This window comes from Ovis aries, chromosome 12 (genome assembly GCF_016772045.2).
Source record: "Ovis aries strain OAR_USU_Benz2616 breed Rambouillet chromosome 12, ARS-UI_Ramb_v3.0, whole genome shotgun sequence".
Taxonomy (NCBI): Eukaryota; Metazoa; Chordata; class Mammalia; order Artiodactyla; family Bovidae; genus Ovis; species Ovis aries.
In genome coordinates, this window is record NC_056065.1 from 53,458,316 (window position 1) to 53,530,404 (window position 72,089).

The window sequence follows — 72,089 nt, forward strand, 5'->3', positions numbered from 1 at the left end:
GCACAAGCTCCCCCTCTCTACACCTGGCTGACCAGGGATACCTCTTACCTGCTCTCCTGGCTCCTCTCCCTCCTGTGTTCCATCTCCCAACCTCCTGTCCCCAAGTCACCCTTTGTCAAGCAGAGAGAAACACACAAGAACCTCCCAAGACTCTTTCTATAAAGAGGCAGGCAGCCAACACTTTAGGCTTTTTGAGACACGTACATGCTGCCTCTGTTTTACAAGTTTCTTCTTTTTAAAAACTTTTTAATTTTATTGATTTATTTTTGTTTTTGGCTGTGCTGGGTCTTCGCTGCTGCACATAGGCTTTCTCTAGTGGCAGCGAGTTGGGGCTGCTCTTTGTTGCGGTGTGCTGGCTTCTCATTGCAATGGATTCTCTTGTTGCAGAGCATGGGCTCTCGGCAAGCAGGCTTCGGTTGTAGTGGCCCCTGGGCTTAGTTGCTCTGCTGCATGTGAACTCTTCCCAGACCAGTGATCAATTGAACCCAGGTCCCCTGCATTGGCAGGTGGATTCTTAACCACTGGACCACCAAGGAAGTCCCAACTTTCTTCTTTTTGCTTCTTTGCTTTACAACTCTTTAGAAATGTAATCTCAGTTTGTTGATCCCTGGCTTAGAGAACAAAGTACAGTTGGAGCTTGGCATTCAAGGCCTCCTGAGATCTTCTCCAAGCCCTTTTTTGAGCCTTATCCCATATTATTGTCCTTCCCTTTACCACACTTCAGACAAACTGGAGTGCTCACACTTATCCACCCAAGCACTCCCACTTCCAAAGTGTTCCCTTACATCCTTCCTTGTACTCGGAAAGCCATTTACCAATCTCTTCCACCTGTCAGAATCCTATCTCTCAAATGCTGTCTCCTCCATGAAGCTTTCTGGATCCTTCTCCACAGGATGTGTTTCCTGTGACTCTGAATGTCATCCCCCATAGTTGTGCAGTGCACGGCCTGTGCAACCAAATGTGATTGTCCTACCCCCAGATGCAAATTACTTCTCCCTTCTCTGAACTTGAAAAAATATATTGATAGAGAGCATTGTCTCTATCTAGGTTCATTGTTTTCCAACCAGTGGAGTTCAAATCTCTAGCTCTTCTTTCCTTCACTACAGTAATATGTTGAGTTTAGTGAAAGTGCTAGTCACTCAGTTGTGTCCAACTCTTTGTGACCTCATAGACTGTAGCCCACCCGGCTATTCTGTCCATGGAATTCTCCAGGCAAGAATACTGGAGTGGACTGCCATTCCCTTCTTCAGGAGATCTTCCTGACCTAGGGATCAAACCCGGGTCTCCTGTATTGCTGGCAGATTCTTTACCATCTGAGCCACCAGGGAAACCTGATGAATTTATCTCCTAAAATAAAAGTACTTGGGATGTATCTACATCTCTTTTGTCCATTTTCTGTGTAGCTGAATGGAGTTTCTGATAATGGCTGCAGTGACATCTCTCACCCTATATGGCCTTCTGCAATGTGACTTTGTCATGCCTCCATCAATGAGTGGGGCCTGTTCTGAATGTGAGGGATCTTAGGAGAACTGTGAGGAATAGACTGTAGGGAGGTCCTACTGGGCTAGTTCCCAGAGAGAAACTTAACTGGTCTCGCAGGCTCTGCTCCTTGCCACTTTGAAGCTAGCATCATATAGAATTTCACCGCCCCTGAGACCACCAAGTGGTGGGAAACCCAGTCATGAGGGGAATGTCACATGGAAAGAGAGAAGAGGTCAGGAGAACCAAGGATCCAGACAGGGAAAACAAGGAGCCACCTAGACATTCCAGCACCATGGAGATATCAGGCCACACACAGCTAAGCTGGTCAAAACGCCCCAGATGAGACCTGGGGAAGCAGAGACAGTGTTTCCTGACCACTCACCTGAATTCCTGAACCATGAGCACCAAGAAAATGGTGGTTGATTTTACAACTGAGTTTCAGTGTGCTACACAACCACAGCCAGAACATCCCCCATCCTAACCTGTGCCAACATCATCTCTTGGCCTTCCAGAACAGACTAACTGTGCTCCCCCTGAATCCATTCTTCCACCCAGGCGCCAGAGCCATTTTAATAATTGGATCACGTTGCTTTCTGCTTAGAAACCTCAAAGCCTTTCAAAGCATTCCCATTAGTCTTACAGCAAATCTGAGCCCTGTCCCATGGCCTCTGAAGGCTGGTGTGTCTGCTGTCTCTCCAGCTCACCTCCCTCTTGCCAGGAGCTGCCCCCACCACTTTCAACCAGGTCCTGGAATATGCCGGCTCTTTCCTGCCCCAGGGTTTCTATACAAGCTCTTCCCCCAGCCTGGACTGCTGTCCCCAGGTGTTGAGAGGGCTGGTTTCTCATCAGTCAGCTTGAGGAGCACTTAGAGAGGTGGACCCAAGTAGAGTCTCCTCTCCCCTCCCATCATGCCCTCTTCCTTACGAGTTCTTCATCTCCTCCCTGCTTGGATTCTTTCTTGCTTCTTGCAACCACTTTAATTTTGATTTGTTTGATAGTCTCTCACTTAGGGCTTCCCTGGTGGCCCAGTCAGTAAAGAGTCTGCCTGCAACACAGGAGACTGACTACAATCAGAGGAGACCTGGGTTCGATCCCTGGGCCCGGAAGATTGTCTGGAGAAGGAAATGGCAACCCACTCCAATATTATTGCTTGGTAAATCCCATGGACAGAGGAGCCTGGTGGGCTACAGTCCATGATGTCACAAGAGTCCGACAAAACCACCACCACCACCTTATCTCACTTGCTAGAAAATATGCTCATGAGTACAGGAACAGCATTTGTCTTGGCAACTCCAGTTCCGGGTACAGTCTTGGGCAAAGAGGAAATGCTCAGTTTGCGGAATGAATGAAGTGAATGAAAGGTGATCCTCAGGCCTGGCTCAGGCCTAAAGCATCTTTGGAATCTCACAGAGCTTAGCTGGTACCTGACTCTCAGCAGATATTTGCTGAACAAAGGTGGTGATGCCCTCATACACAGGCTGGGAGTTTGGGCTTATTAGATGCAAACTATTATAGGATGGATAAACAACAAAATCCTACTATATAGCACATGGAATTATATTCAATATCCTATAATAAAACATAATGGAAAATAACAAAAAAAGGAATTTCTGAATTGAAAGTTCCTGAATCACAATCATGTGTTTGCCCTGTGATCAAGGTTGATAGGAGAGAGCCAGAGGTGTGGAGACCACCATTTCCCATATCCTCAGTATCCTAGAAGATGCTGTCTCTCCACACCCTTGACCCACACTTCCTCCCTCTCTCCCTCTTTCCTTCTTTTCCCCTCTGTCACCTCCACCCTCATCCTCAAAGCCTGCAACTCAGACTGGATGGGCTAGTTCAAGAGAAGGAGGGGGGCCTGGAGTGCCCATCTGGCCATAGATCCGAGCCACAGTCTCCGCCTAGTGTTTCCAGAACAAAATCAGCATTTGGACCTGCACCTGCCTAGCTCCTGCATCTTCTCACTCAATTCTGATATGCAGGCAGGGAGAAGAGGCATGCTCTCAAGTTATTTCCCTTCAAGTCTCAACACAAGCATATCAACAGTATGTATTGAGCATCTACGTGGGCCAGACACAGAATCACTGCTGGGTCAACACTGATAAATAAGATGCGTGAGGTCTTATAATGCCCCTGGAGCTGGCCACCCCAGAAGAAATAACAATGCACATCATTTCAAATTGTGATGTTTGTTCTGTGGAGGAAACCAACAGAGTGAATGATGGGGAACATCAGAGGTGATCGGGGAGGGATTCTCGGAGGAGGTGATATGGAAGCTGAGACCTGGAGGATAAGAACGAGCAGGTCTAGTAAAAAGGGAAGAGGGTGGGAGAAGGGTAGGAGAGGATTCCAGGCAGAGAGGAGATGTCCTCTGCCTATCTCCTTCCACTAACCCCACCTGCCAGAGTCAAGGTTACACAGCCCACTGAAGCTCCTGTACCACCCTCCAGCCCAGCCTGTGACAGTGGGAGATTTTACCCAGAGGGAGAAAGGCCACGTCTGTCTTGTTTGGAGGTGAGTTAATGTCCCCTGCAATGTGCTGCAGAAGAAGGTGACAGCTCTTTGATTTATCTCTTGCTGACATTCCTCCCAATCGGTGAAGAGGCAGCACCAAAATAGACCTGAAGTGCATTCAGAGAAGCTCACCTGCATATGTATGTTACTCAGGAAGCAGAAACTGCCCGGACAAAAGAGAAACTATGTGACAGCAAGATGAATTGTTGAGAAACTGAAAGGGTTTGGCCAAATCCGTGTACAGACGGTGGATACAGGACAAGCTGCCAGCTTGATTACTTATTTATCACACTGACCAGATTCTCCTCAAGACAGCCTCAGTGAAATACAGCATGGAAAATCAATTTCAGCTTTTCTGCAAAGCAAAAATGAAACAACGCCCCCCCCCCCACACCATTAATTGCTATAATATTTTATAAAGTTCCTTGATTATTCCAGAATATAAACTTGAATCTCCAATGGTACTTGAATTAGACAAAATGAAGCCTTTTATTTTTTTTCAAGACTGTTTTTATGGAGCACAAGAGTAACCTAAACTGACTTCAATTTTTATCTTTCCCTCTGACCTTGGAAATGGCATTTGTTTCCTTAAAGCTAACTTTTCCCTCTGACTTCCTTGCATGACCCTGGCAGATAAAACCCTTTTATTCCTCCTTTTCCCCTTCTTTGTTTGTTCACTGTCTTGGATTTGCTTCTTTGTCCTAAATAGGGGCAATCACAAGAAATGCTCAAAGATTCAAATCGGACTAGTTAAATATGTAGGTTGTACTCTGTGCTAACTTAAGAATTAAAAACAATGAATGTTTGCCTCCCTTGAGAAAAGAACAAAGGGAAAAATGTAGTAAATCTTAAAATTGACCTCTCTTTTTGTTATCACTTGTTTTTCCTCAGGAGAAAGGGATCTTACAAGGTTGAGGATTTTTCAGAGAAGTGTCATTAAAACCAACTCGGATTCTGCACTAACTTTTTCCCTCTTGGGAGCAAAGAAAGATTTGAATGTTCAAGGAGGTTGAGCCCTCCATGTGTAACCACATCAAAGTGGGTCATAGATCTGCTCCAACAGATTTCACTGTCAGATTGGAAGCTGGCACCAAGCCCAGCCCATGATGGAAAGTTAATAGACTAGTTCTCATCCCGGAGCACTTGGATTGCATGGAGATGTTAGGGACGTGAAACCAGGCCACAGTGTTAAGTGGAAGAAAAAAATGTCATGTTTTGACAGCGAGTTAACTTTCAGACACCCTCTCCCACTGCCCGCTCATGAATATGTATATATTTCAAGAGCAGTTGAGTGAGAAGCAATTACCTCCAGTATATTCCTCGGTTTTCTTCAAGTGTCTTCTTGAAATGTCTTCTCTCTTTTGCACTTCACAGCTTTTTCCAATGGGCTGAGTGCCTGGGTCCTAAATTCCTGGAGCAACGTTGACAATTGGCATAGCTGTATTTTGTCCTGTGAAGCTGATGGCTACATCTCAGTCACTCAGCAGTGCCCTCAGCTAGAAGCAGGTTAGGCTAGGTGTAGTGGACTGTTAAAAGTCCCATCTAGACCCCTGTGCTGGGCATGTGTGCACGCATGGTAAGTCTCTTCAGTCATGTCCTACTCTTTGTGATCCTATGGACTACAGCCCACCAGGCTTCTCTGTCCATGGGATTCTCCAGGCAAGAATACTGGAGTGGGTTGCCATGCCCTCCTCTAGGGAATTTTCCTGATCTAGGGACTGAACTGTGCCTCTTATGTCTCATGCATTGCAGGCAGATTCTTCACCACTACGGCCACCTAGGAAGTCTGCCACACCCATTCCCCACTGCTGTGAGGATTGATGACCAATGGCTCTCAGTTCTTGCTTCACCTAGAGAACCATTTCCCCCACCTTCCCCAACAGAGTTCAGTTCTGTTGCTCAGTCGTGTTCGACTCTTCAGGACTCCATGGACTGTAGCACACCAGGCTTCCCTGTCCATCACCAACTCCTGGAGTTTACTCAAACTCATGTCCATTGAGCCGGTGATGCCATCCAACAATCTCATCCTCTGTCATCCCCTTCTCCTCCTGCCTTCAATCTTTCCCAGCATCAGGGTCTTTTCCAATGAGTCAGGTGGCCAAAGTATTGGAGTTTCAGCTTCAGCATCAGTCCTTTCAATGAACATTCAGGACTGATCTCCTTTAGGATGGACTGGTTGGATCTCCTTGGAGTGCAAGGGACTCTCAAAAGTCTTCTCCAATACCACAGTTCAAAAGCATCAATTCTTCAGTGCTCAGCTTTCTTTATAGTCCAACTCTCACATCCATACTTGACTATTGGAAAAACCATAGCTTTGACTAGATGGACCTTTTTTGGCAAAGTGATATCTCTGCTTTTTAATATGCTGTCTAGGTTGATCATAACTTTTCTTCCAAGGAGCAAGCATCTTTCAATTTCATGGCTGTGGTCACCATCTACAGTGATTTTAGAGCCCAAGAAAATAAAGTCTCTCACTGTTGCCATTGTTTCCCCATCTATTTGCCATGATGTGATCAGACTGGATGCCATGAATGTTGAGTTTTAAGCCAACTTTTTCACTCTCCTCTTTCACTTTCATCGAGAGGCTCTTTAGTTCTTTGCTTTCTGCCCTAAGGGAGGTGTCATTTGCATATTGAGGTTATTGATATTTCTCCCAGCAATCTTGATGCCAGCTTGTGTTTCATCCAGTCTGGCATTTTGCATGAGGTACATATGCAGTGTACCTCATGCAAAATGCCAGACTGGAAGAAAGCAAAAAGGCTGTCAAAGGAGGCTTTACAAATAGCTGTGAAAAGAAGAGAAGTGAAAAGCAAAGGAGAAAAGGAAAGATATACCAATCTGAATGCAGAGTTCCAAAGAATAGCAAGGAGAGATAAGAAAGCCTTCCTCAGCAATCAATGCAAAGAAATAGAGGAAAACAATAGAATGGGAAAGACCAGAGATCTCTTTAAGAAAATTAGAGATACCAAGGGAACATTTCATGCAAAGAATTGTTATGCAAAGAAATGTCCATACCAGAAATGGTATGGACCTAACAGAAGCAGAAGATATTAAGAAGAGGTGGCAAGAATACACAGAAGAACTATACAAAAAGATCTTCACGACCCAGATAATCACGAAGGTGTGATCACTCACACTCACCTAGAGCCAGACATCCTGGAATGTGAAGTCAGGTGGGCGTTAGGAAGCATCACTATGAACAAAGCTAGTGGAGGTGATGGAATTCCAATTGAGCTATTTTAAATCCTAAAAGATGATACTGTGAAAGTGTGGCACTCAATATACCAGCACGTTTGGAAAACTCAGCAGTGGCCACAGGACTGAAAAAAGTCAGTTTCATTCCAATCCCAAAGAAAAGTAATGCTAAAGAATGCTCAAACTACCACACAATTGCACTCATCTCACATGCTAGTAAAGTAATGCTTAAAATTCTCCAAGCCAGGCTTCAACAATATGTGAACTGTGAACTTCAAGATGTTCAAACTGGTTTTAGAAAAGGCAGAGGAACCAGAGATCAAATTGCCAATGAAAAAGCAAGAGATTTCCAGAAAAACATCTATTTCTGCTATATTGATTATGCCAAAGCCTTTGACTGCATGGATCACAATAAACTGTGGAAAATTCTGAAAGAGATGGCAATACCGGGCTACCTGACCTGCCTCTTGAGAAACCTATATGCAGGTCAGGAAGCAAGAGTTAGAACTGGACGTGGAATAACAGACTGGTTCCAAATAGGAAAGGGGGTACGTTTAGGCTGCATATTGTCACCCTGCTTATTTAACGTCTATGCAGAGTACATCATGAGAAACGCTGGGCTGGATGAAGCACAGCTGGAATCAAGATTGCTGGAAGAAATATCAATAACCTCAGATATGCAGATGACACCACCCTTATGGCAGAAAGTGAAGAAGAACTAAAGATCGTCTTGATGAAAGTGAAAGAAGAGTGTGAAAAAGTTGGCTTAATACTCAACATTCAGAAAACTAAGATCATGGCATCTGGTCCCATCACTTCATGGGAAATAGATGGGGAAACAGTGGAAAAAGCGGCTGACTTTATTTTTCTGGGCTCCAAAATCACTGCAGATGGTGATTGCAGCCATGAAATTAAGAGACGCTTACTCCTTGGAAGGAAACTAACCTAGATAACATATTAAAAAGTAGAGACATTACTTTGCCAACAAAGGTCCATCTAGTCAAGCCTATGGTTTTTCCATTAGTCATGTATAGATGGGAGAGTTGGACTGTAAAGAAAGCTGAGCTCCGAAGAATTGATGCTTTTGAACTGTGGTGTTGGAGAAGACTCTTGAGAGTCCCTTGGACTGCAAGGAGATCCAACCAGTCCATTCTGAAGGAGATCAGCCCTGGGTGTTCATTGGAGGGACTGATGTTGAAGCTGAAACTCCAATACTTTGGCCACGTGATGTGGAGAGCTAACTCATTGGAAAAAACCCTGATGCTGGGAAAGATTGAAGGCAGGAGGAGAAGGAGATGGCAGAAAATGAGATGGTTGGATGGCATTAGTGACACAATGGACATGGGTTTGGGTGGACTCCGGGAGTTCGTGATGGACAGGGATGCCTGGTGTGCAGCAGTCCATGGGGTCGCAAAGAGTCAGACACAACTGAGCAACTGAACTGAACTGACATTGCATGTAAGTTAAATAAGCAGGGTGACAACATACCGCCTTAATGTATTCCTTTCCCTATTTGGAGCCAGTCTGTTGTTCCATGTCCAGTTCTAACTGTTGCTTCTCGACCTGCATACAGATTTCTCAGGAAGCAGGTAAGGCTGTCTGGTATTCTCATCTCTTTAAGAATTTTCCACAGTTTGTTGTGATCCACACAGTCAAAGGCTTTGCAGTAGTCGATAAAGCAGAAATAGATGTTTTTCTGGAACTCTCTTACTTTTTCGATGATCCAACAGATGTTGGCAAGTTGGTCTCTGGTTCCTCTGCCTTTTCTAAATCCAGTTTGAACTTATGGAAGTTTTGGTTCACATACTGTTGAAGCCTGGCTTGGAAAATTTTGAGCATTACTTTGCTAGTGTGTGAGATGAGTGCAACTGTGCCATAGTTTGACATTTTTTTGGCATTGCCTTTCTTTGGGATTGAAATGAAAACAGAATTTTTCCAGTCTTGTGGCCACTGCTGAGTTTTCCAAATTTGCTGGCATATTAAATGCAGTGCTTTCATAGCATCATCTTTTAGGATTTGAAATAGCTTAACTGGAATTCCATCACCTCCACTAGCTTTGTTCATACTGATGCTTCCTATGGCCCACTTGACTTTGAATTCCACGATTTCTGGCTCTAGGTGAGTGATCACACCATCATGATTATCTGGGTCATTAAGATCATTTTTGTATAGTTCTTCTGTGTATTCTTGCCACCTCTTCTTAATATCTTCTGCTTCTGTTAGGTCCATACAATTTCTGTCCTTTATTGTGCCCATCTTTGCATGAAGTGTTCTCTTAGTATCTCTGATTTTCTTGAAGAGATCTCTAGTCTTTCCCATTCTGTTTTTTTTCCTCTATTTCTTTGCAATGTTCACCGAGGAAGGCTTTCTTATCTCTCCTAGCTATTCTTTGGAACTCTGCATTCAAATGGTTCTATTTTTCATTTTCTCCCTGGCCTTTCACTTCTCTTCTTTTCACAGCTATTTGTAAGGTCTCCTGAGACAGTCATTTTGCTTTTTTGCATTTCTTTTTCTTGGGGATGGTCTTGATCCCTGGCTCTTGTACAATGTCAAGAACCTCCATCCATAGTTCATCAAGCACTCTATCAGATCTAATCCCTTGAATTTATTTGTCACTTCCACTGTATAATCATAAGGGATTTAATTTAGGTCATACCTGAATGGTCTAGTGGTTTTCCGTACTTTCTTAAATTTAAGTTTGAATTTTGCAATAAGTAGTTCATGATCTGAGCCATAGTCAGCTCCCAGTCTTGTTTCTGCTAACTGTATAGAGCGTCTCCATTTTTGAGTGCAAAGAATATAATCAATCTGATTTTGGTATTGACCATCTGGTGATGCCCATGTGTAGAGTCTTCTCTTGTGTTGTTGGAAGAGGGTGTTTGCTATGACCAGTGCATTCTCTTGGCAAAACTCAATTGCCTTTGACCTGCTTCATTCTGTACTCCAAGGCAAAAATTGCCTGTTACTCCAGTATCTCTTGACTTCCTTCTTTTGCATTCCAGTCACCTATATCACCTATTATGAAAAGAGCATCTTTTTTATGTGTTAGTTCGAGAAGATCTTGTAGGTCTTCATAGAATCATTCAACTTCTGCTTCTTCAGCTTTACTGGTAGGGGCATAGACTAGGATTATGATGATATTGAATCATTTGACTTGGAAACGAACAGAGATCATTCTGTCATTTTTCAGATTGCATCCAAGTGCTACATTTCAGACTCTTTTGTTGACTATGATGGCTACTCTATTTCTTCTAAGGGTCTCGCCCACAGTTGTGAACATAATGGTCATCTAAGTTTAATTCATCCATTCCAGTCCATTTTAGTTCACTGATTCCTAAAATGTGGACATTCACTCTTGCCATCTCCTGTTTGACCACTTCCAATTTGCCTTGATTCATGGACCTAACACTCCAGGTTCCTATGCAATATTGCTCTTTACAGCATCAGACTTTACTTCCATCACCAGTGACATCCACAACTGGGTGTTGTTTTTGCCTTGGCTCCATCTCTTCATTCTTTCTGGAGTTATTTCTCCACTGATCTCCAGTAGCATATTGGGCACCTACCGACCTGGGGAGTTCATCTTTCAGTGTCCTATCTTTTTGCCTTTTCATGCTGTTCTGAGGTTCTCAAGGCAAGAATACTGAAGACCATTCAGGTATGACTTAAATCAAATCCCTTAAGATTGTACATTGGAAGTGACAAGTAGATTCAAGGGATTCGATCTGATAGACAGAGTGCCTGAGGAACTGCAGAAGTAGAGCCCCTTTGGCAGCTCTGGCTCAGGCGTCCCGCAGCCATGACTCACTGACAAGGGAGAACAAAAGGCAACTCCCTGGATCCACAGCGTGATACACTCCCAGCTCCAGTGCAATACCCTGGAGGAGGGGGAGGATCAGGTGGAATCAGGCTCCAGCTGGGACCATGTCCTTGCTGGGCTTCTTCCCCTGCCTTATCCATGTCCTTCATGCTCTTTTCCTTTCCCAGTTAACCTGTGTGCCTGCATCCTTGTATTAATCTCTGCTTCTAGGTACTGGTACCTAATACATTTAGATGTACAGGTGCCCAAAAGTCACCAAAAAGGCACACTGACCAACTGGGGGTAAACTCATCTTCATTATTTTTGCAGAAAAGCTTTTGCATTTGAAAGCCTACCAATGCACATCTAGGGCATTTTCTCATCACATTGGGGTGTGGTGTTGTAAATTGCAGCTGCAACTCTGTTCACCTGGGGAATAAGTAACTTTCTCATAAAGCTCTTATACTTGTAATGGCTACCCAGTAATATGAGACTGAGTGGGTCAGGATTGGACATGGCTGGCAGATAGTGGCAAGGGTGAAAAGGAGGTAAGGAGGTAAAAGAGGGCATTTCTGACAGTGCTTGCATGATTGTGGGGAGTAGATTCAGTAGTAATCTGAGACCCTTAGAATGTATGCAGAACCTGACATCTCCACAGAAGTCTCCATAATGCCATTGCTTCTATTAGTATGATATATATTTTACACCTAAAGTAAAAATTCTGGCCTATAACAACATTGAAAGTGGAAGTGGAACTGAAAGTCACTCAGTCGTGTTCAACTCTTTGCGACCCCATGGACTATACAGTTCATAGAATTCTCCAGGTCAGAATACTGGAATGGGTAGCCTTTCCCTTCTCCAGGGGGTCTTCCCAACCCAGGGATCGAACCCAGGTCTTCCTTATTGCAGGCAGATTCTTTACCAGCTGAGTCACAAGGGAAGCCCAAGAATCCTGGAGTGGGTAGTCTATGCCTTCTCCAGCGGATCTTCCCCACTCAGGAATCCAACTGGGGTCTTCTGCATTGCAGGTGGATTCTCTACCAACTGAGCTATCAGGGAATTAGGAAAATCATTTAACATTACTTGAGTTATTTGAAAAGTGAAAGTGTTAGTTGTTTAGTTGTGTCCAACACTTTGCAACCCCATGGACTTTAGCCTGCCAGGCTCCTCTGTCCATGGGATTCTCCAGGCAAGAATACTGGAGTGGATAGCCATTTCTTTCTACAGAGGATCTTCCTGACCTAGGGATTGAACCCAGGCCTTCTGCATTGCAGGCAGATTCTTCACTGTTTGTGCCAGCAGGGAAGCTCAGAGTGTTAAATTTTATAGGCTCAGAAAAAGTTTTTTTTCTTTAGTAGAGAACATCTTCCAAAAACCTACAGAAAATACAATTAATGGTGAATCAACAGAAGCATTATAAGCAGTGTGGTGCTGGAGAAGACTCTTAAGAGTCCCTTGGACTATGAGATCAAACCAGTCAATCCTGAAATAAATGAACCTGAATATTCATTTGAAGGACTGTTGCTGAAGCTGGTCACCTGATGTGAAGAGCTAACTCTTTGGAGAAGACCCTAATGTTGGGAAGGATTGAAGGCAAAAAGAGAAGAGGGTGAAAGAGTTTGAGATGGTTAGATAGCATCACCGACTCAATGGACATGAATTTGAGCAAACTCTGGGAGTCAGTGGAGAACCGAGGAACCTGGTGTGCTGTAGTCCATGGAGCCGCAAAGAGTTGGACATGACTTAGCAACTAAAAAACAACAGCAACAAATAACATGCCTTTGTTAATTATTCAATATTGCACTAAGGGTCTTGGCCAATTTTTCAAGAAAAGGAAATAAGAGGTATAAATGTTTGAAATAAATTGTGTGTTAATAAATGACATGGTTGCCTACATAGAAAATCCAAGAGTATCTACTGGTAAACTTTACTGAACTCATCTGTTAGTTCAGCAAGATGTGTGTGTGTGTGCCTGCTCAGTCACTCAATTGTGTCCACCTCTTTGCAACTTCATGGACTGTAGCTTTCCAGGCTTCTCTGTCCATGGAATTTTCCTGGAAAGAATACTGGAGTGGATTGCCATTTCCTAGGGGATCTTTCCAACCCAAGAATCAAACTTCTGTCTTCCTCTCCTGCATTGGCAGCTGGATTCTTTACCACTGCACCACCTGGTGGACAGGCACAAAATTAACGTGTACAAGTCAGGACCTCTTAGACTAGTCAATTCTTGCACAAAAACTAACCACACATTTAGGAATGTACAAGTAACACAGTGGTAGAGAATCTGCCTGCCAGTGCAGAAGATGCAGGAGATGCGGGTTTGATCCCTGGGCTGGGAAGATCCCGTGGAGAAGGAAATGGCAATCCACTCTAGTATTCTTGCTGGGATAATCCCCATGGACAGAAGAGCCTGGCAGGCTACAGTCCATGGGGTCACAAGAGTCAGACATGACTGAGTGACTGAGTGCATAGATAAAATATAACCCAAACTGCTTTGAATGCTTAGCTAAGCCCATAAGGGGAAAAGGAAGCATTCATTTAAATTCTAGACAAAACAGAGCTTGAAACTAGAGTGGTGAGAAAGTGAACTAGCAAAATGACTGATGGGGAAAAAGAGATGTTAGTGCAGGGAGTCATTACGGGCCCAGGAACCTAGGGGCCTGGGTTTTAAGACTCACATGGGGGACAAGTACAAAACTAGCCTGGAAAAGATAGGCAACTGGAACTAATATCATGACATAAAACTGTGTCATCAAGATCTTACCTTAAGTGAAAGGAGGAATTCTAGAAGTCTACCTGCCACTGCAGGGAGGTTCTGGGTGGGTAGGGAAAAAATTATCTCTCCTTATAAATTCAATTATCCAGCCCATTCCTTAGGTAGATTTGCAGCCTATTTTATTATTTAAAAAACGTTTTCCTTTTTACTTTGTATTGGAGTATAGCTAATTGGGGGCTTCGTAGGTGGTGCTAGTGGTGGTCAAGAACCCACCTGCCAATGCAGGAGATGTAAGAGATGAGGGTTTGATCCCCATGTCAGGAAGATCCCCTGTAGGAGTGCATGGCAACCCACTCCAGTATTCTTGCCTGGAGAATCCCATGGACAGAGGAGCCTGGCGGGCTACAGTCCATGGGGTTGCAAAGAGTCAGATACGACTGAAGTGACTTTGCACGCATGCACGTAGCCAATTGACAATGTTGTGATAGTTTCAGGTAAACATCAAAGAGACTCAGCCATACATATACATTCATCCATTCTTTCCTAAACTCCCCTCCCTCCCTGGTGTACCCTATTTTATATGCACTATGTGGTCCAGGAAACTCTAAGATGAGAAATGAAGTTACAATTTGTCCCATGTCACTGACATCACTGGGACACTTGAAAATCACGGTAGCAAAATGACCTTAGGATGGAATGGATGCTTTTGGAGAATAACCCAGTAGCAGAAGCTACAAAGAATTCCCACATATAAAGCCTGGTGAAGATGAACCCAAACCCAAATTATAGTACTCATTCTAAAATATTCCTCCAAGAGTCAGGATCAGCAAACATAATAACCAGGAGGATTAGAACCCTGGAAATAATACAGATAGAACAATCTGGAAGAGGCTTTAAAATAAGATATTAGAAATGAATGAAAACCTAAAGGAATTGAAATCTTAAAAGATACTAGTTTTAAAAACCTATTTAAAAATAGAATCAAATAGAACTCTTTGAAACTCTTTATCCAAGAGATAAAAATTTAAAATTTCTCAGGATTTGTAGAATACTCCATCTCTTAGATTCAGGAAACCCAATAAACCTGAGCTGAATAAAGGAAAATGAATCCATCTTGATAAACTATATGAAACTCAGAACGTCAAAGGCAAAAAGGTTACCTTAAGAGTGCCAGAGAGAAAAAACCAATTACCTACAAGGGAATGACCATTTGCTTTACAGCTGGCTTCTCAGCTCCATTAATGGAAATCAAATGCCCTTCAAATAGGAACAGTATCTCCATATCATTAAGAATGTAATTGTCTTCTAAATTCAGCAAAATTCATTCAAGAGTGAGGTGGAATAAAAGCCTTTTAAGATGACAACTGAGTTTCCCACTTTTAGCTGTTGAAAAAGAAAATCACATCTATAAAAATGGTCTGAGATTCAAAAAGAAATGGTAAGTAAAGAAATTGAAAAACAGGCTGTTAATCTAAACAAACACCAACTGTACAAACAGAAATAATGACAAGTTTGGAGTACAAAAGCAAGGGGTAAATAAAATCCTAAACTCCTAACCAACAATGTAATGTAAGAAGAGGAGTAATTGGCATTAATTTTTTCTATTGTTTGAAAGGAAGATAGAGACACTATTTTTATTTTTTTTTTCAATTTTTAAAATAATTTTTATTGGAGTATAGTTGCTTTACAGTGTTGTATTAGTTTCTACTGTACAGCAAAATGAAACAGCTATATGTGTGTGTGTGTGTGTGTGTGTGTGTGTGAATCACTCAGTCGTATCTGACTGTTTGTGACCCCATGCCCTGTAGACTGCCAGGTTCGACCCCATGGCCTGTAGACTGCCAGGTTCCTCTGTCTGTGGAATTTTCCAGGCAAGAATACTGGAGTGAGTTGCCATTTCCTTCTCCAGGGGATCTTCCCAACCCAGGGATGGAATCTGGGTCTCCTGAATTGCAAGCATATACTTTACCATCTGAGCTACTAGGGAAGCCCAGCTATATGTATACATATATCCAACCATGAAGAAGGCTGAGTGCCAAAGAAATGATGCTTTAGATCTGTGATGCTGTAGAAGACTCTTGAGAGTCCCTTGGACTGCAAGGAGATCCAAGCAGTCTATCCTAAAGGAAATCAACTCTGAATATTCATTGGAAGGACTGAGGCTGAAGATGAGGCTGAAGCTGAAGCAACAATATTTTGGCCACCTGATGCGAAGACTATGACTCGTTAAAAAAGACCCTGATGCTGAGAAAGCATGAAAGCAGAAGGAGAAGGGGTGGCAGAGGCTGAGATGGTTAAATAGCATCACCGACTCAATGGACATGAATTTGAGCAAACTCCGGGGGATAGTGGAGGACAGAGGAAGCTGGTGTGCTGCAGTCTGGGGGATCGCAAAGAGCTGGACATGACTGAGCAACAACTGAATTGAACTGAATTAATAAGAATACATCATGAGAAATGCCGGGCTGGAAGAGGCACAGGCTGGAATCAAGATTGCCAGGAGAAATATTAATAACCTCAGATATGCAGATGACACCACCCTCATGGCAGAAAGTGAAGAGGAACTAAAAAGCCTCTTGATGAAAGTGAAAAAGAAGAGTGAAAAAGTTGGCTTAAAGCTCAACATTCAGAAAACTAAAATCATGGCATCTGGTCCTATCACTTCATGGGAAATAGATGGGGAAACAGTGGAAACAGTGTCAGACTTCATTTTTTGGGACTCCAAAATCACTGCAGATGGTGACTGCAGCCATGAAATTAAATGACGCTTACTCCTTGGAAGGAAAGTTATGGCCAACCTAGATAGCATATTAAAAGCAGAGACATTACTTTGCCGACTAAGATCCGTCTAGTCAAGGCTATGGTTTTTCCAGTGGTCATGTATGGATGTGAGAGTTGGACTTTGAAGAAAGCTGAGTGCTGAAGAATCTATGCTTTTGAACTGTGGTGTTGGAAAAGACTCTTGAGAGTCCCTTGGACTGCAAGGAGATCCAACCAGTCCATTCTAAAGGAGATCAGTCCTGGGTGTTCTTTGGAAGGAATGATGTTAAAGCTGAAACTCCAATACTTTGGCCACCTCATGCGAAGAGTTGACTCATTGGAAAAGACTCTGATGCTGGGAGGGATTGGGGGCAGGGGGAGAAGGGGACGACCGAGGATGAGATGGCTGGATGGCATCACTGACTCGATAGACGTGAGTTTGAGTGAACTCTGGGAGTTGGTGATGGATAAGGAGGCCTGGCGTGCTGCGATTCATGGGGTTGCAAGGAGTCAGACACGACTGAGTGGCTGAACTGAACTGAATAAGACTTCTCTCACCCAAACCTCCAGGCTCAGCTGTCTGATGCGATTTTTCCACACTTTTAGGTAATTCCTGTCTCACACAAGTTGTTCCAGAAAATAGACAGCAGAGATAACTGTGCAATTAGTTTATGAGGCTGCCTGTAACCTATGTTTCAAAGCTGAATAAGAACGTTAGAAGGGAAGTAAATTATAGGCCCATTTGGCAAACATTCTTAGCTAACTGAATCCAACAGTGTATTAAAAAGCAGTATATCATGATTAAGTAAAGTTCATTCTAGGAATTCAAGACAACCTCTGAAAAATCTATCATTAAAATTCACAATGACAGACTTAAAAAGTAAAAGTATGATTCCCTCAAAAATTCAGAAGTGTTTTAGAAATAAAATCTTATTTTTTAATTAAGAAATTCTTGGAAAATGAAATGTCATAAACTAAAAAGTCATATTAAACATCAGATACAGTGTAGAAACTAGCTATCTTCCTACGAGGTTTGAAATAAGATAAGAATCTTTGTGGGCAGCTGTGCTCACCACTATGTGACCAATGCTGCCCAAACCCTCGAATCTTTGGATTCAAAGACAGCTATGGTATTATGGTCAGTAGCAGAGAGTCCAGAGCCAGACTGACTAATTTAGGCTCAAAACCAGCTCAGTCCTCTTTGCCTATGTGACCTTGTGTGTGTGCTCAGTCATGTCCTACTCTTTGCAACCCCATGGACTGTAGCCTTCCAGGCTCCTCTGTCCGTGAGATTTTCCAGGCAAGATACTGGAGTGAGTTGCCATTTCCTCATCCAAGAGAGCTTCCTGACCTAAGGTTCGAGCCCACGTCTCCTGCATTGGCAGGAGGATTCTTTACTACTGCGCCATCTGGGAAGCCCTTTGTGACCTTGTACACACTTGCTTAATCTCTCTGTGCTTCAGTTCACTCACTTGTTCAATGGGGTAATAACAATGTCTACCTTAGAGAATTACAGTGGTGTTTGTCATAACAACTAATATTATTGCTATTGTCATTATTAAATTTTAAAAATGTTACCAGTTGAAAAAGTAAGTAAAGAAGGTCTACAGTTTAGATAATTATAGGTTCACCAGGATTTTCCTGTTGTTCTGGAAGTATTAATAATAATAGCACTTTTGTTCACTCTCCAAAGTGTTTCTGGGTTGGGCAGTTAATTGTAGTATCAAGCTGTCTATAGCACTATGTGCTATGCCATGTATATGAATTCAGTTCAGTTCAGTTCAGTTCAGTCACTCAGCTGTGTCCGAGTCTTTGCAACCCCATGGACTACAGCATACCAGGCCTACCTGTCCATCACCAACTCCCAGAGTTTACTCAAACTCATGTCCATTGAGTCAGTGATGCCATCCAACCATCTCATCCTCTGTCGTCCCCTTCTCCTCCTGCCCTCAATCTTTCCCAGCATCAGGGTCTCTTCAAATGAGTCAGCTCTTCGCATCAGGTGGCCAAAGTACTGGAGTTTCAGCTTCAGCATCAGTCCTTCCAGTGAGCATTCAGGACTGATTTTCTTTAGGATGGACTGGTTGGATCTGCTTGCAGTTCAAGGGACTCTCAAGAGTCTTCTCCAACACCACAGTTCAAAAGCATCAGTTCTTCAGCCCTCAGCATTCTTTACAGTCCAACTCTCACATCCATACATGACCACTGGAAAAACCATAGCCTTGATTAGACGGATCTTTGTTGGCAAAGTAATGTCTCCGCTTTTTAATATGCTGTCCAGGTTGGTCATAACTTTCCAACACACACAAAATGACAGTACATATTTTATAAAGATATATACAAATTAAAGGCTAGGTCACATGGTAGAATAGTTATCTACGGTGGGGAAGGGAGTGGAAGTGAATAAGGGGAATAAAAGGGATTTTATACAGTTGTATATACATATACCTGCAAGTGAGGCCCTCTTGTGGCCAATTATGACAGTGAGCCATGAATGAAGAATCTAGAATAGTCCAATTCAGAAAGATGGAGAAGGAGGAAAGGGAGGGAAAAGAAGAAATAAAAGAGAAAGAAGAGAGAAGAAAAGAAGCAAAACGTGAAATTAGTGTCTTTAGTGGGATGAATTGGGATATTGCGATCGACATATACACTGTTGATTGTTGTTCTTCAGTCACTAAGTCTGAATGTCACCAACTCCCAAGGCAAAAAGGAACATTTGGGAGTGTGGAAATACGTTGTGCTCGATTGTATTCTGGTTTCACAGGTGAATACATTCGTCAAAACTTATCAAACTGTAGACTTTAAGATGGTAACGATAACCCTTTATGCCAGACAGCAAGAGACAAAGATGTATAAAACAGTCTTTTGGACTCTGTGGGAGAGGGAGAGGGTGGGATGATTTGGGAGAATGGCATTGAAACATGTATATTATCATATGTGAAAGGAATCACACAGTCCAGGTTCGATGCATGATATAGAATGCTCGGGGCTGGTGCACTGGGATGACCCAGAGGGATGGGATGGGGAGGGAGTTGAGGGGGGGCATTCAGGATGGGGAACACATGTACACCCATGGCTGATTCATGTCAGTGTATGGCAAAAACAATACAATATTGTAAAGTAATTAGCCTCCAATTAAAATAAATAAATTTATATTTTAATAAAAGTGTAGACTTTAAATATGTGTAGTTCCCTATCAATAAATTATAACATAATAAGAATGATTTTTAAATCTACATGAATCAATATGAATAAATCTCAAAGACAAAATCTTGGCCAAAAAATGCGCATGGAAAAGGATATATAGAGTATCATGTGTACTATGTCACTTCAGTCAGTCCAACTCTGAGCGACCCTATGAACTATAAGCTCACCAGCCTTCTCTGTCCATTGGATTCTCCAGGCAAGAACACTGGAGTGGGTTGCTGTGCCCTTCTCCAGGTGGGGCAGGGATTCCTGACCCAGGGATCAAACTGACATCTCTTATGTCTCCTGCATTGGCAGACAGGTTCTTTACCACTAAGGCCACCTGGGAAACCCAACATAAAGTATCACATTTATATAAATTTTACCAGCATCTGAAACTAAATGCTATTTATGGAAAATTAATTTGGAAACACTGAGTTAGCCAAAAAGTTTGTTCCCCCCCCAACATCTTATAATTAAAACGTACATAGTAATAGTATATGACAAGTTTAAAATAATGGTTATCTTGGGAAGGAAGGGAGAGACAGAGGTTCAAGGATAGAGGAGAATTCCCCAGAAAGAGTCATCTGTATCTATAATATTATAATGGACTTACAAATAGCAAATCCTAGAGAAGGTGTGGGGGAAAGGGAATTGCCCTACACTGTTGATGGGAATGTAAATTTGTGCAGTCACTATGAAAAACAGTATAGAGTTTCCTCAAAAAACTAAAAATAGAGTTGTCATATGATCCAGCAATCTCACTCCTGGGCATATATCTGGACAATACTCTAATTAAAAAAGATACATGTACTCCTATGCTCATAGCATCATTATTCACAATAGTCAAGGCACAAAAACAACCTAAATGTGCATTGACAAATGAATGGATATAGAAGATGTAGTGTATTTATATGGTGGGATACTACTCAAGCATAAAAAAAGAATGAAATAATGCCATTTGCAGCAACTTGGATGGACCTAGATATTATCACACTAAGTGAAGTAAGTCAGAAAGAGTGAGACATATTTCATATGATATCATTTATATGTGGAATCTAAAATACAACATAAATGAAATTCTCTGTGAAACAGAAACAGACTCACAAACATAAAGCACAGACTTGTGGTTTCCAAGGGAGTGTGGGGTGAGGGAGGGACAGATTGAGAGTTTGGGATTAGCAGATGCAAACTATAGAATGGATAAACAACAAGGTTCTATTGTATAGCACAGGGAACTATATTAAATATCCTGTAATAAACCATAATGGAAAAAAATATGAAAAAGAATACATATGTGTAAAAAAATAAAAATATTGTAATAGGAACAAATCGCTAGTCTAGGTTCGATACAGGATACAGGATGCTTGGGGCTGGTGCAGTGGGATGACCCAGAGAGATGATATGGGGAAGGTGGTGGGAGGGGGGTTCAAGGCTGGGAACTCATGTACACCTGTGGTGGATTCGTGTCAATGTATGGCAAAACCAATACAATATTGTAAAGTAAAAAAATAAAATTTAAATTAAAAAAATAATAAAAAATTTTAAAATGAATATGGCAAAATGTTGATTCAGAAGTGTAAAACTGGGTGTGAGTACCTATGTATTTTTAATTTATATTACTCAGCAAACTTCTCCGTGTATTTGAGAAATAGAAAAAACAATGTGAATATGTGAAATATTAAGACATGGAGATAAGGAATGTTGAGACCTCTTCAGAAAAGATTTGCAATGAAGGAAAAGAAATGAAACAAGAGATGGAGGATGCTATAAAGTCAAGTGAGGTTTTTCTTTTCTTTCTTTTTGCTTCTTTTTTAAACTGAAGATAGTGGAGAGCCTGTCATAAGTTGATCAAAATGATCTAGCTTGAGGATGAAAAGAATGATTCAGGAGAGGTGGGGCTAAATATAGGGAAAAACATTGCAAAACCAAAGAGAAGTTTTGGTGAGTATAAGGAGTTTTTTCACTCTGTCATTGATAGGAACCAAAAAATTGGAACAATATAAATTTACATAAACAGGCAAAGGGTCAAATTGTGGACCATTCTTATTCTGAAATACTGTAGCCCTGTTAATACAAATGAGGACAGAGGTTTAAAGACCTGGCTTTAAAAATTTTTTTCAAAGGAAGATGATCAAAGCTACATGAAAACACTTTTTCTATAAAGGATGAAACCAGACATTTCTACATGCACATATAAATACACAGAAAGTCAGGGAAAAGTCTCAGGAGACACAGTAAATAGAACCCTTTGGAGAGGGGCCTGGGATGAGGAGGAAGTTCATGAAGAATCTTATTCTGTCTATATTATTGGGATGTTTTGTGTTGAGAATATTTTCCTGTATTACTTGGCCAAAACCAGCAAAAGTGAGGAAAACAAATGGAAGGTTTTCTCCGTGTACAGTTTAGACATACAAATGTATTGACCACAGAAGCACAAGTGCTATTTCTTCCATATCCAACTTACTTAAACTAGTGGTAGCCAACTAACAACGAGCTTCCCCAAATTTACATTTTAGTGAATGGTAACATTTGGCTATAAACTGATGATAAAGATTTCCATGAATCATGAAGTTGTAAGCATTTACTGCCGCAACAGAGTCCATGTTCAGCTTTGGGACCACAGGGTGATACAGACATGGTCCCTGCCCTATGGGAAAATCTCTGTCCAACAGGTGAGATTGAAAGGGAAAATAAAAACAAAACTGTAACCCATGCCCTCATCCAGAAATCTCACTCCTTGATATCCACCCAAATGAGCTGAAATCTTGTGTCTATACCAAACATGCGCACAGAGGCTTATGGCAGCTTTATTCATAATTACCAAATCTTGCAAGCAACAAAGATGTCCTTCAAGAAGTGAATGAATAAGCTGCAATATATACAGAATATGAAAAGACATGGAGGAAACTTAAATGTCTATTACTAAGTGAAAGAAGTCAATCTGAAAAGGCTACTTACTGTATGATTCCAATTATATTATATTTTGGGAAAGGTGAAACTCTGGGGACAGCAAAACGATCAGTGGTTGCCAGGGCTGGTGGGAGGGAGAGATGAGTAGCCAGAGCCAAGAGAGTTTCTGGGCAGTGAAACTGCTCTGTATGATATTACAATGATGGATACATGTCATTAAACATTTGACCAGACTCAAGGAGTATACAACACCAAGAGTGAACTTTAATGTAAACTGTGGACTTTGTGTGATATGATGTGTCATTGTAGGTTCATCATTTATCACAATTACCAACCCAGTGGGGGTTGTTGATAGTGGGTGAGGCTGTGTGTTTGGTGCGGGCAGGAGGTAAATGGAAATTCTCTGTCATTTCTGCTTGACTTACTGTGAACATAAATCTGCTCTAAAAAGTAGTCTACTTAAAATATATATATAATTTAAATCCAGTCTAAAATTTTATTATTCTAAATATTTTAAAGAAAATAATTCTTATTCATTGACCTTTAACATTAGTTTTAAAGTCTCATTTGTTTTGAGGCTCCAAACCAAGTTAAATATTTTTAAAAATATTTTAAAGTATACATACTTAATACTTTTAAAAGACTACTTACATTTTTAATATTATATATAAGTCACAGTGCAAATATTTATACTCAAATAACATTTACATAATGTCAGATTAAAAAAATATACTGAACTATACAGTCCTGCTTGCCAAATTGCTTAACATCTTTTTACCTGATATACCAGCAGATGGCATAGGAGACTTGAGGCTCAGAACGTCTATCACTAGCGATGACTCCAGTCTCTCCTGTGCCCTTCCCTCTCCCTCCCTGCATTGGCTGCTGGAGCAGCTTGAGAGACTCATGATACATTGATGCACTGTACTTGCATGCTCAGTTGTGCTTCATTCTTTGCAATCCCATGCACTGCAGCCCGTCAGGTTCCTCTGTCCATGGAATTTTTCAGGCAAGAATACTGGAGTAGCTTGCCATTTTCTACTCCAGGGGATCTTCCTGACCCAGAGATTGAACTCCCATTTCCTGCATCTCCTACATTGGCAGGCAGATTCTTAACCACTGCAAAACCTGAGTTATTGTTGTTCAGTCACTCAACTGTGTCTGACTCTTTGCAACCCCATGGACTGCAGTGTGCCAGGCTTTCCTGTCTTTCACTATCTTCCAGAGTTTGCTTATGTCCATTGAGTGGGTGGTGTTGTTCTGTCATTCAGTCATGTCCGACTGTTTACAACCCCATGGACTGCTGCACACACAGGTTTCCCTGTTATTCACCATCTCCCAGAGCTTGCTCAGACTCGTGTTCATTGAGTCGGTGATGCCATCCAACCATCTCATCCTATGTCATCCCCTTCTGCTCCTGCCTTCAATCTTTCCCAGCATCAGAGTCTTTTCTAATGAGTTGGCTCTTTGCATCAGGTGGCCAAAGTATTGGGACTTCAGCTTTAGCATCAGTCCTTCCAGTGAATATCCAGGGTTGATTTCCTTTAGGACTGACTGGTTAGGTCTCCTTGCAGTTCACAGGACTCTCAAGAGTCTTCTCCAACATCACAGTACAAAAGCATCAATTTTTTGGCATTCAGCCTTCTTTATGGTCCAACTCTCACATCCATACACGACTACTGGAAAAACCATAACTTTGACTAGATGGACCTTTGTTGGCAAAGTAATGTCTCTGCTTTATAATATGCTGTCTAAGTTGGTCATAGCTTTTCTTCCAATGAGCAAGGGATTTTTAATTTCACTATTCACAGTGATTTAGGAGCCCAAGAAACAAAGTCTGTCACTGTTTCCATTGTTTCTCCATCTATTTGTCATGAAGTGATGGGACAGGATGCCATGATCTTAGTTTTTTGAATGTTGAGTTTTAAGCCAGTTTTTTTTTTTTCAATCTCCTCTTTCACCTTTATCAAGAGGCTCTTTAATTCCTCTTCACTTTCTTCCATAAGGGTGGTATCATCTGCATATCTGAGGTTACTGATATTTCTCCCAGCATTCTTGAGTTCAGCTTGTGCTTCATTCACTCTGGCATAGCTCATGATGTATTCTGCATATAAGTTAAATAAGCAAAGTGGCAATATACAGCCTTGATGCACTGCTTTCCCTATTTGGAACCAGTCTGTTGTTCCATGTCCATTTCTAATTGTTGCTTCTTGACCTGCATACAGATTACTCAGAAATATTTCTCAAAAATCCTGAGAAATACCAGGTCAGGTGGTCTGGTATTCCCATCTCTTTAACAATTTTCCATAATTTGTTGTGATCCACACAGTAAAAAGCTTTAGCATAGTCAATGAAACTGAAGTAGGTGTTTTCCTGGAATTCTCTTGCTTTTTCTATGATCCAACAGAAGTTGGCAATTTGATTTCTGGTTCCTCTGCCTTTTCTAAATCCAGCTTGTACATCTGGAAGTTATCAATTCATGTACTGTTGAAGTCTAGCTTGATGGATTTTGAGAATGATCTTGCTAGCATGTGAAGAGTGCAATTGGGTGGTAGTTTGAACACTCTTTGGCATTGCCTTCTTTGGGACTGGAATGAAAACTGACCTTTTCCAGTCCTGTGGCCACTGCTGAGTTTTCCAAATTTGCTGGCATATTGAGTGCAACACTTTCACAGCACCATCTTTTAGGATCTGAAACTCAGCTGGAATTACATTACCTCCACTAGCTTTGTTCATAGAGATGCTTCCTAAGTTCCACTTGACTTCATACTCCAGGATTTCTGGCTCTAGGTGAGTCATCACACTATCGTGCTTATCTAGGTCATTAAGATCTTTTTTGTGTAGTTCTTCTGTGTATTTTTTGCCATCTCTTCTTAATATCTTCTGCTGGGTGGCATCACCTGGGTGGCCACATGTAAAAACTGAGACCCACTTCAGGTCCAGGGCTTGTTCTCCCGGTCTTATGAACAATAAAGAGTAGGCTAGAGGGATGAAGAGTCCAGGGGGTGTCTACTAGGAGGGAAAAAAGAAAGAAAAGACTCATTTATTGAACTTTTACTGTATGCCAGATCCAGTGCTAAGCCCTCAAGTGCCTCATCTCATGGGATTTTACAAATATCCCGTAAGGTGGGTATCCAACATTATTATCATTTCTTGGAGAAGCTGAGGTTCTTGCCTAAGGTTCTGTCACCCCTATATCATGTCCCCCTCTGAGCCAATTACACCAATCACTGAAGCCTCAACAGGAAGCTTTCTTATGAGTGCCCTTTGTTTAGGGTCAGTGAGATGGATGGATTTTTTGTGTGGACATTGGTTCTTGTAAAGGCATACCCAGATCACTATTAAACCTTTAATTTTGGGTGGGTTTGGGAGAGTGTTTCTGGAAAAGAAGAACATTGGAATCAGTAGACTGAGTAAAGAGATTTACTCTCACCAACATTGGTGGACATCATCCAGTCCTTGGGGTCTGAATGAAACAAGACAAATTCTCTCCTGTCTTCTTACCCAGGAACATCAGAGCTTCTGTCTTGAGCCTCCATACTCTGAAACTTAAAACAGTGGTCCCCTTGGTTCTCAGGTCTTCAGCCTCAGACTTGGAGTAATACTATCAGCTGAACTGGTTTTCAGTCTTAATCCTCAGTCTGAATTATAGCACTGGCTTTGCTTTTTCTCTAGCTTACAGAGAGCAGATTGTGGAACTTCTCAGCACCTGTAACCATGAAAGCCTGTTTCCATAATAAATCTCCTCTAATATATCCCTATATGTGCACATTGTCCTGGAAACATGAATTTGAGCTGCTAATATTCATTCACATGCATATCCTTTCAAGAATAAATATAGTTCTGCAGGATCTGCAGTTGGTGGAATCCAAGGATGTGGAAATGAGGGTATGGAGGGCAGACTGTAAGTTATATGGGGATTTTTGACTGAGCAGGACAACCCTGACTACCATGTTGTTCAATGATCAATTGTACCCTATTGGTTGGCTTCCCTGGTGGCTCAGACTAAGAATCTGCCTGTAATGCAGAAGTCCCGGGTTCCATCCCTGGGTCAGAAAGATCCCCTGGAGAAGGGAAATCATGTGCCAATGTGAGAGCTGGACCATAAAGAAAACTGAGCACCAAAGAATTGATGCTTTTGAACTGTGGTATTGGAGAAGATTCTTGAGAATTCCTTGTACTGCAAAGAGATCAAATCAGTCAATCCTAAAAGAAATCAACCATGAATATTCACTGGAAGGACTGATGCTGAAGCTGGAGCTCTAATAATTTGGCCAGCTGATGTTAAGAGCTGACTCATTAGAAAAGACCCTGATGCTGGGGAAGATTGAGGGCAGAAGGAGAAGGGAATGACAGAGAATGAGATGGTTGGATGGCTTCACCAACTCAATGGATGTGAGTTTGAGCAAGCTCTAGGAGATAATCAAGGATGGAGAAGCCTGGCATGCTGCAATTCATGGGGCTGCAAAGAGTTGTATATGACTCAGCAACTGAAGAACAACAACAAACCTATTGGCTATACCGTGTCTTACCACAGGCAAGGAGGTCACATATACCCATGGGTGTTTTGTTATATATCCTGATTATCTGATGGCAAAACATGCTATTCTAGTCTTCCCTGATGGTGAGAAACAGGTGTTATGGGAATTTTATAAATCTTTCATTGACATGATTTATCCTCTAAAGCATATAAATTTTTACATGTGGCATGGAAATACTAAAACTATGTTAAATGCCTGTACTATTTTAGCATTTTGCTAAAATGAATTTGGATGTGCACAACTAGATTAATTCAAGAAGTACAGCTACCCAGCCATGGCAGGCATGGTTTAGTGAGATCCAGAGTCTCCAGATTATTCACAGTTTGGACTACCCCTCCCAGAATTGGAGGGTTCGCCTAATATAGTCAAACCCTTTCTCAGCAACACAAAGGCCAGGAACTAAGACTTATGGACCCACCAGGAGAACCATGAGGACTGCTCATGTCCAGGATCATGATCTGTGTCAGCAGTGAGGACCCTGGAAAGAGCTCTTCACTCCACTGGTTCATTGGCCACTGAGTATGTTCCCCTTTGTGTGTATTAACCCAATGAACAGACACAGAAATAAGCAAGGAGGTATGAGATGCCCCAGATAGGATAAAGAACTTGCAGGAATAGTAGGGTTTCAGATTATAAACAACCCCATGCCTTTTATTTTTTGTTTTATTTATTATTATTTTTTTAATTTTAAAATCTTTAATTCTTACATGCGTTAACCCCATGCCTTTTAAAATTTTATCAGTATCTGGAAATTTCCAAGATATAAACTGAGAAAACAGGATAACACTTCATTCAGGATAGCAGTAGGTTTACACTAGGGGTCTTTTTATTTCTGACCATTTCTTTACAATCATCCACCAGAGATAACTTTGACTTATGCTTCTCAAGCTCAAATCCCTCTAAAGTCATTTAGGTTCACATTTCTAACTCTGTGGGACACATGTTCCCGAAAGTCACATCAGCTCTCCAGGTCAACATTTTCCTTCTGCACCTTCACTGGCTCACTTTTCCTTTTCTCATTTGCACAAGATGTCTGAAACCATGGGTCTTGTTTCCCTTTATGATGTACCTGTGTCATAGATTTCAGCTTCCAAGTGCCCAGAAGAACACTTTTGATAGGTGCACCCAACTAGGCAGGGACGTATTCAATAATTTCTAAATGAGAGTATTTGTCGTAGTCATGGGACGCAAAGAAGACGAAGTTAAGCCAGATGGTCCTGGGATGTCCCAAGTCTCTCAGAATCTCCAAAAGCTCAGCTCGAAGCTGGGCAAGTCTCTCTTTTGAAAGAACTGCCTGAGAGCTGTTACTCTCCAGAGGGGCTGGGTAAAACTCTTGACTTAAACTGGGCAGCCCTGAGGTGTGACGCAGCAGCTTCTCCATAGCAGCCATGGAGAGGAGGTTCCCACACATGCTGAAGGACCTGAGCTGGGAGCAGTGGCTCAGGGCAGGCAGGATGGCCTCGATTTGGGAGTCCATGATCTCACACTGATTTAAGTCCAATACCTGGAGGGTATCTGCAACTTGCTCCAGCAGAACTTGTAGGAGCTCAGGACTAAAGTCAGCCACGGTGATACCACTCAGATCTAAGCCTTTTAGCTGACTGATGCTCGGGCACTGGGACAGGTGGGTCAAGTCTGATTCTGTAAGGAGGCAGTGAGTTATTGCAAGGTTATCCAAGGGGCTCATCAGACACCTGTGAAGAAAGGGCAATTAGGTCTGAGAAACAGGGGAGGCAGGTGATCTCCAGGTGAGAGACAAGTGATTTGCCCAAGGCCAAGGTCATTCTGACCATCAAATAAAGGTCAATATCCAACATGCCCAGTCTCATTTTAGCCTGAGTTCTTTCACCTTCACTGTATGACTGAATGAAGTACATAGAACCTTGAAATCTCTTTCCTAATCTGTCAAGCAAGGTGTAACATACTCTACTTCCTTATGAGGGTGAATGAACATAATGAAATATCTAGAACCAGCTCAGAGGGAGAGCCTGACATCACGTCTAAATCAAGTGCAGGCATCTCTGAGTTTTAGTATTGGGAGAGAAGGCAAAAGATACTTTCATCTCAGGCTTTCTTCTGTCTGTGCTTGGGCTCAGGCACTCATATCTCAAGCTTGGTGAGGTACCTGGGTTACATGAATAAAAAAAAAACCTGGGTAATTTCCCACAATATCAACTGAGGTTTCCAGTCTGTAGGGGCTCATTTATGTCCCTGTGTCATCTGCGAACGATCTACCACTTTCTACTGTCCCTTTGGCTCCTTCTCTATTATTATCTCCAGAACCATGCATTTCCCATAGATTAACTATCTTATCTGAAGCACAAAACATTTTAGGGACAGGGAATTTGAGAGAGGCTCATTGTGGCCACAGACTTGCAGAGCACAGAGCTTCCATTTAGAAATGCTCAGGTCCCTCCTCAAGACCCTTTCTGCTTGTTTTCCTAAGTTGTCTGGACATAGATCTCTCCTCCTAAAGTAGAAACCTCAAAATGTTCTTTGGTAGATTCCAATCCCCTAGTCTATGGCTCCCTAGATTGGTGTCCTTTTCCAGAGCCTCTATCCATTTGTTCCTCTATCTTCATTTGGGTAGCTATGTGTTACCACACTTTAGGGTAGAGCATAAAATAAGACAGTGCACTTGACATTGTAGTGTTGTTTTCACTGTTTCTCGGCCAGTGGTGCCTCTCTCACCTGAGCATCTGGTCCAGGCGGCCTGACAGGAAGAAGGGAGATTCCAGATAGAGATCCCGGAGGTGGTGCAGCTTGAGGAACTGAGAGGTAAACTGGACAACAACATGCTGTTCCTGCTCCTCAGAGGCAGAAAGTATGAGTCTCTGCACATTACTCATCTGGCCCAGGAGAGGAGCAAATGTGGCCAGGCTGGACAGATGCCAGTTCTGGTTGACTTCTACATCCTGGATACAGTCCAGCTGTACCATACTCAGGACCTTCATAGTATTTTCCACAGGCATCCCAAAGATCTTCAGCTTCTTACAGCACAGGTGTATGGAATCTTTTCTCTCTTCTGCCCACCTCATGAGGTAGGTGAGGAACTCATCCATGGCCCATTCCTTGAGGCTCATCTCTACGAACACCTCCAAGGGAGCCAAGGGCTGCTCTGTCCTTGACCTGTTCTGAGGAACTGATGCCACCAGCAAGCTTGAGGACATGTGGTCTGTGTATCCAGACCACATGCTCCAGAAGTTCTGGCCAGTATTCCTTAAATCCAGCACCCGCAGTTTGCACCTCCTGAGGGGAAACACCAGATGGGCATCAATGGTTTAAAATCCAAACTGAATGGAACCAGTCTCAGAATAAATGCAACACTAAGACTTCTCACCTGAGTTTTTACTTCAGATTCCTGACATTACCTGCTTTCTTGCCCTCTTCCTCTTCAGTAGAGATACTGCCTCACTTGCCTCTATCTCCTTTGCCCCTACATCCTTCCTGATTTTCTACTTCTACAATCCTTAAGAATCCCTGGGAAGAGGCTGGGACACGTTCTTGCAGGTTTCCCTGCATCTTAGACACTCCTACACTTCCAGAAGGCATTTCCCAAAGAGGGCTCAGCAATGATTAAGGCCTCTGAAATTCTTCACTGACATCATTAGAAGCCTCTGGTCCATCCCTTGACCATTCACTCTATGACCTCAGCTGTCTCATCAGGATGTCTAGTAACCTTCCAGGCTATCTGGATTAGACTCACCTGGGGCGCTCCTTCTGGGTAAGCAGGACATCAAGTCCATCCAGTACTGCTTGTAAGGTTATCAGATGAGGCAGCTCCATCAGGCCCCCCAGAGGCAGGCGGACAAAAGGCCAGGCATGCACCATGGTCTTCAGGGTCTTACTGTGACTCCCATAGAAGGCTTCCATGAAGAGTGGGGGGAAGAGCTCGATAGGCAGAAACTCCAAAGCACTCATGGCCAAGTCCTCTTTCCTTAGCAGGCTCATAGCTGCCAGGTCCAGGAGTCTGGGTGGGGTCCAAAGACTCATTCTGATCTGACTCTGCTACAAAAGAAATCCTGTGGAAACTTCCAGAGAACAAGGTATTATTCTCAGGCAAAGCAAGAACACACCTCTGTCTCCCCACTCTTCATAGGAATCTTCTCAGGGCCAAGGTCACTGTCCTGGGAGTAGTGCAAGTGCCTGTTAGTCCCAGTTACACTCTGGACTCAGTGAGCACAAAGCCATAGCTCCACTCCTATGGGCACTAGAGCATGATCTCACAAGTAGCAAGAAGGGAGAAATCCAACCATTAGTCTATCCATTTCCATCCACTGCTTTGCTTAATCATGTATCACTGGGAAGTGGGTAACACGAGCTAAAGGCTGAGCTTCATCTTTTTTGGGGGGAAAAATTTTAATATATCACTTAGAGCCTTATAACTATGGGAATAGGAGCATCATGTGGCCCAATATAGCCCACAGTTCACTGAGCTGGGAAAGGGTAAGAGATACCCATAGAATGAATGCTGTTTGTGCTCAAACTAAACATTTTAAATTTCAAAAAAAGAGAAAAAAATTAAAAAAAGAAATGAAATTCCAAAGATGCTTTTCACTAAAAAGAGCATCTGCTTTGTTAAGACATTTAAAAAGCACCAATCAAATATTTGGGATTAAGTCAATACTACATTCAAGGTAAAACCAAAATCTTAAATCAGTGTATATGAAAATAAATAATTTTTATTCGTTTATTTTTATTTTTCAATTTTGGCAGCATGGCATGGGGTATCTTAGCTCCCAGACCAGGAATGAACCTGCTATCCCTGCAGTGGTCCAATTACGGGATCCCCAGGGAAGTCCCCAGTAAGCAGGTTTTAAAATAAGTCTCTCCTTTCATCCTAATATGCCTGCCACCATTCAAGACCAGTTGACCATGGGTACAGTGAAGGTGTCTATAGTTGCATCTGTGACTTACCAGCTCTGTTGTGGTTGGCAGGCTGCTTGCACCTCAGACTTGAGAATCCCGGTGGTGACGCTGGAACCCTGAAGATTCTGCATCTCTTTGGTGTCTAAGGCTTATATAGACTTTTCTAATCACATCTTCCTTCTTTCCAACAACTAACTGCCAATCAGAAAGTGATACCTGATTAGATTTCAGACTATTAGGTTAATCTTGATTGGATCTTTGTTACCTTTAGAGGAATTGATTGAATCAGATTGCATTCAGGAAGGATAAAAAATGAGGGAGGGGTATTGGATTTCTTGATTCACTCACAAATATTGATTTGGCTTTACTAATATTAATAGTAATAGGCCTGGGTGTGAGACAGGAAAGGGGTTATCCTTCTGTGACAGAAAAAAACAAAACTTTGAAGCACCATTGTTTGGGGATCGTCAGCCATAAAAAAATTATCAAAATGTTCCAGAATTAAAATTGCTTTATGAAGACAGTAGTATTGTTCCCAAAGGAAGCAAAATAAAAGTATCCACTTCTATCAGTTGTCACTCAGGTGTTATGTTTGACAAGTGGAGATCAAGAATCTACTCAGGAAGTAAAGGGAAGTCCTTTTGGGGATGTGACTGGTATTCCAATCTTTTTTTTTTTTTTAACTTTATTTTACTTTACAATACTGTAATGGTTTTGCCATACATCAACATGAATCCACCACTGGTGCACATGAGTTCCCAATCCTGAACCCCCCTCCCACCTCCCACCCCATACCATCTCTCTGGGTCATCCCAGTGCACCAGCCCCAAGCACCCTATATCCTACATCAAACCTAGACTGGCGATTCGTTTCTTACATGATAGTATACATGTTTCAATGCCATTCTCCCAAATCATCCCACCCTCTCCCTCTTCCACAGAGTCCAAAAGTCTGTTCTATACATCTGTGTCTCTTTTGCTGTCTCGCATACAGGGTTATCGTTACCATCTTTCTAAATTCCATATATATGTGTTAGTATACTCTATTGGTGTTTTTCTTTCTGGCTTACTTCATTCTGTATAATCGGCTCCAGTTTCATCCACTTCATTAGAACTGATTCAAATGTATTCTTTTTAATGGCTGAGTAATACTCCACTGTGTATATGTACCACAGCTTTCTTATCCATTCATCTGCTGAATGGTTGCTTCCATGTCCCGGCTATTATAAAGAGTGCTGCAATGAACATTGGGGTACATTTGTCTCTTTCAATTCTGGTTTCCTCGGTGTGTATGCCCAGCAGTGGGATTGCTGGGTCATAACTATGCCAAAGGCTTTGACTGTGTAGATCACAATAAACTGTGGAAAATTCTGAAAGAGATGGGAATACAGACCACCTGACCTGCCTCTTGAGAAACCTATATGCAGGTCAGGAGGCAACAGTTAGAACTGGACATGGAACAACAGACTGGTTCCAAATAGGAAAAGGAGTACGTCAAGGCTGTATATTGTCACCTTGCTTATTTAACTTCTATGCAGAGTACATCATGAGACACGCTGGACTGGAAGAAACACAAGCTGGAATCAAGATTGCCAGGAGAAATATCAATAACCTCAGATATGCAGATGACACCACCCTTATGGCAGAAAGTGAAGAGGAACTAAAAAACCTCTTGATGAAAGTGAAAAAGAAGAGTGAAAAAGTTGGCTTAAAGCTCAACATTCAGAAAACTAAGATCATGGCATCCGGTCCCATCACTTCATGGGAAATAGATAGGGGAACAGTGGAAACAGTGTCAGACTTTATTTTTTGGGACTCCAAAATCACTGCAGATGGTGACTGCAGCCATGAAATTAAGACGCTTGCTCCTTGGAAGAAAAGTTATGACCAACCTAGATAGCATATTCAAAAACAGAGACATTGCTTAGCTGACTAAGGTCCGTCTAGCCAAGGTTATGGTTTTTCCAGTGGTCATGTATGGATGTGAGAGTTGGTCTGTGAAGAAGGCTGAGCATTGAAGAATTGATGCTTTTGAACTGTGGTGTTGGAGAAGGCTCTTGAGAGTCCCTTAGACTGCAAGGAGATCCAAACAGTCCATTTTAAGGGAGATCAGCCCTGGGATTTCTTTGGAAGGAATGATGCTAAAGCTGAAACTCCAGTACTTTGGCCACCTCATGCGAAGAGTTGACTCATTGGAAAAGACTCTGATGCTGGGAGGGATTGGGGACAGGAGGAGAAGGGGACGACAGAGGATGAGATGGATGGATGGCATCACTGACTCAATGGATGTGAGTCTGAGTGAACTCCAGGAGTTGGTGATGGATAAGGAGGCCTGGCCTGCTGTGATTCATAGGGTCGCAAAGAGTCAGATGCGACTGAGAGACTGAATTGAACTGAACTGAAGGCAGTTGTATTTCCATTTTTTTGAAGGAATCTCCACACTGTTCTCCATAGTGGCTGTACTAGTTTGGATTCCCACCAACAGTGTAAGAGGGTTCCCTTTTCTCCACACCCTCTCCAGCATTTATTGCTTGTAGACTTTTGGGTCACAGCCATTCTGATTGGTGTGAAATGGCACCTCACTCATTGTGGTCTTGATTTGCATTTCTCTGATAATGAGTGATGTTGAGCATCTTTTCATGTGTTTGTTAGCCATCTGTATGTCTTCTTTGGAGAAATGTCTATTTAGTTCTTTTTTTGATTGGGTCGTTTATTTTTCTGGAATTGAGCTGCATGAGTTGCTTGTATATTTTTGAGATTAATTCTTTGTCATTTCCTTCATTTGATATTATTTTCTCCCATTCTGAAGGCTGTCTTTTCACCTTGCTTATAGTTTCCTTTGTTGTGCAGAAGATTTTAATTTTAATTAGGTTCCATTTGTTTATTTTTCCTTTTATTTCCAATATTCTGGGAGGTGGGTCATAGAGGATCCTGCTGTGATTTATGTCTGAGAGTGTTTTGCCTATGTTCTCCTCTAGGAGTTTTATCATTTCTGGTCTTACATTTAGATCTTTAATCCATTTTGAGTTTATTTTTGTGTATGGTGTTAGAAAGTGTTCTAGTTTCATTCTTTTACAAGTGGTTGACCAGTTTTCCCAGCACCACTTGTTAAAGAGATTGTCTTTAATCCATTGTATATTCTTGCCTCCTTTGTCAAAGATAAGGTGTCCATAGGTGTGTGGATTTATCTCTGGGCTTTCTATTTTGTTCCATTGATCTATATTTCTGTCTTTGTGGCAGTAACATACTGTCTTGATGACTGTGGCTTTGTAGTAGAGCCTGAAGTCAGGCAGGTTGATTCCTCCAGTTCCATTCTTCTTTCTCAAGATTGTTTTGGCTATTCGAGGTTGTTTGTATTTCCATACAAATTGTGAAATTATTTGTTCTAGCTCTGTGAAAAATACCGCTGGTAACTTGATAGGGATTGCATTGACTCTGTAGATTGCTTTGGGTAGTATTCTCATTTTCACTATATTGATTCTTCCAATCCATGAACATGGTATATTTCTCCATCTATTAGTGTCCTCTTTGATTTCTTTCATCAGTGTTTTATAGTTTTCTATATATAGGTCTTTAGTTTCTTTAGGTTGATATATTCCTAAGTATTTTATTCTTTTCGTTGCAATGGTGAATGGAATTGTTTCCTTACTTTCTTTTTCTACTTTCTCATTATTAGTGTATAGGAATGCAAGGAATTTCCGTGTGTTAATTTTATATCCTGCAACTTTACTATATTCATTGATTAGCTCTAGTAATTTTCTGGTGGAGTCTTTAGGGTTTTCTATGTAGAGGATCATGTCATCTGCAAACAGTGAGAGCTTTATTTCGTTTCCAATTTGGATTCCTTTTATTTCTTTTTCTGCTCTGATTGCTGTGGCCAAAACTTCCAGAACTATGTTGAATAGTAGCTGTGGAAGTGGGCACCCTTGTCTTGTTCCTGACTTTGGGGAAAATGCTTTCAATTTTTCCCCATTGAGGATAATGTTTGCTGTGGGTTTGTCATATATAGCTTTTATTATGTTGAGATATGTTCCTTCTATTCCTGATTTCTGGAGAATTTTTATCATAAGTGGATGTTGAATTTTGTCAAAGGCCTTCTCTGCATCTATTGAGATAATCATATGGCTTTTATTTTTCAATTTGTTAATGTGGTGAATTACATTGATTGATTTGTAGATATTGAAGAATCCTTGCATCCCTGGGATAAAGCCCACTTGGTCATGGTGTATGATCTTTTTAATGTGTTGTTGGATTCTGATTGCTAGAATTTTGTTAAGGATTTTTGCATCTACGTTCATCAATGATATTTTCCTGTAGTTTTCTTTTTTTGTGTGGCATCTTTGTCAGGTTTTGGAATTAGGGTGATGGTGGCCTCATAGAATGAGTTTGGAAGTTTACCTTCCTCTGCAATTTTCTGGAAGAGTTTGAGTAGAATAGGTGCTAGCTCTTTTCTAAATTTTTGGTAGAATTCAGCTGTGAAGCCGCCTGGACCTGGGCTTTTGTTTGCTGGAAGATTTCTGTTTACAGTTTCAATTTCCGTGCTTGCGATGGGTCTGTTAAGATTTTCTATTTCTTCCTGGTTCAGTTTTGGAAGGTTGTACTTTTCTAAGAATTTGTCCATTTCTTCCACGTTGTCCATTTTATTGGCATATAATTGCTGATAGTAGTCTCTTATGATCCTTTGTATTTCTGTGTTGTCTGTTGTGATCTCTCCATTTTCATTTCTAATTTTATTGATTTGATTTTTCGCCCTTTGTTTCTTGATGAGTCTGGCTAATGGTATGTCAACTTTATTTATCCTTTCAAAGAACCAGCTTTTGGTTTTGTTGATTTTTGCTATGGTCTCTTTTGTTTCTTTTGCATTTACTTCTGCCCTAATTTTTAAGATTTCTTTCCTTTTACTAATCCTGGGGTTATCCATTTCTTCCTTTTTTAGTTGCTTTAGGTGTAGAGTTAGGTTATTTGACTTTTTTCTTATTTCTTGAGGTATGCCTGTATTGCTATGACCTTTCCCCTTAGCAGTGCTTTTATAGTATGCCACAGGTTTTGGGTTGTTGTGTTTTCATTTTCATTCATTCCTATGCATATTTTGATTTATTTTTTGATTTCTTCTGTGCTTTGTTGATTATTCAGCAGCGTGTTGTTCAGCCTCCATATGTTGGAATTTTTAATAGTTTTTCTCCTGTAACTGAGATCTAATCTTACTGCATTATGGTCAGAAAAGATGCTTGGAATGATTTCAATTTTTTTGAATTTATCAAGGCTAGATTTATGGCCCAGGATGTGATCTATCCTGGAGAAGGTTCTGTGAGCACTTGAGAACAAGGTGAAATTCATTGTTTTGGGGTGAAATGTCCTATAGATATCAATTAGGTCTAACTGGTCTATTGTATCATTTAAAGTTTGTGTTTCTTTGCAAATTTTCTCTTTAGTTTATCTATCCATAGTTGTGAGTGGGGTATTAAAGTCTCCCACTATTATTGTGTTACTTGTTAGCATTTGTCTTACATATTGTGGTGTTTCTATGTTGGGTGCATATATATTTATAATTGTTATATCTTCTTGGATTGATCCTTTGATCATTATGTAGTGTCCTTCTTTGTCTCTTTTCACAGCCTTTGTTTTAAAGTCTATTTTATCTGATATGAATATTGCTACTCTTGCTTTCTTTTGTTCTCTATTTGCGTGGAATATTTTTTTCCAGCCCTTCACTTTCAGTCTGTATGTGTCCCTTGTTTTGAGGTGGGTCTCTTGTAGACAGCATATATAGGGGTCTTGTTTTTTTTTATCAATTCAGCCAGTCTTTGTCTTTTGGTTGGGGCATTCAACCCATTTACGTTTAAGGTAATTATTGATAAGTATGATCCCGTTGCCATTTACTTTATTGTTTTGGGTTCGGGTTTATACACCTTTTTTGTGTTTCCTGTCTAGAGAATATCCTTTAGCATTTGTTGGAGAGCTGGTTTGGTGGTGCTGAATTCTCTCAGCTTTTGCTTGTCTGTAAAGCTTTTGATTTCTCCTTCATATTTGAATGAGATCCTTGCTGGGTACAGTAATCTGGGCTATAGTTTATTTTCTTTCATCACTTTAAGTATGTCTTGCCAATCCCTCCTGGCCTGAAGAGTTTCTATTGAAAGATCAGCTGTTATCCTTATGGGAAGCCCCTTGTGTGTTATTTGTTGTTTTTCCCTTGCTGCGTTTAATATTTGTTCTCTGTGTTTTATTTTTGTTAATTTGATTAATATGTGTCTTGGGGTGTTTTGCCTTGTGTTTATCCTGATTAGGACTCTCTGGGTTTCTTGGACTTGGGTGATTATTTCCTTCCCCATTTTAGGGAAGTTTTCAACTATTATCTCCTCAAGTACTTTCTCATGGCCTTTCTTTTTGTCTTCTTCTTCTGGGACTCCTATAATTCGAATGTTGGAGTGTTTCATATTGTCCTGGAGGTATCTGAGATTGTCCTCATTTCTTTCAATTTGTCTTTCTTTTTTCCTCTCTGATTCATTTATTTCTACCATTCTATCTTCTATTTCACTAATCTTACCTTCTGCCTCCATTATTCTACTATTTGTTGCCTCCAGAGTATTTCTGATCTCATTTATTGCATTATTCATTATATACTGACTCTTCTTTATTTCTTCTAGGTCCTTGTTAAACTTTTCTTGCATCTTCTTAATCCTTGTCTCTAGGCTATTTATCTGTGATTCCATTTTGATTTCAAGATTTTGGATCATTTTCACTATCACTATTAGGAATTCTTTATCAGGTAGATTTCCTATCTCTTCCTCTTTTGTTTGGTTTGGTGGGCATTTATCCTGTTCCTTTACCTGCTGGGTATTCCTCTGTCTCTTCATCTTGTTTATATTGCTGCATTTGGGGTGGCCTTTCTGTATTCTGGCAGTTTGTGGAGCTCTCTTTATTATGGAATTTCCTTGCTGTGGGTGGGATTGTATCAGTGGCTTGTCAAGGTTGCTTAGCTAGGGAAGCTTGTGTCAGTGTTCTGGTGGGTGGAACTGGATTTCTTCTCTCTGGAGTGCAATGACATGTCCAGTAATGAGTTGTGAGATGTTAGTGGTTTTGGAGTAACTTTGAGCTGCCTGTATATTGAAGCTCAGGGCTGTTCCTATGTTGCTGGAGAATTTGCATAGTATTCTTGCTCTGAAACTTGTTGGCCCGTGGGTGGTGCTTGGTTTCAGTGTAGGTATGGAGGTGTTTGGTGAGCTCCTATCAATTAATGTTCCCTGGAGTCAGGAGTTCTCTGATGTTCTTAGGATTTGGACTTAAGCCTCCTGCTTCTGGTTTTCAGTTTTATTTTTACAGTAGTCTCAAGGCTTCTCCTTCTATACCGCACCATTGATAAAACATCTAGATTAAAGATGAAAAATTTCTCCACATTGAGGGACACCCAGAGAGGTTCACAGAGTTACATGGAGAAGAGAGGGAGGGGGTAGTTAGAGGTGACCCAAATGAGATGAGGTGGAATCAAAAGAGGAAAGAGCAAGCTAGCCAGTAATCACTTCCTTATGTGTGCTCCACAGTCTGGACCTCTCAGAGATGTTCACGGAGTTATACAGAGAAGAGGAGAGGGAGGAAGGAGACAGAGGAGTATAAAAGAGGGGAATGAAAAAGAGAGAGACAGATCCAGCCAGTAATCATTTCCCTAAGTGTTCTCCACCATCTGGAACACATAGAGATTCACAGAGTTGGGTAGAGAAGAGAAGGGGGAGGGAGGAGACAGAGGCAACCTGGTGGAGAAAAAGGAGAGTCCAAAGGAGGAAAGAGCAGTCAAGCAAGTAATCTTGCTCTCAAGTAAAAATGGGTACTGAAGATTGGGTTTTTGAAGGTACAAAATTGATAACAAATACCAAAAAGCAAAGATTAAAAATCTAGAGTAGAGGTTGGATTTTCAAAAATACAATATTAAAAAAATAAGAAGAAGGAAAAATAAAGTCACAAGAATGATTTTTAAAAAGTATATATGAAGTTTGCTTTAAAAATAAGGTCTTTTTTTGGGGGAAAAGTAACAGTAGGTTATAAAAATGAAAATTAAAGGAGAAATAGAGACCTAAAATTTTAAAAAAATGTTTAAAAAAAGAAGAAAAAGAAAAGAAGAAAAAACAAACATCAAAAAAAGAATGATTGTAAAAATAGTAAAGATACATCTAGGACTTTCTCTGGTGTTGTTGTGGGCCGTGTGGGGTCAGTTTATTTTTGGATAGTTCCTTGGTCCGGCTTATATTTCTCAAGATCTATAGACCCCTTCCTATGTAGTCGGTCCTAAGGACAGGGTTTTAATCTATTGCACCTGTCACTTCCAAGGCGGTTCCCTTTGTTTTAAGTTCTCCTGTTTGCTAGTCTCTTCAGTGTCTGATTTCAGCCCTGACACAAGGAGGGGTGGTGGTGGACGCTTTTTTTTAGGCTCACTTGTTCAGTCACGCTGTCGGGAGGGAGGGATTCTGCAAACAGATAACACTGGCGTGTGCTCGCATTGTCTCAGCCATGCTGGGTCTGCCCCCGCTTATGGTGCACACAGCTCAGGCTCTAGGTTGCTCCACCAGGAACGGTCTGAGGCCAGCCCTGGGCTGCATGCACCTCCCAGGTCTAAGCTGCTCAGGCTCAGGCACTCAGGTAGTCCTCAGAGGTGCAGACTAGGTTGGGCCTGCATTTTGTGCCCTTTCCAGGTCCGAGTAGCTCAGGTGTTTGGTAAGCACAGTCGCTTTGACTTATCACCTCTCCCATCCCTGCTGCTCAGTTTTCTGGGTGTACAACTGGCACACCTTCTCAGGAGGATGATGACTGTCCAGAACCCCAAGAAGTCTTAGTTAGCAAAGAAGCCTGTTTGCAGTTTGGTAGTTAATGTCTCTCTGGGGCTGCTATTGCCCCTTTCTGGCTCTGGCTACCTGTCACTGGAGGGGGATGGTCTGCAGTTGGCTAATTCTGTTCCATCCTTTGTTCTGTGCGTGGTCCTGGTGTCTTATGTTAGAGCTTTTTGCCCAGTAGCTATCCCACAGTCTGGTTTGCTAGCCCAAGTTAGCTCGCTCTGGTTACACTTGGGGCATTCAGGCCTGATCCTTATAAAGTAATTCAGCCTGTGCCTCCCTGCCCAGCCCCGGCTTGCTAGTGGCGGATGCAGGCATCTGCGCTGCTTCTCCACAGGGGGAGTTACCCTTGGGCTCATTATCTGTAGATTTTAATTATTTATTTATTTTTCCTCCCTGTTATGTTGCCCTCTGTGCTTCCAAGGCTCGCCACAGACTCGGCAGTGAGAGTGCTTCCTGGTGTTTGGAAACTTCTCTCTTTTTAAGACTCCCTTTCCAGGACAGAGCTCCCTCCCTACCTCTTTTGTCTCTTTTTTTTGTCTTTTGTATTTTTTCCTACCTGTTTTCAAAGACAATGAGCTGCTTTTCTGGGTGTCTGATGTCCTCTGCCGGCATTCAGAAGTTGTTTTGTGAAATTTACTCAGCGTTGAAATGTTCTTTTGATGAATTTGTGGGGGAGAAAGTGGTCTCCCCATCCTATTCCTCTGCTATCTTAGGACCACCCCCTGGTATTCCAATCTTAGGTCAAGACATCTCTGAAGACATCAGATCAAAATCACATTTGAGAGGTATGAGTGAGGGCTGGGTAGTTGGAGCTGGGCGTCCCTAGAGGGACAATGTGAGTAACGCAAATAGTATAAAATGTAAGGTTGTTGTTTTGTTTTTTTTTTTTTTTTTTTCCTTCTCTTGGGGAAGAAGGAAATTTAGAAGACTTTTCTCTGGGTTGTGTTTAGAAATTAAAAGGAGTGACTAAAAGGAAGCAGTATCATCTCTGAAGGGTTTCCTCTCCAAAAGTTGAGATCAGTACCATAAATTGAATGAAAAGATTGTTTTCACTTTAAAAATTTAAAATGAGAAATTGCAGAAGCCTTGTAACTAAGAGTGTTATTAAGATGTGGGAGTCTATCTGAGCTGGAAAGCTTTGAGATGTACATTTTAAAACATTCTTTCTTTACATATATAAGAATTACTGAGACAGGAAAGGGGCAAGGCACAACCTTTAAAAGAAGGACATGACATAAACTGATTAGAAACAACCAGGTCCAGGATGATGGACTCAACTTGCACTTGCCCTTTATCCTCAGTATAGCTCATTGTAGCACAATCCAGCTGCTACGATGGTTCCAAGGATGAACGTTAATGGTCAAAAAGTGGGCAGTGGTCCAATTCCTGGAAAGCTCCACCCCTTCCCCAAGATGAAAGGGGCTTCCCTGGTGGCTTAGATGGTAAAAGAATCGGCCCACAACACAGGAGACCTGGGTTCAATCCCTGGGTCGGGAAGATCCCCAGGCTACCCACTCAAGTGTTCTTGCCTGGAGAATTGTGTGGACAGAGGAGCCTGGCAGACTATAGTCCATGGGGTTGCAAAGAGTCAGACACAACTGAGTGACTAATATTTTATTGCTCCAAGATAGCTGGAAGACTCCTCCCACTCATTAGCCTATAAAATTACCTGCCCCTATAAAAGTGGACAAACCTGGTGCCTCTCTTGCTTTCCATGATGGCCCACTGTCTCTCTATGGAGTGTGGGACTTTATATCATTCTTGCAACATTACTGCTTTGGAAAGGAGTTCAGTGAATGGAACACTTCATACCCAGTTGTTATTGTTTCAGTCAATAAGTTGTGTCAGATTCTTTTGTGACCTCATGGACTGTAGCCCGTCAGGCTCCTCTGGCAATGGGATTTCCCAGGCAAGAATACTGGAGTGGGTTGCCATTGCCTACTCCAGGGGATCTTCCTGACCCAGGGATTGAAGCTTTGTCTCCTGCATTGGCAGGCATTCTTTTTACCACTGAGACACCAGGGAGAGACTTTAAAAATAGCATATGAAATGCTGATTTCCAAGTAGTATGTATGTGTGTGTGTGTGTGTGTGTGTGTGTGTATGTATATATGTCATCATATATATATATGATGACAAACCTAGATAGTGTGTTGAAAAGCAGAGACACTACTCTGCTGACAGAAATTCACATGTCAAGGCTATGGCCTTTCTAGTGGTCATGTATGATTGTGAGAGCCAGACTGTAAAGAAGGCAGAACACCAAAGAATTGATGGCTTAGAACTGTGGTGCTAGAGAAGACTCCTGAAAGTCACTTGGACAGCCAGGAGATCAAATCAGTCAATCTTACTGGGGATCAATCCTGAATATTCACTGCAAGGGCTGATGCTGAAGCTGAAGCTCCACTATTTTGGTCATTTTATGTGAACAGATGACTCATTGGAAAAGTCCCTGATGCATATTGAGGGCAGAAGAAGGCATCAGAGGATGAGATGGCTGGACGGCATCACCGATGCAATGAATATGAACTTGTGCAAACTGTAGGAGATGGTGAGGGACAGGGAGGCCTGGCGTTCTGCAGTCCATGGGGTTCAAGAGTTGGACACAACTGGGTGACTGAACAACAACAATCCAGGGACAATTGCAACATATGAATCTCAAGTTTGAATCCACCTAAAAAAATCTAGCTTCCTATTTGCGACTCTATAGGACACATGTCCACAAGCATTGCATTACTGGGGAGACTGCCTGTCCCCCTGCAATCCTGCTTCCCTGTAGGATTACCTTTCCTTTTCACATTCACATTGAGTAGATGTCTGAAACCATATGTCTTCCCTTCACGATGTATCTTGTCCAAGATTTCAGTTTCCAAGTTCTAAGTAGAGAGCTTGGGATTGATGCAACCAACTAGGCTGGAATGTTACCTCTATATATGATGGGCTCAGGATGATAGAATTTGTTATTCCCACAGTGTGGACAGGGGGTGAAACAAATCCAGATGGTCCTGGGGTATCCTAAGTCCTTCATAACCTCAAGCAATTCAGTCCGACACTGGGCAAGTCTCCCAGGTTGGAGGATCCCCTGAGAGCTGAAACTCTCCTGAAGGACAGGGTACAGTTCTCGACTTAAACTGGGCAGCTCAGAGGTATGTCGCAGCATCTTCTTCATGATGGGCATGGAGAGGAGGTTCCCACGCAGACTGAAGGATGTGAGCTGGAAGCAGTGGCTCAGAGCAGGCAAGATGGCCTCAAGGTGGGAGTCTCTGATCCCAGATTGCTCTAAGTACAACTCCTGGAGGGTGGCTGAAACTTTCTCCAGCAGAGCTGGGAGGAGCTCAGGACTAGAGTAGGTCATCGTGACCCCACTCAGATTCAGGCTCTTTAGCTGACTGATGTTCGGGCTCTGAGACAGGTGGGTCAAGTCTGAATCTGTAAGGAGGCAGTGAGTTATTGAAAGGTTGTCCAAGGGCTTCATCAGGCACCTGGGGGAGAAAAAGAGACATTAGGTCTTAGATACTTGAGGTGAAAGCTGACTGCAAGTTGAGAGACAAGTGATCTGCCCAAGCCCAGGTTTGGTATGATGATCTGATAAGGATTGAAACCCAGAATGGCCAGTCTTATTGTAGCCAGAGTCATTTATCCTTCTGTGTGACTGGGTCAAATACAGAGTCTTGAAAACTCTCCTCATTAGGCAAGCAGAGAAAAACTTACTCCACTTCTGTCTGAGGATGAAGATAATGGGAGGCACTAGGACAAGTTCAGAGAGCCTGATACCTTGTTTCAACTGAGAGTGAGTATCACTAAAATTTAATAGTAAGAGATACACTTAAAATGCTTCCAATCCATGCTTCCTTCACACATGCTTTCACCCCAGCTACCCATCTCAGGCAGGTGAGGCTTTTTGGGTGACATGCATAGAGGACCAACCTGGACAACATCCCTTAGGATGCCAGTCTGCACGGGCTCACTTACATCCCTGCTTTATCTGCAAACCATCTACCAATTTTTATGATCCCTACTCTATTACCATCATCTCCAGAGTCATGCATTTCCCATATATTAATAAGCTTATCTGAGGCTTCCCAGGTGGCACTAGTGGTAAAGAATTGGCCTGCCAATCCAGGAGATGTAAAAGACAGGGGTTTTATTTCTGGGTTGGGAAGATCTCCTGGAGGAGTGCATGGCTACCATCTCCAGTATTCTTGCCTGGAAAATCCCATGGAAAGGAGAGCCTGATGGGCTACAGTCCATGGGATTTCAGAGAACTGGACATGATTGAGTGACTTAGCATACACACATGGAGAAAAAAAGTGACCTTTATAGATGGGGAATTAGGCTCATTATGGTCACAAAACCAGTGAGCATGGACCTTCTGTTTAAAATGCTCATGACTGATGGAATTTTCCATCTTCAATGCTCCATTTCCTTAATTATTTTCAAGCCACCTAAGCTATTGTTGCTGTTCAATTGCCCAGTCATGTCTGACTTTGTGATCCCATGGACCGCAGCATACCAAGGCCTCTGTCCCTCACCATCTCCTGAAGTTTGCCCAAGTTTATGTTCAATGAGTCAGTGATGCCATCCAGCCATCTCATCCTCTGACACCCTCTTCTGCTGCCCTCAATCTTTCCCATCATCAGGGACTTCCCCAGTGAGTCAGCTGTAAGCATCAGATGACCAAAACACCGGAGTTTCAATTTCAGCATCAGTCCTTCCAACAAGTATTCAGGATTGATTTTCATTAAGATTGACTGGTTTGATTTCCTTGATTTCCAAGGGACTCTCAGGAGTCTTCTCCAGCACCACAGTTCAAATGCATCAATTCTTTGTGTTCTGCCTTCTTTATGGTCCAGCTCTCACAATCATACATGACCAGTGAGAAGACCATAGCCTTGAGTATGTGGACCTGTGGCCAAGGAATGTCTCTGCTTTTCAAACACTGTCTAGGTTTGTCATAACTTTACTGCCAAGAAGCAAACATCTGATTTCATGGCTGCAGTCACCATCTGAAGTGATTTTAGAGCCCAGGAAGAGGAAATTTGTCACTACCTCCAGCTTTTCCCCTCTATTTGCTGGTCAGTGGTACACACTCACCTGAGCATCTGGTCCAGGCAGCCTTCAAGGTAGAAAGGGGATTCCAGATGGAGATCCTGGAGGTGGTGCAGCCTCAGGAACTGAGAAGTAATTTTGACAATGTGCTGCTCATTCCACTCCTCAGGATCAGGCAGGTGGATGTAGGAGACAAACAGTTTCTGCACATTGCTCATCTGGCCCAGAAGAGGAGCAATCATGGCCAGAGTGGACAGATGCCAGGTGCAATTCACATGTAACTCCTGGATACAGTCCAGCTGCACCATGCTCAGGACATTCATAATATTATCCATGGGAAATGAAACAATTTTCAGCTTCTTACAGCACAGGTGTATGAAAGGGTCTCTCTGCTCTACCCAATTTAGCAGGTAAGTGAGGAATTCATTCATGGTTCTTTCCTTGAGGTGAAGTTCTGTGAACACCTCAAAGACAGCCAAGCGCTTCTCGATCCTTGACCCATCCTCAGCCATTGGTGCCATTGATGAGCTTGAGGACATATGGACACTGGATCCAGACCACATTCTCCAGAAGTCCTGGCCAGTATTCCTTAAATCCAGCACGCGCAATTTGAACTTCCTGTGGGGAATCAGCATATTGGCAGCTATGGTTTTTAGATCCACAAAAGATTAGGCAACACTCTGACTTTGCACCTCAGCTTTTACTTCAATTTCCTGACATCACCTTCTTCCTTGCCCTCTTCTTCCCTCTCTGCCTCACATCCCTCCATCTCCTTTCCCTTGCCATTTTCCCTAACGTTCTACTCTAGTGCCCTTAGGCATCCCTGAGAGGAGGGTGGGCATGTACTTTCACATTTCCTTGCATCTTAGGAACACCTGCACTACTGGAAGGCATTCAGCAAAGTGAACTCAGCAATGACCAAGTCTCTGCTTCTTCACTGGCATCATCAGAAGCCACTGGTCCATCCATTTGTCATTTACTCTCCTACTGTCACCTGTCTCTTCAGGACTGCCCACATCTTACCAGATTATGTGCATCTGACTCACCTTGGACGATCCTTCTGTGTGAGCAGGACATCAAGTCCATCCAGCACTGCTTGTAAGGTTCCCAGATGAGGCGTCTGCATCAGGCCCCCCAGAGGCAGGCGGACAAAGGGCCAGGCTTGAACCAAGGCTGTTAAGATCTTTCTGTGTCTTCCCCAGAATGCTTCCATGAAGAGTGGGGGGAAGAGCTCGATGGGCAGATACTCCAGAGTAGAAATAGCCAAGGCCTCATTGGTTAATAGGCTCTTCCCTGCCAGGTTCAGGAGTCTCAGGGGGTTCTGGATACTCATCCTGAATCTGCTCCTAAAGGAATCCTGTAAGAACTTTCAGAGAAAAAGGCATCTTTTTCAGGTAGGCATGAACACCCCTTCATCTGTCTCCCCACTCTTCAGAGGAACCAACTCAGAGTGGAGATCTCTTTTCTGGCAGTTGTGGAATAGCCTCAGTCTTGCACAGTTTCACTCTGGGCTCAGTGAGGAAAAAGCCATAGCTCTGCCCCTATGGGCACCAAGACAAAAATCTCATAAGGACCAAGAAGGAAGAAACCCAACCACTAACCCATCCATTTCCATTCACTACTGTGCTCAATTTATGTTGCACTGGGAAGTGGATACCAGGAGACTGAAAGCTGAGTATTTTCAGTGGAAAACCTTTTAGACACTCACTTAGGGTCTTGTGGCTTCAATGGTAAAGAATCTGCTTGCAGTGCGGAGGACCTGGGTTCAGTCCCTGGGTTGGGAAGATACCTTGGAGAAGGAAAGGCTACCTACTCCAGTATTCTGGCCTTGAGAATTCCATGGACTGTATAGTCCATGGGGTTGCAAAGAGTTGGGCATTACTGAATGACTTTCACTTTCAGGCCTTAAAACTATGGGAATAGAGCATCATGAAACCCACTGCAGTCTCCAACCTCAGCTTCCACAGTTAACGGCCTTGGAAAAAGGCAGCAGATACCCCTAAAAGTGAATGCCATTTGCACAAACTATTTTTAATGTCAAGAAATAAAATTCCAAATAATCGGATGTTTTCATTACATAAAATCTAGTTGGTTAAGATATTTTTAAATGCCATAAAGGAAAGCATAGATCAAGATATTTGGGGCTAATGAAAAATTACACTTAGAGACTAAACGATACATCTGAAAAGAAAGAGAGAGGAAAATCTCCCTGACAACCATTGCTGCTTGCCACCAATGGAAACCTCACCATCAAGATGAAGGTGTCCTTTTCTGAGGGCTTCCCAGGTGGTGCTAGCGGTAAAGAACTTGCCTGTTAATGAGGAGACATAAGAGACTGAGGTTCGATCCCTGGGTTGGGAAGATCACCTGAAGGAGGGCATGGCAAGCCACTCCAGTATTCTTGCCTGGAGAATCCCATGGACAGAGATGCCTGGTGGGCGACAGTCCATAGCATCTCAAAGAGTCAGACACTGACTTAGTCGGAAGGGACTTAACACGCACGTCCTTTGCTGAGGTCTGTAACTTACCAGCTCTGCTGTAGTTGGCAGGGTACTCAGAGGTCGGATCTGGTGGAGAAGCCAGGCAGTGACTCCAGAGGAAGAAGTTTCTGCACCTCTTCTTTGATGCTTCAGCTTTTTATAGGCCTTTCTAATTATGTATTCCCCCAACCAACTACTACCATCCAATAGGGAATGTGATGACTGATTAGATTTCTGAATGTCCATCAGGTAAATCCTGATTGGATCTTTGCCTATAATCAGATGAATTGATTGAATCAGATATTCATTCATGAGGGATACATGGGGGGAGGGGTGTCAAAGACTCAATCATTGATTCATTCTGGGAATACCAATTGCGTTTAACTAATAGGATCACTTATGGAGGCTTCCCAGGTGGTGCAGTGGTAAAGAATTTGCCAAGCAGGAGATCCTAGACACCCGGGTTCCATCCCTGGGTTGAGAAGATCTCCTGGAGAAGAAAATGAGCACCTACTCCAGTATTCTTACCTGGGAAATCCCAAGGACCATGGAGCCTGGTGGGCTTCTCTCCATGAGGTCACAAAGAGTCAGACATGACTAATCATGGCACACACACTCCCTCCACACACAGTAGGGTCAGTTATAACCATGGGTGTGAGACAGGGAAGCCACTAATATTTCCTGAGATTGGAAAATTAAAACAAAATTTGAAAGCACCATTGTTTTGGAATCTTTCGACAGATCAGTGTAATCAAAATGTCCCACAATTAAAGCAGTTGCAAAAACACTGTGGTGTCATTCCCAAAGGAAACAACATAAATTATCTGTGTCAAACTGTTACTTAGGCTGTACATCAGAAATATAGCAGATCATGAGTCTGTTAAAGGGAGGAAGACAAATGCAACTGGGGATGTGCTTGGTCCTCTAGGCTTCAGTTCAGTTCAGTTCAGTCACTCAGTCGTGTCCGACTCTTTGCGATCCCATGAATCGCAGCACGCCAGGCCTCCCTGTCCATCACCAACTCCCGGAGTTCACTCAGATTCACATCCATCGAGTCAGTGATGCCATCCAGCCATCTCATCCTCAGTCGTCCCCTTCTCCTCCTGCCCCCAATCCCTCCCAGCATCAAAGTCTTTTCCAATGAGTCAACTTTTTGCATGAGGTGGCCAAAGTACTGGAGTTTCAGCTTATCATCATTCCTTCTAAAGAAATCCCAGGGCTGATCTCCTTCCGAATGGACTGGTTGGATCTCCTTGCAGTCCAAGGGACTCTCAAGAGTCTTCTTCAACACCACAGTTCAAAAGCATCAGTTCTTCAGTGCTCAGCCTTCTTCGCAGTCCAACTCTCACATCCATACATGACTACTGGGAAAACCACAGCCTTGACTAGACAGACCTTAGTTGGCAAAGTAATGTCTCTGCTTTTGAATATGCTATCTAGGTCAGTTCAATTCAGTTCAAGGAAAAGTTGCCAAAGAACTCAATGTCCAGCATTCTGTTGTCATTGGATATCTAAAGCAAATTGGAAAGGTGAATAAGCTCCATAAGTGGGTGCCTCATGAAATGACAGAAAATTAAAAAATTGTCTTTTTGAAGTGTCTTCTTTTCTTATTCTATGCCACAACAATGAACTGTTTCTCAATCAGATTGTGTCCTGTGATGAAAAGTGGATTTTATACAACAACCAACAATGACCAGGTCAATAGTCAGACCAAGAAGAAGCTCCAAAACACTCTCCAAAGGCAAACTTGCACCCAAAAAGGTCATGATCACTGTTTGGTGGTCTGCTTCCCGTCTGGTCCACTACTGCTTTCTGGATCCTGGGAAAACCATTAAATCTAAAAGGTGTGCTCAAGAAATCAATGAAGTGAACTGAAAACTGCAATGACTGCAGCTGGCATTCATCAACAGAATGGGCCTAATTCTTCTCCACAATGACATTTGACTGCAGATCACACAACCAATGCTTCAAAAATTGAATGTATTGGGCTACAAAATTTTGCCTCATACACCATATTTGCCTGACTTCTCACCGACCAAATACCACTTCTTTAAGCATCTTGACAATATTTTTCAGGGAAAATGCTTCCACTACCAGTAGGAGGCAGAAAATGCTTTCTAAGAGTTCATTGAATTCTGAAGCATGGATTTTTACACTACAAGAATAAACAAACTTATTACTTATTGGCAAAAATGTGTTGATTGTAATGGTTCCTATCTTGATAAATAAAGATGTGTTTGAGCCTACATATAATGACCTGGTAGCTCAGAAGTAAAAGAATCCCCCTACAATGTGAGAGACCTGGGTGTGATCCCTGGTTTGGGAAGATCCCCTAGAGGAGGGCATGGCAACCCACTCCAGTGTTCTTGCCTGGGGAATCCCCATGGACAGAGGAGCTTGGCAAGCTACAGTCCATGGGGTTGCAAAGAGTCAGATACCACTGAGCAACTAAGCATGGCACAGCACATAATGATCTAAAATTCATGGTTCAAAACCACAATAAAGTTTGCACAGATTTAAATAGTTGAGGATTCCAGGCTCTTGAGCACAAGTTCAGGCTTAGTTACTCTGGGGCATGTTCGAACTTCCCAAATCAGAGATTGAACCTGGGTCTCTGCTTTGGCAGGTGGATTCTTTACCAGTGAGCCACCAGGGAAGCCCCCTGCTCTTACTCCTTATTATGATTTTAAGCCAATGTTTTCAGAGAAGTCCTGGCTTAAGCCCAGAGGGGTGAAACCACACTTAGAATAAAACCCCATACCCACCAGAGATGCTAGGAGGGCTCAGACAAAACCTTGTGTGCACCAGGACACAGGGATCCCACTAGAGACTGAGAGAGACCTGCCTTTGAGTGTCTGAGTGCCTCCTGCAGCAGCACGGGTCAGCAGGGACCTGTCATGGGGACAGGGGCTCTGTCTGTAGCAGACCTGGGAGACAGGGCATATGAGCCCCACCATAGAGCCACTGAACAGACAATCTACAGCCTGGAGGGCACAAACAAAACCTTGTGCCCACACAGACCCAGGAGAAAGGAGGAGTGACTCCATAAGAGACTGACCCAGACCTGCTTGTGAGTGCCCAGCAATCTCTAGTGGAGGCGTGCATTGACAGTGGCTGCCATGGGGTTATGAGCACTGAATTAAACAGCCCTCGCATAAGCCCTTTTGGAAGAGGTCACCAATACTGCCACTCAGTTCAGTTCAGTCTCTCAGTCACATACCACTCTTTGCGACCCCAGGGACTGCAGCGTGCCAGGCCTCCCTGTCCAACACCAACTCCCTGAGCTTGCTCAAACTCATGTCCATCGATTCGGTGATGCCATCCAACCATCTCATCCTTTGTCATCCCCTTCTCCTCCTGCCCTCAATATTTCCCAGCATCAGGGTCTTTTCCAATGAGTCAGTTCTTCTCATCAGGTAGCCAAAGTATTGGAGCTTAAGCTTCAGCATCAGTCCTTCCAATGAATATTCAGGACGGATTTCCTTTAGGATTGACTGGTTTGATCTCCTTGCAGTTCCCGTAGTTCTCAGGTCATTGGCCCCAGACTTAGAGTAACATCATCAGCTTACCTGGTTCTCAGCCTTAATCTTCAGTTTGAGATAAACTTCTGTCTTTGCTGGTACTCTAGTTTATAGACAGCAGACGGAGAGACTTCTCAGCCTCTAGGCAAACCCATTCCCATAGTAAATCTCCTCTAATATATACAGGTGACTCTGGAAAACACTGGTTTGAAATGCCCAGGTTCACTTACATACAGATGTTTTCCAAGAGTATATATTGTTTTATAGGATCTAGTTGGTGGAATCCAAGGATGTGAAAAAGAAGAAAAGGGAGGCAGAGAATAAATGATACAGGGAACTCAACTGAACGGGGGGTAGTGCCTCTAATGGACACATTGCTCAACAATCAGCTGTACCCTAGTGGTTACTCAGGAGAACCCTGAGAAATACAGTATCTTACCACAGGCAAGGAGGTCACGTAAACCCACAGGTGTTTTGTTACACAACCTGACATCTGATGTCAAAACATGCTATTATGGTCTTCTGTAATAGAGAGAGACAGGGGATTTTATGGAAATAAAGACGATTTCTCACTAATATAATGTAACCCTTGTAATTTTTGGTTAGGTATAGAAACACTGAAACCATGTTACATGCCTCTATGATTTTAGTATTTTGCTAAAGGAAATTATGTAACTTCCCTGGTCAATAGATTAATTAAAAAAGGATCATTATCCACCATGGGTAATAGGTCAGCAAGGCTCGTAAGTTTAGCTTATCTGCAGTGTGGACGACCCCTTCCAGAATTGGGAGCCATCCCTTTTTCAGTAAAACCCTTTCCACCCCCACAAAAAGGTCAATGACTGAAAGTTATGGAGGGACCAGGACAACCAAGAGGGCTGCTCATGTCCAGAGTCCATGGCCTGAGTCAGCAGTGAGAGACCTGCCTGGGGTCTGCACTGGAGTGGCTCACTGGCCACTGAGTCTGTTTTTCTCTGTGTATATTACCCCACTGAACAGCTCCAGAAGTAAGCAAGGAGGTAAGAGATGCACCAGGTTGAATAGAGACCTGGTGGGAATGGTAAGGTTTTGTATCATAGACAACTCAGTGCTTTTATTTTTTTAATTTATCTTTTTTTGTTATTTTATTTTATTTTTTTTGAAAAAAAATTTTTTTAATTTTAAAATCTTTATTTTTTTATGTACTTTTTTTTTAAATTTTAAAATCTTTAATTCTTACGTGTGTTCCCAAACATGAACCCCCCTCCCACGTCTGGAGATTTCCCTGATGTGAACTGAAAAATCAGGAAAAATACATCATGAACAGCAGCAATCCATTTACAATGAGGGACTCTTTATTTCCGACCATTTCTTTACAGCCAATTACCCAGAGATAACTCCAACTCTCAAGCTCAAATCCACCTAAAGAAATGTAGGTTCTTAATTCTGACTCTACAAGCATTCCTATTCCAGGAGACAGTATTTCTGTCTGCAATCCAGCTTCCATGCAGGATCCTTTCCTTTACACATTCACATTGAGCAGATGTCTGAAACCATGGCTTTATTTCCCCTTCACGATGGATCTTGTCCTAGATTTCAGTTTCCAAGTGCTCAGAAGAAAGCTTTCCATTGATGCTATGGACTAAGCAAGGGTGTTACCACCATATATGATGGGCTCAGGATGACAGAATGTGTTATCTCCACAGGGTGGACAGGGGCATGAAGCTAATACAGATGGTCCTGGGATGTCCCAAGTCCTCCAGGATCTCAAGCAGTTCAGTCTGACACTGGGAAAGTCTCCTGGGTTGGAGGATCCCATCAGAGCTGAAACTTTCCTGAGGGACAGGGTATAGCTCTTGACTTAACCTGGGCAGCCCAGAGGTGTGTCGCAGCAGCTTTTCCAGGATGGCCATGGAGAGGAGGTTCCCACGCAGACTGAAAGACATGAGCTGGAAACAGCGGCTCAAGATATGCAGAATGGATTCCAAGTGGGAGTCTCTGATCCCAGATTGCTCTAAGTACAGCTCCTGGAGGGTGGCTGAAACTTTCTCCAGAAGAGCTGGGAGGAGCTCAGGACTAGAGTAGGTCATCGTGACCCCACTCAGATCCAGGCCCTTTAGCTGACTGATGTTCGGACTCTGAGACAGATGGGTCAGGTCTGAATTTGTAAGCAGGCAGTGAGTAATCCCAAGGTTGTCCAAGGGGGTCTTCAGGCACCTGGGGAGAAAGAGAGAAATTAGGTATTGGAAACTGAGGTGGAAGCTGATTGCAAGTTGAGAGACAAGTGATCTGCCCAAGCCCATGTTTGAACTGATCACCTGATAAGGATTAATACCCAGAATGGACAATCTCATTGCAGCCAGTCATTTCACCTTTTCTGTGTGACCAGGTCAAGTACATAGAGTCTTAAAACCTCTCTCTCCTCATTACTCAAGCAGAGAAAAATGTTCTCTGCTTCCTTATGAAGAGGAATGAAGATAATGGAATGGACTAGAACAAACTCAGAGGAGAGCTTGACATCTTGTCTCAATCAAGATTGGACATCACTGAAAGTTAATAGTAAGAGATATACTTACTAGGCAGGCTACCTTCAGAACATGCTTGGGCCCCAGACATCCATCTCAGGCAGGTGAGGCTTCTGGGTGACTTGCATAGAGGACAAACCTGGGCAAAATCCCACAGCATCCACAGAGGATACCATCCTGTGGGGCTCACTTATATCCCTGCTTTATCTGCAAACCACCTTCCAATTTTTATGCTCCCTTTGACACCTGCCCTATTACCATCATCTCCAGAATCATGCATTTCCCATATATTATTTACCATATCTGGAGCAAAAAACATCTTTTTACAGGCAGAGAATTTGAGATAGGCTCATCCTGGTCAGAAAGGTGAAGAACACAGAGCTTCAGTTTAGAAATGCTCAGGGCTGGTGGAGTTGCCCTCTTCCCTTACCTATTGCCCTCTTCCCTTACCTAATGCACTCTTCCCTTACCTATTATCCTAAGTCACCTAGAAAAGATATCTCTTCCTAAGAAGAAACCAAATAACTATCCTCTAGATTCTAACCCCTAGTCTATAGTTTCCAGCACAGTGTCCCTTTCCAGAGCCTCTCTCCAAGTTTGGACCCCTACCTAAATTTAGGTGGTTATGTGATACCATAGTTCACAATGGAGCAGCAAAGGGGACAGTACATTTGCTATTCTCTTGTTGGATTTACTGTTACCTGGTCAGTGGTGCACACTCACCTGAGCATCTGGTCCAGGCAGCCTTCGAGGTAGAAAGGGGATTCCAGGTGGAGATCCCGGACGTGGTGCAGCCTTAGGAACTGAGAAGTAATTTGGACAACGTGCCCTTCCTCCTGCTGCTCGAGATCAGGCATGTGGATGTGGGAGATGAGAAGTCTCTTCAAATTGGTCATCTGGCCCAGGAGGGGAGCAAACATGGCCAGGGTGGACAGATGCCAGGTGCGATCCACGTATACCTCCTGGATACAGTCCAGCTGCACCATACTCAGGACCTTCATAATTTTATCCATGGAAAATGAAAGAATCCTCAGCTTCTTACAGCACAGGTGTATGGATGCTTTCCTCTGCTCCACCCATCTCATAAGGCAGGTGAGAAATCCATCCATGCTCCTTTCCTTGAGGTGAAGTTCTATGAACACCTTGAAGGGAGCCAAGGGTTGCTCGGTCCTTGGCCTGTCCTCAGCCCCTGGTGCCATTGAAAAGCTTGAGGGCACATGGACACTGGATCCAGACCACATTCTCCAGAAGTCCTGGCCAGTATTCCTTAAATCCAGCACACGCAGTTTGCACCTCCTGTGGGGAAACGACAGATCGGCAGTGATGGTTTTAATAATATCCACACAAACTTTAGGCAACACTCTGACTTCCCACATGAGTTTTTACTTCAAATTCCCAACATCATGTGCTGCCTTGTCCTCCTCTCCCCTCTCTGCTTCACCTTCCTCCATCTCCTTTTCCTCTTCCATTTTCCTTAGCTTTCTACTTCTAGTGGCCTTACACATCCCTGGGGTGAGGCTGGGGCTTATACTTTCAGATTTCCTTGCATCTTAGGCACTCCTACATTGCTGGAAGGCATTCCCCAAAGTGAGCTCAGCAATGGCCAAGTCTCTATGTTTCTTCATTGGCATCATCAGAAGTCACTGGTCCGTCTATGTGCCATCTACGTTCCTGTCTTCAGCTGTCTGTTTGGGACTGCCCACATCCTACCAGATCACGTGCATCTGACTCACCTTGGACGATCCTTCTGTGTGAGCAGGACATCAAGTCCATCCAGCACTGCTTGTAACGTTACCAGATGAGGGGTCTGCATCAGGCCCCCCAGAGGCAGACGGACAAAGGGCCAGGCTTGAACCAAGGCCTTTAAAATCTTTCTGTGTCTTCCCCAGAATGCTTCCATGAAGAGTAGGGGGAAGAGCTCGATGGGCAGATACTCCAGAGTAGAAATAGCCAAGGCCTCTTCTGTTAGTAGGCTCTTTCCTGCCAGGTTCAGGAGTCTCAGGGGGTTCTGGATACTCATCCTGAATCTGCTCCTAAAGGAATCCTGTAAGAACTTTCAGAGAAGAAGGCATCTTTCTCAGGTAAGCATGAACATTACTTCATCTGTCTCCCCACCCTTTAGAGGAACCAGCTCAGAGCTAAAGTCTCTGCTCTGACAATTAGAAGAGCCTTAGTTTTGCAAAATTTCACTCTGGGCTTAGTGGGCACAGTGGCATAGTTCTGCCCATAGGGGCACCCGAACAAGCATTTCATAAGGACCAAGAAGGAAGAAACCCAACCACTGGTCCATCCATTTCCATTCACTGCTTTGCTTAATCATGTTTCAGTGGGAAGTGGTATGAAGAACTGAAGGTTAAGATCCATCTTTTAGGGGGAAAATATTTAAATCACTTAGAACCTTAAAATTATGGGAATAAGATCATCGTGTAGCCCAATACAGCCTCCATCCTCAGTTCCCACAGTTAACAGGCTAAGATGAAACAGACTCCTTAAATGAATGCCATTTGCACAAACTGAATATTTTTAATGTCAAGAAATAAAATTTCAAAAATATAGATGTTTTTATTCTCCAGTTAAAACAATTTAATTTATTTTTTTTATTTTTTTAATTTTAGTTTTTATTTTTAAATTTTAAAATCTTTAATTCTTACATGCATTCCCAAACATGAATAACAACTTTCTGTCATCCCCATGCATCAGACATAGACTGGCGATTCAATTCACATGATAGTATACATGTTAGAATGTCATTCTCCCAAATCATCCCACCCTCTCCCTCTCCACGGACTTTTGGACTCAGAGGGAAAACAATTTAATTTAAAAATTAAACGTTTTCATTAAAAAAATAAAATCTTGTTGGTTAAGATATTTTTAAATGATATAAAGGAAAGCACATATCAAAATGTTTGGGATTGAGGCAAAATTACACTTAGAGGTAAAACCAAAGGCTTACATGTATACACCTGAAAATAAAGAAATCTCCCTGACACCGCTGCTGCATGCCACCAGTGGAAACCTGCTGACCATAGATAAGATGAGGGGTCTTTTGCTGAGGTCTGTAACTTACCGGCTCTGCTGGGGTTGGCACGGTGCTCAGAGTCAGATCTGGTGCAGAAGCCACCAAGTAGCTTGGAGATGACAGGCAGCAAATCCTGAAAAAGAAATTTCTGCACCTCTTCTTTGATTCCTCAGGTCTTTATAGGCCTTTCATATCACATCGTCCCCCCATCCAACTGCTACTATCCAATCAGAAAGTGATGCCTGATTAGATTTTCAAATGTCCAATAGGTAAATCCTGATTGGATCTTTGCCTATAATCAGATGAATTAATTGAATCAGATATTCACTCAGGAGGGATACATGGTGGGAGGAGAGTCAAAGGCTCAGCCATGGGTTTACTCTATGAACACTGATTGAATTCTAATTGGGTCACTGACTGAGGCATCCCAGGTGGCTCAGTGGCAAAGAATCCAAGCAGGAGACTTGGGTTCCATCTCTGGGTTGGGAAGATCCCCTGAAGAAAGAAATGGCAACCCAGTACTCTTGCCTGGAAAATCCCATAGACAGAGGAGCCTGGCGGGCTATAGTCCATGGGGTCACAAAAGAGTCAGACAGTTAGCAACTAAGCAACAACAACATCAAGTTGTGACTTTTATTTTACATTGGAAACAGCAGATCATTAACCTATTAAAGGGAAATGCGATTGGAAATGTGCTTGGTCTTCTGGGATTAACTCAGGGCTTCTCTGTAATAGCTGACTCAGAATCACAGTAAGGAGCAAGGGTGGGGACTAGGCAGTGTGGAGGGGGTCATTCCTAAAGGACTCTGTGAATGACCCAAACAGAATAAAATAAGTTTTGTCTGTTTTTTTTTTTTTCCTCTTGGGGAGGAGGGAGACTAAAAGACTTTTGGTGGGGTTTAGAAATTAAAAAGGAAACTGTTAACTTTGAGAGCATTTCTTTCCATAAAGATGGGATCAGCAGAGAAAACTGACATGAAAAGATTAGATCTGAGAAAGTGAGCGCAGGGAGAGTTGTGAGCTCTGGGAAGCCAGACATTTCCAAAACTGAGAGGCACTGATGGTGGGCCCTATGGGCTGTTTGAGAACTTACTGAGGGGAGGTAAGTGAGCTAGTTAGCTTGCACCTAACCACGTCCTTCTTGTTGGCAACTGCTTGCTTTTGCTGTTGTTCATTTGCTCAGTTGTTTCTGACTCTTTGCCACCCCATGGACTGGAGCATGCCAGGCTTTCCTGTCTATCACCAACCCCCGGAGCTTACTCAAATGCATGTCCAGCCAGTCGGTGATGCCATCCAACCATCTTATCCTATGTTATCCCCTTCTCCTCTTGCCTTCATTCTTTCCCAGCATTAGGGTCTTTTCCAGGGGGTCTGCTCTTCCCATCAGGTGACCAAAATATTGGAGCTTCAGCTTCAACATCAGTTTTTCCAAAGAATATTCAGGGTTGATTTCCTTTAGGATTGACTGGTTGGATCTCCTTGCAGTCCAGGGGACTCTCAAACATCTTCTCCAACACCACAGTTTGAAAGCATCAATTCTTTGGCACTCAGTCTTCTTTATGATCCAACTCTCACATCCATACATGACTACTGGAAAAACTATAGGTTTGACTATAGGGACCTTTGTCAGCAAAGCAATGTCTCTGCTTTTTAATATGCTGTCTAGGTTGGTCATAGCTTTTCTTTCAAGGAGCAAGCAAGCTTTTTTACTTTCATAGCTGCAGTCACCATCTCAGTGATTTTACAGCCCAAGGAAATAGTCTGGGTTTCCCTCGTAGCTGGGCTTTCCTCATAGCTGCAGGCAAGTAAAGAATTTGCCTGCCATGCAGGAGACCTGGGTTCCATTCCTGGGTCAGGAAGATCCCCTGAAAAAGGAAATGGTAACTCACTCCAGTATTCTTGCTTGGAGAATCCCATGAACAGAGGAGCCTGGCAGGCTACAGTGCATGGGGTAGCAAGAGTCAGACATGACTCACTGACTGAAACACCACCACTGTTTTCTTTGTTTCCCCATCTATTTGCCATGAAGTGATGGGACTAGATGCCATGATCTTCATTTTTTGAATGTTGAGTTTTAAGCTTTGCAACTCTCTTCTTTCACCTTCATCAAGAAGCTCATTATTTCCTCTTTGCTTTCTACCATAAGGGTGGTGTCATCTGCACATCTGAGGTTATTGATATTTCTCCCAGCAATTTTAATTCCAGCTTGTGCTTCATCCAGTCTGGCATTTCGCATGAGGTACTCTGCTTAGAAGTTAAGTAATCAGGGTAACAATATATTATATACAGGGTGGCAGCTGCTACCAATATGCATTTTCTTTTAGGTTCTTCACACATGGCACTAGTGGTAAAGAACCTGCTTGTCAATATAGGAGATGAAAGAGACCCAGTTTTGATCCTGGGTCTAGAAGATCCCTGGAGGGCATGGCAACCCACTCCAGTATTCTTGCCTGGAGAATCTCACGGACAGAGGACCCTGGTGGGCCACAGTCCATAGGGTCGCAAAGAGCTGGACATGACTGAAATGACGTAACGCATACATACAGGTCAGCACACACAGAAGTTACTCTTAGATGGCAATTTGTTCCAGCCATTTTCCTTGGGGCTTGGTAGCCTAACCATAATCCGATAGGCTTTTGTTCCAAGTATATTCTGATAATTCTATTTCTTCAAAATTAGAGAAGTTCAACAAAAATTCTGACCGAAGTGATGCTATTCCCCAGAAAATAAAATTCTGTTCTCCTCATAGTATGCATTGTTCACAAATACCAACAGCTTTCACTACAAAATTCAGACGCTCTCTCTCCATATATGTATATTAAGGATCTGCCATGTACAGGGAAGACTCCCACCCCGGGCGGCATCTCACAGAGATTTTTTACAGTTTCAGGATGCAGAGAAAACAAGATTCTCTCTCTGCCCCCAAGAAATCTCCATGCCTTTCTTTCCACCATTCACTGAGATGTCCAAATAATTCAGTTATAAAACAACCAAAGAAAGCTGGGGTTTTATTTTATTCATTCATTAATTTATTTTTGGCTGCACTGGGTCTTCGTTGCTGCACCACTCTAGTTGCAGTGAGCAGGGGCTACTCTTTGTTGGGGTGCTCTGACTTCTCATTGCAGTGGCTTCTCTTGTTTCAGAGCACAGACTCTAAGGCACAAAAGTTTCAGTAGTTGTGGTGCACAGGCTTAGTTGCCTGGCAGCATGTGGAATCTCCCCAACCAGAGATCAAATCCATGTCATCTGCCTTGGCAGACAGACACTTGTCTACTGAGATATCAGGGAAATCCAAGACTAGGCGTTTTGAATTGTGTTCTCTACCTTGGTATCCTTCCAAAGGATTCCTTTCACCGTATTATTACCATGAATATAAGTGGCCTTTGCATAAAGTAAGCTTAAATTGGATTGTACTCATTAGACATTTTAACTCCCAGGCTACCAAAAGCCTTTATTAATGACCTTCCATAGAGTGACTTAGTAACAATGATAATCATGAACATCTCTGTTTACTGAACACATACCGGATGAGCAAGAGTGTCGGCACTTTTTGCCCACTACCACAAGTAAGCTTCATAGGAAATGTGAAGTTCACTGCTTTTTTCCAAATTTTTAGCTTGGTAGATTCAGGGCTGGGCTTGGAAGAGGAAATTGTGACATCCATGCTGTGAATAATTGGTAGATTCCCTCAGTTGAAAGGTTCAGAAGGCCCCCTGTGTTGTCAGACAACCTAAGTTGTTAGGATGGACAGACTGACAGATGTGCTATCAGTGAAAATGAGGAAATAGCAGAGTCCAAGCTGAGGATGTTTGTATGAGAGTCCAGCTTCTGTGAGATCCAAGGAGGTAGAAGTAGTCCAAGAGTTGGAGTATTCTAGAAACTATAAAAGCCCAGCCCTCTCCCTTCCCCCTGAGTAGAGTGTAACATCCTCTGTTCACCTCCACACAGAGCCTATTTGCTCAGGAGACACACTCTGTGTCAAGGAGAAGGGAGCCTATGTGTACAGAGGTACCATCCTTCCTTCCCCAGTTCTGGGCCAGTAGGACTTCAAGAGTCTGGTGAGGAGCCTAGGTTTAGCATTTTTGTTGCTTCTCCTCATGGCCTTATTTGCTGCACAGGTCAGAGCAGCCCCTTGAGCCCATCAGAGAGTTGTTCTGTCCTGATTCTCCAGTCACAGGATCCCAAGTGAGATTCCAAAACATCTGCTTCTGGCTCCCTGCTCCGGTGTTTAGAATGTTTCTTTCTGTGCATCCAGTTCCCTCTCCCAGCATAAGCCAGCTCAGAGCCCTCTCTGCAGCCTACCTTCTCCTCTCCTAGAACCTGGAGGATGGCTACAATGTTGAGATATCCTTCCACTGAAACCAGCAGTAATCAAGGAAATCCTCTCAAATTCCTCTGGGTTATTTGGAGTTTTATGACTAACCCCAAGGCATAGTCCGTTTGCATTGCTCTTCTGGATCTGTTAGGCACCTAGGAATGCTGGAGGCAACTCCACCTGGGTTACAGAGGAGGACCGTCACTCCTCTGCTCTTCCTAGAGGTAACAGCTTTTTGGAGACCCTTGGGACCAGTTCCCTGCAGAGGCCCTCTCCTCTGTGACTCTCTTCTTCCAGCGCTAGAGCCGACAAAGTTTTTCTCAGGTCCAAAAAGTCTTTTACTCTCCCAACTCAGATCTCTTCTTGCCCTGAAATGCCTTGCCCTTTGTGCCTTTTTAAAAGGCCAGGTGTCTGGGTTGGTGGTCCTTGCCCCGTATAGTGCTCAACAGGCTTTGGTCCCACTTTAGATCCATTACCATCTTGCTGTAAACAAGGAGCTGTTTCTTTTTCAGTTCAATCACTCAATCGTGTGTGACTCTTTGCCACTCCCGGGACTGCAGCACGCCAGGCTTCCCTGTCTATCACCAACTCCCAGAGCATACTGAAACTCATATCCATTGAGTCAGTGATGCCATCCAACCATCTCATCCTCTGTCATCCCCTTCTCCTCCCAAGTTCAATCTTTCCCAGCATAAAGGTCTTTTCCAATGAGTCAGTTCTTTGCATCAGGTGGCCAAATTTTCAGAGCTTCAGCATCAGAACTTCCAGTGAGTATTCAGGACTGATTTACTTTAGGTTGGACAGGTTGGATCTCCTTGAAGTCCAAGGGACTCTCAAGAGTCTTCTCCAACACCACAGTTCAAAAGCATCAATTCTTCAGTGCTCAGCTTTCTTTATAGTCCAACTCTCACATTCACACATGATCACTGGAAAACCCATAGCTTTGACTAGATGGATCTTTGTTGGCAAAGTAACATCTCTGCTTTTTCATATGCTGTCTAGGTTGATCATAGCTTTTCTTTCAAGGAACAAACAAGCTCTTTTACTTTCATGGCTGCAGTCACCATCTGCAGTGATTTTGGAGCCCAAGAAAATAAAATCTGTTACTGTTTCCATTCTTTCCCCATCTATTTGCCATGAAATGATGGGAATAGACGCCATGACCTTAGTTTCCTGAATGCTGAGGTTTCTAAAATCAACATGAATCAGCCAGAGGTATACATCTATTCCCTCCTTTTTGAGCCTCCCTCCCATCACCCTCCCCATCCCACCCCTCTCGATTGATACAGAGCCCCTATTTGAGTTTCCTGAGCCATACAGCAAATTCCCATTGGATATCTATTTTACATATGGTAATGCAAGTTTCCATGTTATTCTTTTCATACATCTCTCCCTCTCCTCTCCTCTCTGTATGTCCATAAGTCTGTTCTCTATGTGTGTTTCTCCATTGCTGCCCTGTAAATAAATTATTCAGTCCCATTTTTCTAGATTCCACATATGTGCATTAGAATGTGATATGTATCTTTCTCTTTCTGACTCACTTCGCTCTGTATAATAGGTTCTAGGTTCATCCACCTCATTAGAACTGACTCAAATGCATTCCTTTTTATGGCTGAGTAATATTCCATTGTGTATATGTACCACAACTTCTTTATCCATTCATCTTTTGATGGGCATCTAGGTTGCTTCCATGTTCTAGCTATTGTAAATAGTGCTGCAAAGAACAATGGGATACATGTGTCTCCTTCAATTTTGGTTTCCTCAGGGTAAATGTCTAGGAGTGGAATTGCTGGGTCATATGGTGGTTTTATTCCTAGTGTTTTAAGGAATCTCCATACCATCTTCCATAGTGGCTGTATCAATTTACATTCCCACCAACAGTGCAAGAGTGTTCCCTTTTCTCCATACCCTCTCCAGCAATCCTGACCAGTGTGAGGTGACATCTCATTGTAGTTTTGATTTGCATTTCTCTAATAATGAGTGATGTTGAGTATCTTTTCATATGTTTATTAGCCATATGTATATCTTCCTTGGAGAAACGTCTGTTTAGGTTTTTTCCCCCCACTTTTTAATTGTGTTGTTTTCCTGGTATTGAGTTGTATAAGCTGCTTGTATATTTCAGAAATTAATCCTTTGTCAGTTGTTTCATTTGCTATTATTTTCTTCCATTCTGAGGTCTGTCTTTTTACCTTGCTTATAGTTTCATTTGCTGTGCAAAAGCTTTTAAGCTTAATCAAGTCCCACTTGTTTACTTTTGTTTTTATTTCCATTACTCTAGGAGGTGGGTCAGAGAGGATCTTGCTTTGATTTATGTCATCAAGTGTTCTACTTATGTTTTCCTCTAAGAGTTTTATAGTTTCTGGTCTTACATATAGGTCGTTAATCCATTTTGAGTTTATCTTTGTGTATGGCATTAAAAGTGTTCTAATTTCATTCTTTTACATGTAGCTGTCCAGTTTTCCCAGCCCCATTTATTGAAGAGGCTGTCTTTGTCCCATTGTATATTCTTGCCTCCTTTGCCAAAAATAAGGTACCATAGGTGCATGGATTTATTTCTGGGCTTTCTATTTTGTTCCATTGGTCTATATTTCTGTTTTTATGCCAGTACCATACAGTCTTGATGACTTTAGCTTTGTAGTATAATCTGAATCAGTAAGGTTGATTCCTCCAGCTCCATTCTTCTTTCTCAAGACTGCTTTGGCTATTCTGGATCTTTTGTGTTTCCATATGAATTGTGAAATTTTTTGTTCTAGTTCTGTAAAAAATGCCATTGGTAATTTGATAGGGATCACATTGAATCTGTAGATTGTATTTGGTAGCACAGTCATTTTCACAATATTGATTCTTCCTACTCATGGACATGGAGTATCTCTTCATCTGTTTATGTCATCTTTGATTTCTTTCATCAGTGCCTTATAATTTTCTGTGTACAGTTCTTTTGTCTCTTTGGCTAAGTTTATTCCTAGATTTTAATTATTTTTGTTGCAATGGCGCATGGGATCGAGTCTTTAATTGCTTTTTCTGATTTTTTATTGTTAGTATATAGAAATGGAAGTGATTTATGTGTATTGATTTTGTATCCTGTAAGTTTGCTAAATTCACTGACTAGCTCTAGTAATTTTCTGACACTATCTTTAGAGTTTTCTATGTGCAGTATCGGGAGCTGACTGTGGCTCAGATCATGAACTCCTTATTGCCAAATTCAGACTTACATTGAAGAAAGTAGGGAAAACCTCTAGGCCATTCAGGTATGACCAAAATCAAATCCCTTATGATTATACAGTGAAAGTGAGAAATAGATTTAAGGGACTAGATCTGATAGACAGAGTGCCTGATGAACTATGGATGGAGGTTTGTGACATTGTATAGGAGACATGGATCAAGACCATCCCCAAGAAAAAGAAATGCAAAAAAGCAAAATGGCTGTCTGAGAAGGCCTTAAAAATAGCTGTGGAAAGAAGAGAATCAAAAAGCAAATGAGAAAAGGAAAGATATAAGCATCTGAATGCAGAGTTCCAAAGAACAGCAAGGAGAGATAACAAAGCCTTCCTCAGTGATCAATGCGGGGAAAAAAAAAAAAAAAGGAAAACAACAGAATGGGAAAGACTAGAGATCTCTTCAAGAAAATTAGAGATACCAAGGGAACATTTCATGCAAAGATGGGCTCGATAAAGGACAGAAATGGTGTGGACCTAACAGAAGCAGAAGATATTAAGAAGAGGAGGCAAGAATACACGGAAGAACTACACAAAAAAGATCTTTACAACCCAGATAATCACGATGGTGTGATCACTCACCTAGAGCTGGACATCCTGGAATGCAAAGTCAAGTGGGCCTTAGAAAGCATCACTGTGAACAAAGCTAGTGGAAGTGATGGAATTCCAGTTGAGCTATTTCAAATCCTGGAAGACGATGCTGTGAAAGTGCTGCACTCAATATTCCAGCAAATTTGGATAACTCAGCAGTGGCCACAGGACTGGAAAAGGTCAGTTTTCATTCCAATCCCAAAGAAAGGCAATGCAAAAGAATGCTCAAACTACTGCACAATTGCACTCATCTCACATGCTAGTAAAGTAATGTCCAAAATTCTCCAAGTCAGGCTTCAGCAATACATGAACCATGAACTTCCAGATGTTCAAGCTGGTTTTAGAAAAGGCAGAGGAACCAGAGATCAAATTGCCAACATCTGCTGGATCATGGAAAAAGCAAGAGAGTTCCAGAAAAACATCTATTTCTGCTTTATTGACTATGCCAAAGCCTTTGACTGTGTGGATCACAATAAACTGTGGAAAATTCTGAAAGAGATGGGAATACCAGATCACCTGACCTGCTTCTTGAGAAACCTATATGCAGGTCAGGAAGCAACAGTTAGAACTGGGCATGGAACAACAGACTGGTTCCAAACAGGAAAAGGAGTAAGTCAAGGCTGTATATTGTCACTCTGCTTATTTAACTTATATGCAGAGTACATCACGATAAATCCTGGGCTGGAAGAAGCACAAGCTGGAATCAAGATTGCCAGGAGAAAAATCAGTAAGCTCAGATACACAGATGACACCACCCTTATGGCAGAAAGTGAAGAGGAACTAAAAAGCCTCTTGTTGAAAGTGAAAGGGGAGAGTGAAAAAGTTGACTTTAAGCTCAACATTCAGAAAACTAAGATCATGGCATCTGGTCCCATCACTTCATGGGAAATAGATGGCGAAACAGTGGAAACAGTGGCTGACTTTATTTTTTTGGGCTCCAAATTAACCGCAGATGGTGATTGCAGTCATGAAATTAAAAGACTGTTACTCCTTGGAAGGAAAGTTATGATCAACCTAGATAGCATATTAAAAAGCAGAGACATTACTATGCCAACAACAGTCCATCTAGTCAAGGCTATGGTTTTTCCAGTGGTCATGTATGGATGTGAGAGTTGGACTGTGAAGAAAGCTGAGGGCCAAAGAATTGATGCTTTTGAACTGTGGTGTTGGAGAAGACTCTTAAGAGTCCCTTGGACTGCAAGCAGATCCAACCAGTCCATTCTAAAGGAGATCAGCCCTGAGTGTTCATTGGAAGGACTGATGCTAAAGCTGAAACTCCAATACTTTGGCCACCTCGTGTGAAGAGTTGACTCATTGGAACTCACTGGATGCTGGGAGGGATTGGGGGCAGGAGGAGAAGGGGATGACAGAGGATGAGATGGCTGAATGGCATCACTGACTCGATGGACATAATTTTGAATAAGCTCCAGGAGTTGGTGATGGACAGGGAGGCCTGGCATGCTGTGATTCATGGGATTTCAAAGAGTCAGACACAACTGAGTGAGTGAACTGAACTCACCTGAACTGATGTGCAGCATCATGTCATCTGCAAACAGTGAGAATTTTATTTTTTCCGATCTGGATTTCTTTTATTTCTTTTTCTTTTCTGCTGTAACTAGGACTTCCAAAACTATGTTGAATAACAGTAGTGAGAGTGGACATCCTTGTCTTATTCTTGATCTTAGAGGGAATGCTTTAAGTATTTATTATTGAAAATGATGTTTGCTGTAGGCTTATCTTCTATGGCCTTTACTCTGTTGAGGTAGGTTCCTGCTATGCCCATTTTTTGAAGAGTTTTCATCATAAATGTGTACTGAATTTTGTCAAAGTCTTTTCCCCTACATCTATTGAGATGATCATATGGTTTTTATCTTTCACATTGTTAATATGGTGTATCACATTGGTTGATTTGCATATATTGAAGAATCCTTGCATCCCTAGAATAAACCTAACTTGATCATGGTGCATGAACTTTTTGATGTGTTGCTGAATTCTGTTTGCTAAGATTTTGTTGAGGATTTTTGCATCTATGTTCATCAGTGATATTGGCTTGTAGTTTTCTTTTTTTGTTGTTGTCTTTGGTTTCGCTATCAGGGTGATGGTGGCCTCATAGAATGTATTTGGAAGTGTTCCTTCTTTTGCAGTTTTTTGAAAGAGTTTTAGAAGGATAGGAATTAGCTCTTCTCTAAAGCTTTGATAGAATTCTCCTGTGAAGCCATCTGGTCCTGGGCTTTTGTTTTTTGGGAGATTAAAAAAAAATCACAGCTGCAATTTCAGTGCTTGTAATCTGGTTGTTCATAATTTAGATTTCTTCCTGGTTTAGTCTTGAAAGATTGAACTTTTTAAATAATCTGTCCATTTCTTCCAGGTTATCCATTTTATCACCATATAGTTGTTCATAATAGTCTCTTATAATCCTTTGTGCTTCTGCATGATCTGTTGTAACCTTTCCTTTTTCATTTCTGATTTTGTTAATTTGATTCTTCTCTCTTTTTTCCTTGATGAGTCTGTCTAAAGGTTTGTCAGTTTTGTTTATCTTCTCAAAGAACCAGCTTTTAGTTTTATCAATCTTTACTTTTATTTCTTTTTCATTTATTTCTGCTTGGATCTTTATGATTTCTTTTCCACTACTAATTTTGGGGTGTGTGTGTGTGTGTGTGTGTGTGTGTGTGTGTGTTTTGTCGTTGTTCTTTTTCCAGTTGTTTTAGGTGTAAAGTTATGTTGTCTGTTCGATGTATTTTTTTTTCTTGAAATAGGATTGTATTGCTATAAATTTCCCCCTTAGAACTGCTTTTGCTGCATACCATAGGTTTTGAGTTGTCGTGTTTTCATTGTCATTTGTTTCTAGAATTTTTTACATTTCCCTTTTGATTTCTTCAGTAACCTGTTGGTTATTTAGAAACGTATTGTTTAGTCTCCATGTATTTGTGTTTCTTACACTATTTTTCTTGTAATTGATATCTAGTCTCATAGAGTTGTTGTCGGAGAAGATGCTTGATATGATTTCAATTTTCTTAAATTTACTGAGATTTGATTTGTGAACCAAGATGTGGTCTGTCCTGAAGAATGTTCCATGCATACTTGAGAAGGTGTATTTTTCTGCATTTGTATGGAATGTCCTGAAGATATCAATGAGAGCTATCTCATGTAATGTATCATTTAAGATTTGTGTTTCCTTATTAATTTTCTGTTTTGATGATCTGTCCATTGGTGTGAGAGGGGTGTTAAAATCTCATACTATTATTGTGTTACTGTTAAATTCTCCTTTTATGTCTGTTAATGTTTGTCTTATGTATTGAGGTGCTCCTATGTTGAGTGCATAGGTGTTTACAATTGTTATGTCTTCCTCTTGGATTGATTCCTTGATCATTATGTAGTGTCCTTCCTTATCACTTGTATTCTTTATTTTAAGGCCTATTTTGTCTGATATGAGAATTGCTACTCCAGCTTTCTTTTGCTTCTCATTTGCATGAAATATATCTTTCCATCCTCTCAGTTTCAGTCTATATGTGTCTTTAGGTTTGAAGTGGGTTTCTTATAGACAGCATATATATGGATCTTGTTTTTGTATCCATTCAGCCAGTCTGTGTTTTGGTTGGAGAATTTAATCCATTTACATTTACAGTAATTATTGATATATATGTTCCTATTGCCATTTTCTTAATTGCTTGGGATTGATTTTGTAGATTTTGTTTCCTTCTCTTGTTTTTCTTCACTATAAAAGCCCCTTTAAGTCTGTGTTGTAAAGCTGGTTTGGTGGTACTGAATTCTCTTCACTTTTGTTTTTCTGAAAAAAATTTTATTTCTCCATCAATTTTGAGTGAGAACCTTGCTGGGTAGTGTAATCTTGGTTGTATATTTTTCCCTTTCAGTACTTTAAATATATCCTGCCATTTCCTTCTGGCCTGAAGAGTTTCTGATGAAAGAACAACTGTTAAACATATGGCATTTCCCTTGTATGTTACTTGTTGCTTTTCCTTTGCTGCTTTTAACATTCTTTCTTTGTGCTGAGTCTTTGCTAGTTTGATTAGTATATGTCTTGGTGTGTTTCTCCATCGGTTTATCCTGCATGGAATTCTTTGTGCCTCTTGGATTTGATTGACTATTTCCTTTACCATTTTGGGGAAATTTTCAACTATAATATCTTCATAAACTTTTCATACCTTTTATTTATTTTTTCTTTTTCTGGAACCCTTATAATTTGAATGTTGGTGCATTTGATATTGTCCCAGAGGTCTCTGAGACTATTCTCAGTTGTTTTCATTCTTTTAACTTTATTCTGCTCTTCAGAAGTTATTTCCACCATTTTATCTTCCAGCTAACTGATTTGTTCTTCTGTTTCAGATATTCTATTGATTCCTTCTAGAGTATTTTTAATTTCAGTAATTGTGTTTGTCTCTGCATGCTTAGTTTTTAATTCTTCTAGATCTTTGCTAATTGATACTTGCATTTTCTCCATTTTACTTTGAAGGTTTTTGATCATCTTTACTCTCATTATTCTGAATTCTTTTTCAGTAATTTGCCTATTTCCCCTCCATTATTTGGATTTCTGTGTTTCTAGTTTGTTCCTTCATTTGTGTAGTATTTCTGTGCCTTTTCTTCATTATTATTTTTTTAAACTTACTGTGTTTGAGGTCTCCTTTTCCCAGGCTTCAGAGTTGAATTCTTTCTTCCATTTGGTTTTGGCTCTCTTAAGTTTGGTCCAGTGGTTTGTATAAGCTTTGTATAGAGTGAGATTTGTGCTGAGTTTTTTTTTTTTTTTTGTATTTTTTTTGTTTTACTTCTGATTGGCAAGGCTGAGTGAGGTGGCTATCCTGTCTGCTGATGATTGGTTTTGTATTTTTGCTTTGTTGTTTAGATAAGGTGTCCTGCACAGTGTGCTACTGGTGGTTGGGTGCTTGGATGCAGGGTCTTATATTCAAGTGGTTTCCTTTGTATGAGTTCTCACTATCTGACTCCCTAGGGTTAGTTCTGTGGTAGTCTAGGGTCTTGGAGTCAGTGCTTCCACTCTAAAGGCTCAGGGCTAGATTTCTGTTCAGGAATGAAGATTCCACAAGTGGTTTGTTATGGCATTTAGTGAGATTAAAACAAATAACCAAAAAAGAGAAAACAAAGATGAACCCCAGACAAATGGCAGTTACAAAACCAGGCACATAATAACTAAAGTAATGGAATATACACATATAGATATATACTTATAGCAAAGTCAAAACAGTCCAACAAAAATAAAGTACAGTAGATTGACCCAGTGGACAAAGGAAATAAAAAATTATATTTACCATTTAAGAACAAAACTAACTAAAGCGTGAACTGGAAAACAAAACTGAAGTGAGATGCCAAGTGGGGAATAAAGCAATGAAAACAAAACTAACAAACATGTTGAGAGGAAAAGAAAGAAAGTAAGGAAAGAAAGAAAGATTAGACATGTAAAGTTAAATAGAGGTAGATGAAGATTTATATACATTAAAGGTTACCTGAAAGGGAAAAATAGTAGGAAAGGCAAACAAAAGAATGAATATGGAAAAAATGTAATAGGTTTTAAAAAATAAATTATTAAAAAGAGAAAAGAAAAATGAATGGAAAGAAAAACATGAAAAAAAGAAAAACTCCATAGAACTGCAAGAGCCCAAAGTAGGGGCAGAATTTTATAACAATAATTAAAGTGTGACTGAATATACACATATACATATATACCCATAAGGAAAATGAAAACAGTCCAACAAACATATAGTACAATAGATTGACCCAGTGAACAAAGGAAACCAAAAATTATATCTACCAGTTAAGAACAAAAGTAACCAAAGCACAAACCAGAAAACAAAACTAAAGCAAGGTGTCAATTGGGGAATAATGTAATGAAAATAAAACTAACAAATGTGTTAAGAGGGAAGGAAAGAAAGTAAAGAAAGAAAGGATATGCAAAGTTAACAGAGGTAGATAAAAAGATTTATACACATGAAAGATTAACTGCAAGGGGAAAAGAACAGTAGGAAAAGCAAACAAAGGAATAGATGTAGGAAGAATAATAATAGGTTTAAAATTAAAAAAAAGAAAATAGAGATAAAAAAAGGAAAACTCCATAGAACTGCAAAAGCCCAACGTAGAGGCAGAGGTTTATAATAACAATTAAAAAATATGACTGAGAAAAGAAAAGAAAAAAAAAGCTCAAAAGCTTAATTAGATTCCATAGTGCCAAGAAAATGGACAACTACATCAGAGAGCAGGGAAAAAAGGATGAAAAAAGGAAAAAAGTCCAAACGAATCTACAGAAAAAGTCAAAACTTGAGTCACTGCTGTCAGAGTCCTTTCCCTCACTGGGAGTCACAGTCCACCTTAACTTCCTAGGATGCCCTCCAACACTGTGCTATTCTCTGGACCGGCTGTGGGGGCAGCTTAGATTCTAATCTGGTCCTATTCCTATGTGTTCTTGGCTCCAATGTCCACAGCTATCAGAACTAGTGTGCTTTCTCTTGTAGGAGCTCTCAATGTCCTTTTATACATTCCATAGACAGAGTCTGCCTAGTTGATCATGTGGATTTAATCTGTAGCTTGCATAGCTGGTTTTTCCTGTGGTCATGTATGGATGTGAGAGTTGGA

At 41.8% G+C, this 72,089-nt stretch overlaps 2 protein-coding genes across 2 annotated transcripts; both read right to left on the bottom strand.

The window, feature by feature from the left end:
* Positions 1 to 28,238: 28,238 nt before the first annotated feature.
* LOC101110955 (melanoma antigen preferentially expressed in tumors-like) lies at positions 28,239 to 47,180 on the bottom strand. Its single transcript, XM_060395961.1, has 7 exons — positions 46,894 to 47,180; positions 45,893 to 46,465; positions 43,915 to 44,280; positions 31,186 to 31,255; positions 30,816 to 31,114; positions 29,801 to 30,358; positions 28,239 to 28,803 (listed from the first exon to the last, which is right to left on the bottom strand). Exons 1-7 carry the CDS (start codon positions 47,178 to 47,180, stop codon positions 28,239 to 28,241), a joined length of 2,718 nt encoding a protein of 905 aa, XP_060251944.1.
* A 6,341-nt stretch (positions 47,181 to 53,521) lies between these two features.
* On the bottom strand, positions 53,522 to 55,338 carry LOC101111473 (PRAME family member 12-like). The gene is made up of 2 exons (XM_012187510.4): positions 55,076 to 55,338; positions 53,522 to 54,044 (listed from the first exon to the last, which is right to left on the bottom strand). The coding sequence occupies exons 1-2, from the start codon at positions 55,336 to 55,338 to the stop codon at positions 53,522 to 53,524; spliced, it is 786 nt and encodes a 261-aa protein (XP_012042900.3).
* Positions 55,339 to 72,089: the final 16,751 nt, after the last annotated feature.

Coding starts and splice junctions, on each gene's coding strand:
- LOC101111473 (XM_012187510.4), bottom strand. CDS start 55,338: ATGGTGCAGCTGGACTGTATCCAGGAGGTATACGTGGATCGCACCTGG. Junction 54,045..55,075: donor TGCCTGGACCAGATGCTCAG/GTGAGTGTGCAC, acceptor CTTTCTCCCCAG/GTGCCTGAAGACCCCCTTGG.
- LOC101110955 (XM_060395961.1), bottom strand. CDS start 47,180: ATGAGTATCCAGAACCCCCTGAGACTCCTGAACCTGGCAGGGAAGAGC. Junction 31,115..31,185: donor TGAAGAGTGGGGAGACAGAG/GTGTGTTCTTGC, acceptor CTTTTGTAGCAG/AGTCAGATCAGAATGAGTCT. Junction 28,804..29,800: donor CGCCTGGACCAGATGCTCAG/GTGAGAGAGGCA, acceptor CTTTCTTCACAG/GTGTCTGATGAGCCCCTTGG.